Source organism: Eulemur rufifrons, chromosome 8, assembly GCF_041146395.1.
Source record: "Eulemur rufifrons isolate Redbay chromosome 8, OSU_ERuf_1, whole genome shotgun sequence".
Taxonomy (NCBI): domain Eukaryota; kingdom Metazoa; phylum Chordata; class Mammalia; order Primates; family Lemuridae; genus Eulemur; species Eulemur rufifrons.
The window spans coordinates 12,868,681-12,939,045 of NC_090990.1; the positions used below are offsets into that span (position 1 = coordinate 12,868,681).

The 70,365-nt window shown below is 53.4% G+C and overlaps 1 protein-coding gene across 1 annotated transcript; it reads left to right on the top strand.

The window, feature by feature from the left end:
• Nucleotides 1-18,723: 18,723 nt before the first annotated feature.
• VWA5B1 (von Willebrand factor A domain containing 5B1) lies at nt 18,724-58,389 on the top strand. Its single transcript, XM_069477419.1, has 20 exons — nt 18,724-18,862; nt 20,602-20,754; nt 22,052-22,322; nt 25,268-25,413; nt 26,315-26,446; nt 27,027-27,151; nt 30,746-30,922; nt 34,970-35,080; nt 37,811-38,013; nt 38,474-38,588; nt 39,976-40,161; nt 42,223-42,406; nt 43,717-43,907; nt 47,433-47,634; nt 48,103-48,408; nt 49,997-50,134; nt 52,517-52,630; nt 55,701-55,770; nt 56,271-56,388; nt 57,895-58,389. Exons 1-20 carry the CDS (start codon nt 18,724-18,726, stop codon nt 58,387-58,389), a joined length of 3,576 nt encoding a protein of 1,191 aa, XP_069333520.1.
• The last annotated feature ends 11,976 nt before the right edge of the window (nt 58,390-70,365 follow it).

The window sequence follows — 70,365 nt, forward strand, 5'->3', positions numbered from 1 at the left end:
CTGCCCGTCTGTCTCGGTGGCTCCACCACCTGTGAAATTGCACGGGGCCCACATCTGGGCAAGCAGCCTCGCTTCTCCCCTTCCCTTCCCCAGCACCCAGTCCACCCACTGCTCTCCATCCCCATCACCACCGCCACCACCACCACCACCACTACCCCTGTCACCACCGCCACCACCACCACCGCCGCCACCACCTTCTACTGCTATCACTGCAGTAGGGTCTCCATGGACTTTCTCCCACCTCCCCCCCCGCCCCGCCCCGCTCACCCATTCTGTACACAGTAGCCAGGAGGATCTCATAAAATGCAAACAACAGCCTGTTTCTTTCCTTCCTATAACCCCTCAGTGACTGTCCCTTGCTCTCAGAGTAAAATCCCAACTCTCACAGTGACCTGCGCCCTCCCTCCTATCTCTTGCCCACCCCTCTCCTCGGCATGGGCCACTGTCACTGGCTCCAGCCAGCATTATCGTCTTCCTCTGCCCTGGGGCGGGTCTGCGGAGCCCCTTCCCACTCCTCACCGGCTGCTCCCTCTGTCCCTGAGCGCTCCCCATCTGCCCTGTCCTTGGAACAGCTGCCAGCTGGGTTCCTCCTCATCCTGCAGGTGTCAGCTTGGGTGTCACCTCCTCAGAGAAGCTCCTCCACTCCCACGACTTCCCGATCCAACATACTAACCCCTACCCCCGTGACTCTAGCATATCACTCAAAGTCCTCCCTTTGTGGCAGGGAATCGTGCTAATGGTCTCATGGATGTAGAGCGTAGAATTCATGATGGTGGGGACAATGTCTATCTTGTTGACCACTGTGGCCCAGTGTCTAGCACAGAGGAGACACTCAGATATTTGTTGAATTAAAACAAAACAAACAACAACAAAAGACTTCCAGGGCTGTTTTGAAGATGATGTGAATGAGCGTGTATGAAAGCAGTTGGAGCTGAGTGTGGTGGCTCATGCCTGTAATCCTAGCACTCTGGGAGGCTAGGGCAGGAGGATTGCTCGAGGTCAGGGGTTCGAGACCAGCCTGAGCAAGAGTAAGACCCCAGCTCTACTAAAAAGAGAAAGAGATTAGCTCGACAACTAAAAAATATATAGAAAAATTTAGCTGGGCATGGTGGCGCATTCCTGTATTCCCACCAGCTACTCGGGAGGCTGAGGTAGGAAGATCACTTTAGCTCATGAGTTTGAGGCTGCTGTGAGCTAGGCTGACACCACAGCACTCTAATCCAGGCAACAGAGTGAGACTCTGTCTCCAAAAAAAAAAAAAAAACAGCAGTTGGCACGACCCCAGGTACACTGCAGGTCCTCAACATATCCCACAGTGTCTCAGGCTGGCCCGAGGGTGTCAGGGCCTGGAAATGCACTGCCCTTTTCTCCTGGGGAGAAAACATGAGCGATGAGAGGGCACGTGCTCCCAGCCACAGTTGTTTTCCTCCCTTTCCCATTTGCAATGTGTCTATTTTTAAAGAGCTGGAAGAGCACGTTACAAGATTGATAGCTTCAGAGATCCAGCCCTTCTTTGTCCCCTGAGCAGCCCTCCCCTGCCTTGAGCAGCCACCTGTTCTGAGACGGCCCCACCTCTCTGCTGCCTGGGGCCCCTGGCCAGGCCGGGCTGTGTTCCTGCCCCCAGGACAGCTTTGAAGCCAGGAGCTGTCACTGCCTGTTCATTTGTACCAAGGCACTGTGTATGGTAACAGATCATGAATAAGGAACAGGCACCTGGTGGCAGAGCAGTCATCTCCTGCCAGCACCGACCCTTGCCACCAGCCATCTGCAAACCCCAGCCAGCCCACCCCCTGGAGAGGCAGCAGGTGCGTGCAGGGGACAGAGCACTGGAGTTGGAGGCAGAGCCCACTTCAGCCCAGGAAGCAGGAACCAAGCCCCTCAGTGTGCCAGGAACCATGTCTGGGGTCCAGCCCTGACTCTGCCGCTAAGCCAGGGGACAAGTAAGTCCCTTAACTTTTCTGATCTGCAGTTTGCTCACCTGTAAAGTAGATACAATAATAATTCCAAGTGGATACCATTTATTTTTGATAAAAGTCGTTTCCATCAATGATTTTATTTCATTTCATTTCATTTCATTTCATTCACTCAGTAAGTCAACAAATATTTCCTGAGTGCCCATCTGGTGCCAGGGACTGAGCAAGGCATGGCAGATACAGGAGCCAAAAGAGCTAAGGTATCAGCCTTCACTGAGCTTGCACTGTCTTAGGGGAGAAAGACGTTAATCAAATGATTCCACAACAAAATGCTCAATTGTTAAGTTGTGATAAGTGCTACAAAGGACAGGCTCTCAGCACATGAGAACCTGTAATTGGGGAATTCGACCTTGAATCCCCTCTGGGGAAGGGGTGCTTGAGCTGACACCTGAAGAAGTAGAGGCTTTAGTTGAAGGGAGGAGGGAAGGACGTTTTGGGGAATGACAGCAACTTGGACAAAACCTGGGGTCGGAGTTAGCCCAGAGCCCATACGGGCCCGAAGGGGCCCCATGTTGCTGGAGGTTGCAGAGTGGATGTCTGGGCAGGGACATGAAGCAGGAGCCATGGGCAGGGGCCAGACCTGCCGGTCCTTGCTGGCTGAGGTGGAGAGGAATTGTGTTTTTATCCGGAGAGCAATGGGACCCCATTTACTGGTTTAATTGGGATGTCGTGAGATCAGATCTGATGGCTGGCAAGGTTCACTCTGGCTGCTGCGTAGGGAGCAGACAGCAGGTGCCCGAGGGGAGGCAGGGGCAAGAGGCTACTGCAGTTGGCCTAGAGGGGGTGAGGGCCGTTGGTGAAGGTGGCGGCAGTGGAGCTGGAGGAAGCACCCAGGCAGCTGGTCAGAGCGTGCTGGCCAGGGCTGCCATTCGCCGAGGGGGTTTGGGGGAGACGCAGGATTCCTCACCCCCGTTATGAAGATAAGACCATCAAGCCTCAGAAAGTGGAAGTGGTGCCACAATAGCCAGAGATGGAACGAGGACTCAGGTTTGATGGGCAGGGGACCAGTGGCAGGTGTCATAATTTAGGTGGGTGCAGGGTGGCTCTGAGTGAATCCTGGTCCCCGAGGCCAGGGATGGCCTCTCTCCTAATGCTCTTGCTGCCCAAGGTGCTGAGAGCAGCCTCCAGCCTGACCAGTCCTCACCGCAGCAAACACTGGGTCCTCGGCCAAAGCCCAGTGTGCCTGCACTGGCCCGGGTAGAGCAAGCTCGAGGGCCGGCTGGAGACGGGACCTGGAAGAGGTGAAGGGCGTGAGCTTTGGCAGCACACAGAGCTGGGTGCAAATCCCGTCTCTGGTGCCTTCTGGCTCTGTGCGCCGTGGCCCCACCTGTGTCTTCCTGGCATCAGCCCTGAACTGGGCGGCATTACACCAAGAGAGGAAGCTTGTGTGACCTAGTCTGGGTATACTGAGGTTGTCAGTCTCGTTGCAGAGACTTGGCTGCCCTGTCTCTCCAAGCATGTCCGGTGGTGGCTCAGACTCCCATGGGGCAGCGGGCACTGGGGACAGAAGGGAGTGTATCCTCCCTGCAGTGGGGCATCGGGCAAAGGCAGTGGGTGTGATCAGTGGGGAAGATTACCTCCTCAGTGACATTGCTAAACTTCCCACTACAAGGTGATAATAAAATGCAAAGTGACTTTTAGCCAGTTTAATTGTTTTTAAATTCCTGCAGACAATGCAACTCTTATTGCCTGGACCCCACCCCGCTGCCCCCAGGGGTGCCACCCTCTCTCCCCTGCCTTCTTGTCAGCTATGGCAGGCGCCAAGGCTCCCTCTCCCACTGCCCTGTTCTCTGGGGGGCAGAGGAGGAGCTTGCCATGACTGTTGGGGGGCGGGGCACTGAGGTAATGGTCACGTGTTCATCCATTGACTTATCTGACAAATAACTATGAAGCCCGCTATGTGTCAGGGTCAGATTAGATGCTGTAAATACAGGTATGCGTTAGACATGACACCATCTCTGAGGGAGGCTTATTCACCCAATATTGTATTGCTGAGCTCCTACTGGATCCCTGGCCCTGTGAGGGGCAGGGGATACTGTGCCCCTCAGTCAGGAGATCTGAGGCAGGAGGGGGCAGGGCTCTCCTTTGCAGGGCAAGTAGAAGACAGCTAGAAGGGGAAGGGGAAGGGTGTCTTCTAGACAGAGGGGTCAAAATGAGTAAAATCCCAGAGGTCTGAGACAACCGCAAGTCCAGGCAAGCACAGTAGTTCTACATGGCTGGAGTGAAGTCTCCATGTGGGGACTGGGCAGGGGCAGATCAAAAAAGGCCTTGAATGCCTTGCTAACAGGTGGAACTTTTTATGGAAAGCTGTGGGAGAGTCACCGAAGGGTTTTAGGCTGGGTTGAGAAAGGGGTAACAGATGGGGACAGTGTCATCAGATATGACAAAGATCTGGCTACAGCTTGGGGAATGGACTGGAATCCATGAGGCCAAAGGTGAGGAGACCAGGTAGGAAGCTGTTAGGAGGCTGGAACTGAGGCTGGGGGCATGGAGATGAGAATATCCCCAAAAAGACATCCAGAAGGTGAAATCTACAAGAGGTGATGTATCAGTTAGCTGTTGCCAGAAAATGCTGCATAACAACTACTCCAAACTCAGAGCCTTAAAACAACAATTGTTTATTCTTACAGATCTTTAGATCAGCTAAGAGCTGGTTGATCTTGGCTGGGCTCTGCTGGGTGGCTTTGCTGGGCCAGGCTGGACTTGCTTACACATGTGCGGTTGGCTGATACCAGCTGGAGTTGATTGTGGTGGTTTGGTCTGTATGTTCCTTATTCTCCTCCTGGGACCACCAGGCCAATCCAGGTGTGTTCTTCTTATGGCAACAGGGGCAGAGGCAAGAGAACAAGCCCAGTCAGCCAAGCCCTTCAGCAGCCTTTAGTTGTATCACACCCGCCGATATTCCGTTGGTCAAGTCATGCAGCTAAAGCCAAGGTGACGGGGCAGAAGCTATATTCCGCTGTTTTAGAGGAAGAACTGCCAAGTCACATGGCAAAGGGCATGGACACAGGGAGGGGTGAAGAATTGGGGCCATTCATGCGATTTCTTACACCAGATGAGGGATTGGACCAAGAGAGTAGAAACAAGAGGAGTTCATAAGGTTTTTTTTGTTTTGTTTTTATTTTGTTTTTTGTTTTTTGTTTTTTTTGCCAAGAATGAGATACGTATCAGCCCCACTGCCTGCAAAGCTTGAGCCTGTTCTCCTTCCCCCCACAGCCGTCCTCGGCTAGGCCCAGCCCCTTCAGGAATTACGCCCGAGACCGAGGTGCTCTCAGATGCAACGTCTATGCAGCCTGGCTACCGTGCTCAGGATGTGCTGGGGAAACAGCCACCCCCAGGCCCCTGTCCCCCATCTAGACTTCCCCTGGTGTCTCTGCCAGCCCTGCCCAGGCCCCCAGGTTGCGTCACCGGGGCACTGGCTCTCGCTTCTCACTCAGACTGTGTTGACTACACACTCCAGAAACGTGTTTTCCTCCGTGTGGGCAGAAACAGCCACACAACTGCCGCCAATCCTGCAAACAAAGGGGTGGGTGGAGAAAAGGTGCGTGTGTGGGGCCGGAGGAATCTGCTGCTTCTGCCCTCTGCTCTTCCTTTCTGCACCCAGTCCCCGCGCTGCCCCTCCGGACCACTCACCGTGATCTCCCCAACTGCAGAACAAACGGCAAGAAGATTTAACCGCTCCGGAGGGCAACACGGGAGGAAGAAGGAAGCAGAAATGGCCGGTACCCTGGCTGGCCTGACCAGGTGACTGGTGGACGTCATCTGCCCTTTCTGGATCTCAGTTGTCACACCTCTAAAACAGTAGCATTAGTCTAGGGCGCATTTCACGTTTATGTGAATAGACACTCAAATGGTGCCTGCCGAGAGCCCTGCTGTCTTAAGTGCTTTGCAAATAGTTATGATCATTTAATGATCATAACAATGCATCAAGGAAGGGAGGCTGAGGCACAGAGAGGTTAAGTAATTTTCCCAAGGGCACACAGCTAGGGAGTGACAGAGTCAGGGTTTGAATCCAAGCAGTCCGGCACCAGAGTCCAATTTAACCACTGTGCTGTGCTGCAGGACTTGCTTTCCTGCCCTCTCTGAATTTCTAAAAATCCAGTGGCCTGGCCTCTTGGAGCCATGCCTGTCCTATGTCCTTTATTTCCTCGGAATGGGTGTTTTGGGTTGAATTGTGTCCCCTTAAAAGATATGTTCAAGTCCTCACCCCTGGTACCTGTGACTGTGATCTTACTTGGAAATAGGGTCTTCGCAGATGTGGTCAAGTTAGGGCACGGTCCTGCTGGGTGGGGGTGGGCCCTGATCCGGTGTCCTTATAAGAGAAAGACAGGGAGATTTGGGGACAGACGACAGCCCTGTGAAAACAGAGGTGGAAATTGCGGTGATGCAGCTACAAGCCACGGGTGGGCAGGAATTGCCAGAAGCCACCAGCAAGGGGGAGGGAACAGGATTGATCGGCCCATCAAGCCTTCGGAGGGAGCGCAGCCCACCAACACCTAGACTTCAGCCTTCAGCCTCTAAAATTGCGAGAGAATAAATGTCCGTTGTTTTGATCCACCCCGTGTACGGTAATTTGCTAAGGAGCCCAGGAAACGAACACAGTGGGGTGAGGAGATCCTGAAGCCCTCAAGAGGAGACGGCTCTGGAAAGTTCCTCCAATCTAGCAGCCTTCTCTCCCCACCCAGTCCCCACCTCCCGTCTTCTGTCTCCTGCCACCTCTCACGTCCTCTGCGTGGCCTTGGATCCACTCACCCAGGCTGATGTTATAGGGAACCAGGACTCTCTGAGCTAAAAAGTGGCTCTTTGCCATTCTGGGTGGCAAGAGGCAGCATGACAGTGTTGCTGGGGCACTAGAACTGGGAGTCCAACAGGACTGAGTTTGAATCCCAGCTCTGTCACTTCTTGGCTGTGACTTCAGGCCAGTCCCTTCGCCTCTCAGTCCCCCACGCCCCCAGAGCAGGGCTGACTGTGCCCACTGCACTGGGTGACGAGGAGGGTTAAATAAGACGACGTACGTGGAAAGTCTTTAGGGAACTGCCGAGTGGAACCAAAGTGGGGGAAAGTCACCTCCCCTTTGTGGATCTCGGTTTTCACACCCATAGAACAGCAACCCGTGTGCCTTTTCCCACTTGCCAAGTTCCTGGCAACCTGTGTCCTGCTCGTCATCGAGGCCCCAAGCAGGGGCCCAAGGCCTGGCTCACCGGGGCGAGTGTAAGTATTGAACGGAAGTGACATTTGCCTCAAGCCTTGGTTAGTCGTCGCGTGACAAGGGCGGCTTTCCATTCCCCAAACCAGAACTTTCTACTCAGTTTACGACAGTGTTTTTGCTTCTCTCTGGAGGCTGATCTAACGCTCCGGCAGGCACTCAGAGGTAATCCCGGCAAAGCGGCCACACCCCCACACCCCCTTCATGCCCTCTGCCCAGCAGGCCCCCCAGATCCCTCCCTCCAGACTGTTCTCCAGGCCTCTTCTGCCGGGGCTTTCCTCTCACAGCCCAGACCTGCAAAGACGGCCCTGACCGGGGGCTCCAGGCTATTTAATGATGGTGGGATGGGACTTCACACTCTTTGGGGATCCTAAGAGGTGACTCCTGGTGGTGGAATCAATTGGTTCATGGCCTGCTGCCTAAGATCACGTGCCGTCTGCTACCCGCACAGGGGGTTCTGGGACCCCACGTGGCATCTCTGCCCCCTCACCCTGTTGCATCCACCTGCCATCCCTGTGCCACCCTCAGACTCCACCCACCTTGTGCAGAGTCCAGAAAAGGGGCAGATCCTCATCCTGGAGGCGGCTGGGTGTGTGGTGAGGGAGGTGGGATGGAGAGGTGGAGTCAGACAGAACAGGGTGCCAATTTTGGCTCTTCCACTTCCTGTGTGGCCTTGGGCAAATTGCTTCACCTCTCTGAGCTCATTTTTGAAATGAGCATAGGATCCCCCTCCCAGTGTTTGGTCCAGAGCAAGTGAGAATGCACTTCTTTCAGGCCTTGTGCGCAGTGCCTGGCACACAGGGACAGGCATAGAAGGCCAATGGGATGCAGTGGGAAGTTTCCAGCGTTGGACTCTGACGGGTGTGAGTCTGCACCCCTGCTCTGTCTGTTCCTAACCGTGAGCCTTGGGCAAGTCACTCCACCTCTCTGAACTGCAATTTCTCTATGAAAGTAGGAAAAAGTCCCTCTTCTTGTTTTTCTTTAAAAAAGGATTAAATGAGATGTATAGGTATGTGACCATTAGCTCCCTCCTGCACCTCTGAGGCATGTCTTCTCACCTTTGAACCTTTAACTCTAGCCTCCAAATTTAGGCTTTGCAGCCCCACCAGGCTGGCCACTTGGCTTTTAGATCTACTTGTCCTCGGTCATGACAAGCCCCTGGCTCTCTGGGCTGCCCGACTTTGTATGCCAGAGGCCAGACCTCCAGTCCGATGCCTCCAGAGGCTGTACCTAAAAGCCTAGAAATTTTCCTTGTGTCTCTGGCATGGCCAGGGCAGCAAGTGATGGCTTAGGACTCAAGGCTGGATAGGCCAAAGGCCTTGGCAGATAACCTGCCCATGACCGTGGCGACCAAAGCCGTCTGCTTGCTGTGTCATGGCCTCTTGGGGGGCGAATGGATTGACAGCTTGTATCACTTGGCTCAAAAACGAGCTTGCAAGGGGACAGGGGGATGTAGAATGGCCAACCTCGCTCTGGTCCCAGGGAGAGGGCCCCCAGAGTCCGGGCAGAAATCGCCTGGAGACAGCCCTGTTCCCTAGGGAGGGGCGGCCGCAGGCCTGTCGTCGCTGGCCAGGCCCTTTCCCTCGGCCCGGCAGGAACCAGCAGAGGCTGCTAAGTGGCCTCCAGCTTTCTCCCGTGCTCAGGAGAAGGGGGGAGGGCAGGGCGAGGGGTGGAGAGGCAGCACCAGCGGTGCGTGGCACATGGGGTGATTGTCATGGTTACGCTCTGACAAAACAAATGGCTCTGCTTCCTGCAGGCCACCTAAACAGCCACTGCAATGTGGGCATTGATCACGCTGGCCACCAGGGCAGCGGGTGCTGGGCTCAGGCACCGGAGCCCAGCCCAGGTGCCCCCTCCAGCGGCGCTGGGTGCAGGGAGGCGGCCGCTGCGGTGCGGACGGAGGGAGTGTTTGCCCAGACACGTGTTGCTTCTGGGGCAAGGTAAGGGCTGGTCCAGCTCGTGTGAGGAGCAGCCGGGCAGCCGGGCTGTCCCAGGTGAGCAAGGGTGAGTGTGCGTGCGTGGGGAGTTCACGCACCTCCATGTGCAAGTGTGTCTGTGGGTCCGTGTGTCAGGGTGTGTACACTGTGTGCTCAGCTGTGGGGAGGGGCTCGGGACTCCAGCAGAAGTGACAGAACATGACCACATGTTGCTGCTGAGGTCCTGTCCCCTCTCTCTCCCTTTCTCTCTCTCTCTCTCTCTCTCTCTCTCTCTCATTCTCTCCCCTCTCTCTCCCCCCACTCCTTCTCCTCCCGTTCCCTCTTTCTCGCTTGCTCTCTGTCTGCTCCTCTGTCTTTTCTCCGTGTGTGACTCTCTGCGTCTCCATCTCTGCCTCCCTCCTTCTCCCCCTCCCAACCTCCCATCGCTGCCGCTTGTTTCCTGGTCACCTGTCATCGCTGGTCTGTCCTCCCGGGCCCTGGGGCAGTCGGCAGCTCTGCGGGCTGCCCACCCTGGCTGCTGGGCTCATGCCTGCTGCCCTCCAGGTGTCCGGTGGGGTGTGACTGTCCCCAGAGCCACTGGTCGAGCGCACACCCTTCTCTGAGCCCCGCGTCCCTGGGCTCCTGCAAGGTAAGGGGACTCTGGAAGGAGAAGGGGTACTGGGGCAGGGGGAGGCGTCGGGAGGTGACGGGGGGAGGGGGACTTGGAACCGGGTTGTGGTGCAGCCTGGCGTCTGCCGACAGGCCAAGCCCCGCTAGAAGTCCCGTCATAACATCTCCTGCGGCAGCCCCCACACTTCCACCCTGATGTTCCTGCAGCATCCCTCGGGAGGCTGGGGGGGCAGGGGCCAGACCGTCCCCTCCCTCCTCCCCTCTGAGGAGCAACAGGCACCTTCCTGCCTCTGGTCTTGTTTTATTTTCCTTCTTTTCTTCTTTCTTTCTTTCTTTTTCTTTCTTTCCTTCTTTTCTTTCTTTCTTTCTTTTCTCCTTCCTTCCCTCCTTCCTTCCTTCCTTCCTTTCTTTCTTTCTTTCCTTCTCTTTTTAAGACTTAGGAGGCCAAGCACTCTTCCTCTCCTCCACTGGGACACAAGCCCGCTCCCTGGGTTCACCTGTCTGAACCCAGCCAGGCCCCAGGAACTGGGCAGAGGCTCGAAGGGCACCCGCCGAGCTGCAGTCCTGCTCCGGGGGAGACCACGAGGGCGTGAGGCTCGTGGGTAGCTGGCTTGGGTGGTGGAGAGCCGGGCACATGTACGTGTGTGTGTGTGGCATGCATATGCATGTGTGAACATGTGCTTGAGAGGTGTATGGGGGCATGTGTGTGTAGAGGGGTGTCCCTGGAGGGTAGTGACATGGATGAAGTGAGCTACATGAGTTGGTAAGGGGGGGTGTGGTATGTGTAATTAAATGTGTTTGCATGGTTAGGGGTGCACATGGGGTGGGGGCTGTGTGTGCAGAGAGTGTAGGGGCATGCATGTGTGTGTACGTGTGCACGTGTGTGTGCACATGCAAAGGATTGTGGGCTGAACCTGACCCAGAGGTTGCTGGGCAGCATCCCTGAGTCCTGACGTGTGGCTGCAGTGCCTCATCGCCCAGCCCTGGCTAGCGTCCATCTCTGGGGACCAGGCGATGGTCCAGGGCCCAGGGTGGGTGGTCACTATGCCCTGGTGGGTGGCCTGCAGCCCCCACTGCTTTTCTGGCCTGAGATGGGCCAAGACTCCTGGCCTGGGGGTGGCTCTGGCTCTGAGCCCCCTCCCCAGCCCCAGCTGCGGGAGTTGGGAAACTCAGGGCCTGCAGCCACAGGAAAGCGTGCAGACAGCCTCAAACCTGGCCCAGATGAAGCTCTCGGAGGATGCTCTAGCCATCAGCCATTAGGCTGTAAAGTTGTCCTGGCGGGGGGGCGGGGGGGAGGAGGTAGGACACAGTGAACCCCGCCCAGGGTGATGACACAGGTGATGACACGGGGATGCCTGTGCTGACTCCTGCCCCCACCCACTAACCTGCCCACCCCTGCCCTCCCAGCCCAGAGGGAGGAAGCAGCGTCTCCGTGGTCCTCCATCTCCCGCGGTGCGGCTCGCCCTGCTCCCGCACCTTGGCCGGCTGGCCCCTCGGTAGCAGAGGCTGCTGCCGACAGTCCTGTGGGAGGCCAGCTCCGCAGGGACAAGAGGCAGCTCTGAGAAGGGAGGGCAGTGGAAGAGGCACCCAGGGGCTCCGGGCAGCCACTCACTCCTCCAGGCCCCTGGCCCTGGGCTCCTGCTCGGGTTCCAGCTTTCCTCTCTCTCCGCTGAGTGCGTGGGTTTCCCTCGGCATCCACTGGCTGGTTTCCTCCAATGACAAGAGCTCGAGTGACCAATGGCCAAGCTGTGCAGACTTAGGTTTCCTGTGGCCTCTCAGGCATCCCCACTGCAGCCAGACTGGGAAGGGGCTTGGGCAAGGCCTAGCCCTGGGTCACCATAAACAAGAATTTGGCAGATGGCCCTGGGGGCATTGGGAACTGCCCAGTGGAGTCACGGGACCAAGTGTGGCTCCAGGTCCCCAGGGGTGCCCAGGTCTTTTTGCCCCATTAACCCCCTTTCAGTGAATGTGACCACTTGGTGCTCCCTCCTGAAAGCCAGTTGGGAATGTTTCCCCACCTGCCACTCGCCCCCCAGCATGGCTGACACAGGAAACCCCTGGGTCCCTGGATGCCTCAGGGGAGGGGATCGGGATCAGGGGTGTTCAGTGTGGAGCTAGAAAAGCTTCCCAAAGGAGGTGACGTTCGAATGGGGATTTGGAGGAAGCAGTGGCTGCCTGTGCTCTGCAGGTGACAGAGAGGAGCAGGGAAAGGCAGCCATGTGGCCAGGGGTGGAGGGGGTGGGTACAAGCAGGTGGGGCTGGGATGGCCAGGAGGCCTGGGTCCAGTGGCATCAGGTAAGTCAGTGTGGATGAGTAGACAAACCAGGGTGGGGACAGGGAGAGGAGTGAAAACCATCTGGTCACTGGGTGCCCACCTATGCCAGGTGCGGTGCTAGGTTGGGCGTTGGGTCTCTGGTCTCAAGTGGGGAGACCAGCGGAAGTCAGTTACCCTTGTGTAGAATAGCACCCATGAGAAGAGCTCTTGGATTTGAGATGGCTCTGAGCTAGCCGAGAGGAGCACACCGAGGGGACATAGATGGGTCTGCAGCACAGAGGCCAGGGCCAGGCCAGAGACACACACTTGTGAGTCGACGGCTCACGCACGGGAGCAGGACAGGGAGTTAGCAGAGGAGGGAGACCTGGGGTTGAACCCAGATGCTCCAGCCCGTGTCTGGTCACCTCAGGCCATTCATTCCTTTACTTAACATTTGGTGAGCACCTGCTGATTGCCAGGTTCTCTTTTAGGCACTGGGGATACAACTGTCAACAAAATATACAAAGATCTCTGCCTTCAGGGAGCTTCTATTCTTTGGGATTTTTTTTCTTTCTTTTTCTTTTTTTTTTTTTTGAGCCAGATTCTCGCTCTGTCACCTGGGCTAGAGTGTGTGGTGTCACTCAGCCTAGCTCACTGCAACCTCAAACTCCTGGGCTCAAGAGATCCTCTTGCCTCACCCTCCTCCAGAGTAGCTGGGACTACAGGCACGTGCCACCACACCCAGCTAATTTTTTCTATTTTCAGTAGAGACAGGGTCTCGCTCTTGCTCAGGCTGGTCTTGAACTCCTGACCTTAAGAGATCCTCCCACCTCAGCCTCCCAGAGTGCTAGGATTACAGGTGTGAGCCACCGCGCCCGGCCCATGGAGCTTATATTCTAGGGGACCCACTGGCCAATCTCCCCTCCTCTACCTCTTGCTCCCTTCCTGATATTGTGCACTCTGTCCCTGGGACCCTCAGCTTTGCTGAAGACCCAAACATTTAGGCTGTACTGGCCAAGTTATGTTAGGCTGCATTGCGGTAAAAAGCAGCAATGTTTTAATTCCTGCTCATGCTGTGTGTCCAAAGCAGGTCATGCCTGTCATCGTGTAGTGCCATCACTCCTAGGTCCTGGTTGACAGAGGGTCCTCGTGGGCACCAGCCTCCACCAGCACCGTGGCAGAGAACAGGACACGGCCAAGCACACATTGGCTTTTAAAGCTTCCCCCGGCAAGGGACACACCTCACTCGCATGCATTTCACTGGCTGAAGCAAGAGACACTTCAGGCCTTCCGGCGGGCAGGGGTCTGCAGCCTGCCACGTGCCCAGAGGAGGAGAACAGGGAAGACCTGTAAGGACCACACGTGGGCTTATTCGAGAGAAGGACGTCATAGCCGTTGTCAGAATACTAACAGGAAATAGCGCAGAGAGGAAGGGTTGTCTTGAGTTGCGTCCCTCCAAGGATCTTAGCCCCCAGCTCCGACACTGGCCCTCAGCTCTGACCTACAGATCTGAATGTCCCATGGCCAGCGGCTTCTGCTACTCTCCAGCCCCCACTCTGCAAACCAGCAGGTCAGTGGTGACAGACAAAGCTCTGCTCTGGGAGCTCCAGTCCCCTTGTGTTACCTCCCCTCTAAGCCTCGGTCTCTGGATCCTTAAAATGGGGATAATAACCTTTATTCTGCCCTGATTCATCGAGCTCTAGTTAATTTGTGGATGTGAAAGTGCTTTGTTTATAAATTGCTTTGTACGAGGCACGGAAACTCATGATTATTATTGTTATGACTCAGTAGTGGATTTGCAAGAGTAAATTGGTCAGGGGCTAGAACCCTCTCACCACTTTTAATTCTGTCCTTGTCAATCCTTTGAGCCCGTGAAGACTTTTCTAAGATGTCCCATTTCCAAGAGGTTCCTCATAAGCCCACTGGCACGTGTGGCCTTGGCCGGCTCTGCTCCCTCGTCCCATCTTCCCCTCGGGACACAGCTGCCCGCTGGCCTTGCGAACCCAGCCGGGCACCGTGCCTCCTGCCCGGTGCTTCACACATCGCTCCCTTTCGTCACCATGATGCCACTGTGCCCTTTTTATAGGTCAGAGAGCTGAGGCTCAGAGAGGTGAAGAGCTTGCCTGTGTCACCCAGTGACACAAGTCAGAGCCTGGTTTCCAGCCTAATTCTGCTGGGACCCCAGAGCCGAGCTCTTGCTGCCTGGGCTGGCTGACCGGGGCACTCTGCGGCTGGCCTCCTCTCTGCTTCCTTGTCCCTGGTTGGTTTAGTCACTGCTGCTCGCAGCCCCGGTTTATGCCTGGAACTCTCAAGGGGAGGCTTCTGCCTTGCGTCTGTGGACATGGCCTTTGCTGTGGCGTGGTGGCAAATGCAGCGGCACTGGAGTGGACTGGCAGGATTCGTTCCCTGACCCATCACTTCCTAGCTGCTTTATGACCCTGGGCAGGTTTCCCAACACCTCTCTCTCTCTCTCTCTCTCTCTTTTTTTTTTTTTTTTTTTGAGACAGAGTCTTTTTCTGTCGCCCCGGCTAGAGTGCCGTGGCATCAGCCCAGCTCACAGCAACCTCAAACTCCTGGGCTCAAGCGATCCCCCTGCCTCGGCTTCCCGAGTAGCTGGGACTACAGGCATGCACCACCATGCCCAGATAATTTTTCTACTTTTTGTAAAGACAGGGTCTCACTCTTGCTCAGGCTGGTCTCTAACTCCTGACCTCAAGCGATCCTCCTGCCTCAGACTCCCAGAGTGCTAGGATTACAGGTGTGAGCCACCGCTCCCGGACTCTAACCTCTCTTATGTTAACTCAGATCATCTGTGAAAAAAAAAAAAAATACACTTATAGGGTTATATGTAATCAGTGTGATAATCCACATAAATTGCTTAGCACAGCGCCTGACTCGGTGGCAGAGTTTGTCTAGGCGTCAGGAACCTCTAAACCCTAAAATCCTGCCTCCTTAAACCTGGCTGCCAGTGGGGCGTTCAGCGTCCCAAAAGCCGCGTCTCCAACTGTCTCCGACTTCCCTGTTCACCTTCACCTGGCTCTGCTCCAGCTGGGGCCCCACCGAGACAAGGGGCACTGCCAACCTTGGCCGAGGTCCTCCCGCAGTAAGTGGCCCCGTGAGATCCATTCTGAGCCCCTCTATGTTCCACGGGCCTCTTTGTTCAGACGACTTCCCAGTGGAAGCCGCCTCTCATACAACTTCCCAGGGGCCGGACCCTGGGAGAGACGGAGTTCTTGCCAGTTCTAGACGCTAACTGCTCCCGGCTGGGTAGGCGGGGACAGGACACAGGACTGAGGGCAGAGGCCTTGTCCATCTTGCTCGCTGCGGCAACCCAGGCCTAGCACAGAGTGGGTCCTCCACATACATCTGTCAAATGGACCCACGACATACTGATGATGAGCTAAGTAACACGAGAGGTTCCAACTATGCTAATGGCAGGGGGGACAGTCTTATGCAAGGCAGACCCCGAGAAGCCTTCATGGGATGGTGGCATTGGAGCCGGCCTTGAAGGCTAGGTAAGATTTCCCCTGGGGAGGGAGGGAGGAGCGGGGCAGCATTCCCGGAGAAGCCAGCACACCAGGAGAGGTAGCGGAAGTTGCGCTTGTCTGCAGAAACAGCAAGAGGCCTCGAGTGGCTGGAGTGTGGGATGCACAGGGTGGGGGCGGGTATGAGAAGCATCGATTTGTTGCCCACATCGGTGGAACATGGGCCTGAGGTGGGGAGGTTTAGAAGAAGGAGATCAGAATGTGAGAATCGCAGAATTCTAGAAGCTTAGAACAATCAGACCGGATCCACAGAACTCGCCACCTGGGCCTCACTTTGATGGGAGCTGGTGCCGGTCTGTGGGTGGCGTTGTCCTTGGAGTGCAGGCTCCTCACGGGGCCATGAGAGCGTGGGCTTCCTGGGGGGTTGGAGATGGGCAAAGGATGGAGACCCCCCCCAGCCCCAGGTAAGCAGGCAGGTGGCAGGCCCAGAACTGCTCGATGCGCTCACAGTCTGCGTCTATCCCAGGCCTGGCTGAGCCCACTCAGCTGGGGGACCCCAACTCTGTGGGGCAGGATCTGGGTGGGACCGGGCCAGGGTGAGGGTGAGAGGCTTCCAGACAGCTCTGCAGGTGGAGGGAACAGACCTGCCACATTGTTTCTGGGGCAACAGGGAGTGGAGGATGCAGGGGATAGAGCCTGTTTCAGCAATAAGACCAGGATGAGGGGGCAGGGGACAGAGGCCCGAGGGAACTTCCCAGCTTGGCAGGCCTGGAGGATGCGAGGGCACAGGAGGTTAAGTGACTCGCTCAAGGCCACACAGAATGGAGGTGGCAGAGACAAGCATCTGGAATTGATTATCCAAGAACTCTAACCCCAGGCAGTACTGCAGAGACTGGGACCTAGGCACCACCCCTCAAGCAAGTTTCTGCCTTTCCAATCTCTTCCTGAAAAGCAAACATCCCCTGGCAAGAGGGCCACGAGCGCCCTGCCTTTGACCCCAGGAGCCTTGTTGCCTTCCCCACCCACATCATGATGGCTGAAGCTGCCCAGGACTCTTCTCCCCGCTCCTTCCCTGCACATCCTCCCTCCTGTGCTCAGCACGGACTGGACGGGAAAGAACAGGCTTCAGGGAGGTGGCAGCTCCCGCCCAGCTCGGCCACTCTGGCTGCGTAACACTGGGCTCCAGGCTCCCCTCTGAGCCTGTGGAGTGAGGGCAGGTGTGCGCACTGGCCGTGCTATGAAGCACCAGACCCAGGAGCTGCCCCACTCCGAGGTCCTCCCCTGTACTGAGCCCCGTGCGGGAAGCTGGGGCACCGGCGAAGGCAGAGGCACACCCACTGCCCTTGCAGAACTCACAGCCCCGGGGGAAGACGAGCTATGCCAGGGGGAAGACGAGCTATGCCAGGGGGAAGACGAGCTATGCCAGGGGGAAGACGAGCTATGCCAAGTGGGTGGTTACGGTGCCTCAGAATACAGGGTGTGATACACAAAGGCCCAAAAGTTGTGACTCCCCAAGTGGGGAGTGTCTGATGTACTGGAGTGACAGGGAAGGCTTCCTGGAGTGGGTGACAGTGGAACTGAGCCTTGGATGATGAGTAGGACTTTGAAAAGCAGAGGAGGCAAAGATCATTTCAGGGGAAGTCTGCAGGTGGGAAAGAACCGGCCTGTTCAGAGCATGGTGAGAAGGTCAGTGTGTCTGGAAGAAAGGGAACATGCAGGACATGGCAGGTGGTGGCACTGGGGAGAGGTGGGAACCCAGTGGGGAGAGCTTTGAATGCCAGGCTAAGAGTGTGACTTGCCCTTTTGGCCAAAAGCTTTGGGCAGCCACTAAGCTCAGGGGGAATGGAGGCTCGTGTGTGTGTGTGTGTGTGTGTGTGCGTGTGTGTGTGTGTGTGCGCGCACGTGCACTTGTATGTGTGGTAACAGAGGGGACTCTTGTGAACAGGCACCTCCTCTAAACGGTACAGAACTCCCAGAGTCCAGGTTCAGCCCAATATTTCATCCAAGAAACGCAGCCCAGTGCCCCAAATCATCCCAACCTTTCTACATGCCTCTTAGAGAACAGGAAAGGCACCCATTTATATAATAACTCAGGGCACCCCTTCCTAGAGCTCCCCTTGCCAGCCTCCCTGGCCCTCCCGCTGTCCTAAGGCCCTGGCTCTTTGAGCCCTCACCCCCCAGCCCCAACCCCACCCAATCTTCTCTCACCTGCCAGCTCTTTTCCACATTCCACATCCCCAAAGGCAAGGACCTGGGCAAAGACAGGCTGTGGCGTAAATCAGGGAAGGAAAACGTAATAAACGTTGACCCTGACACACTCGGTCAGCTCCACCTACTCCGAGGCCCCGGACTCACATCCCAAACCAAACACATCTCTCGTGTCCTCATCTACAGAAGAGCAACACTTACCTTATAAGGTTTTGTGACGATGGAAAGAGATAATATATGTGCCAGGCACATGGTCGCTGTTTAATAAACCCCAGCTGCCATTACTATCATCTTCACTCCAAATTTCCTGCGCTGCTGGGCTACAAACTGCTTGCGATTAGGGCTGTGTCTTATCTTGGTATCTCCAGCAGCTAGTCCAGGGCCTGGAATACAGTAGGTGCTTATCAATGCTGGATGAATTGATGAAAAATATGCATTAACTAGGCCCCACAGGATTTAAAATTTACTCTTTCCGAGAGGGTCTGGCATTCTTAAAGGGCTAGTGGGAGGGAGTCTGCCCTCCTGGGCGAGGGGCAGTGTGGGAAGCCTGGACGGGGTAAGATGCCCTTGGCAGAAGGCAGGATGGGCTGAAGCCTAAGTCCAAGTTCGCTGCTCCAAGTCCAAGTTCCTGAAGCTCCTTCCCCAGGGTCATGGGGCACACAAAGGGATGTGGTCAGAGCCTGAGTGTCCCCAACTCCTGTCCCACTCTATTGGGGAGAACTGCAGGCTAAGCATGAGGTACTTGGGCTCAAGCCCGGACTGTGCTCCACCCACTGAGTGAATCCCAGCAGGCCACGTGTCTTCCGGCCTCAGTTTCTCAACCTGTGAAATGGAAAGAAAGAGAATGACCACTTCTCCCCTTCTCAGGGATGACTGGTAGTTATCCTGGGGTCACTAACGTGGACGTCCTTGGGGAAAATGAAGAGAATGGCACTCTGATGGCCTTGGAGGGTCCTAAATAGGAAAGTGGGTTGAGGGGTGCTGGGGGGCCCCTCCCCACCTCCTGCGCTTCCTGTCTCTTGCAGGCCCTGAAGGCTGAGTAGCCAGCGGGATGCCCGGCCTGCTGAATCGGAGCACAGGGGCAGCTCTGCCCCTCACCGCGTCCGACGTCACCTCCTTCGTCAGCGGTTACGCCCTGGGCCTAACCGCCTCCCTCACCTATGGCAACCTGGAAGCCCAGCCCTTCCAGGGTAAGGACCGCTGTTGGGGCTGCCCCAGGCCACCCTCTCCTCCACGCTGAATCCCTGTCCTAACATTTACTAGCTGATTGACACTGGGCAAGTCACAGGACCTCTCTGAGTCTCAGTTTCCCCATCTGTAAAATAGGAAAATAGGATACCGTTTCTGCCCTGCAGGCCTCAAAGCTAATAGCAAGGAGCATTAGGATGCGAGTGGAAGGGGTCTGGGCTCAGCCCCGGTCAACTGTCCCCACGCTTTTTCCGTTCCACGAGGCACACTGTCCAGTCCACACCTTCTCCAGGGAGCCCCACTGTAGGAGAGACATCAAGATTCAGTTGAAGCCAGCAGCTCCCAGGCCCAGGCATGGCTCTGGCCCCTGTGACCTTGGGGACCCACTGTCCCCCTCCCAATAGGGATGCTCCTCTGTGCTGTCGGACGCCAGGGGTTTGTGGGGCAGAGCAGATGACGTGATGCAGGAGGCAGGACGCTGTGGACCGCGGAACAATCTGGGAACATGACTCACAGCGTGGGGCTGCCAGGGCGCAGATGAACACTTGCCTGCAAGAGTCGTCTGTAAATCAAACTCCTCTCCTTCCCGTCCAGGACGGGCGCTGCAGGCAGGCTCGCCAGGAGGGTGCTGGCCGGGACTTCCCGCTCATCTGCAGTGACGGGGCCTCCTGACCACTAAACTTCCTGTCTTTGGGCACCAATCTCCAGCCCCACCTGAGGTTCTGAAACCTGCCCTGGGGCGACACCACCCAAAGGAACCTGCAGGGCAGCCTTCTTCCCCTTAGAAATCCCCTGGGCAGCGCGAATAGCCTTGTTCCTCTGTTTAAGGAAACCTAGGGAGGGTGGCTTCAAATCGTCCCCTGCAGACCCAGGAGACTAAATAACTGAGCAACTTCTAACAGCTCTCGGGCTTTCCACGTGCAGAAGGAGCAGGTACCCCATTTCATAGATGAAGAAACGGAGGCTCAGAGGGCAGGAAGTCAGGGTTTGTGGAGACCCCCCCATGGACCCAGCATTGTGCTGTTCCAGTGTTAGAGGGGAGGTTAGACAAGACCCTGGTGCTCCCAGCAGGGTGCCCAAACCGTCAGCATCACTTGGAAGCTACTTCGGAATGCAAGATCTCAGCACACCACCACCACCACCACCCCCCAACTACTGAATCCTAATCTGCATTTTAATAAGACTCCAGGTGATTCATAAGATACTCAATTGAAAAGCACTGAGATATAAAACCACATAGCACATGCTGTGGGACACGTAGCTTAATAAATGGTGGCTGTTTTCCAATCCTCACAACGACCCTGTGAGCTCGGCTTCATTATCCCCATCTTACAGACGGGGCTGCAAAGCTTAGAGAAGCTAAACGTCTTACCCAAGGTCACCCGGCTGGGAAACATGGCAGGGCCTGGAGTAGAACCTCAGTCTTCCTGCAAAGCCCCAGCCTCCACGCAGGTGTGTTTTGTTAGGTCTATACAACAATTCACATAAAAATCTAGGTTTCTGCTCTCTCTTGGAAAATCAGAGGTTCTGGCCACACCTGGCTCACATACCTGCAAAGCAAGAGCTGGCCTTACCGCTGCGCTTACTGCTGGGCCCCAGAGCCAGGAGATCCCAGCCCCACACTCTGCCAAGGCCTTGAGGACCAGCCAGCCAGCAGCCCAGAGGCTCGGGCTCCTCTCCAGGAGCAGGGGGTGCAGGAGGGTGCTGGGGCACCCCATGATGCTGGGCCCTGCTCTTGCAGGCCTCTTCGTGTACCCGCTGGATGAGTACACCACGGTGATTGGCTTTGAGGCGGTCATTGCCGACCGTGTCGTGACAGTGCAGATCAAGGACAAAGCCAAGTTGGATAGCGACCACTTTGATGCCTTCCAAGTCCGATCCCCAACTGTCACAGGTAAGGAGACCATAGTGAGGCCTGGGCCTGGCCAGAGGCTGCCTGGGTTGGAGCCCCAGTGGATTGTAAGGCAGCCATGGGATGGGGGTGGAGAGAGCACTGAACTAGTTAGGAATCCCAGCCAGAATCCTGTGCAACCTCGGGCCAATAATGAACTTCTCTGAACCTCGGCTTCACTGTCTGTAAAACAGAGGTGATTGTTCCTCTTCTCACCTTGAAAGTGTGGGGAGGATCAAAGGAGGAGAGGCAACAAAAGGATATTTAAGATATCTCTAGAGAACAGAATAGCCTGTCATTTAAGCTCAGGGTCTGTGGAATGAGTCACGCCAGGGTTTGCCTCCCTATCCTGCTGCTCAAAGTGGTGACAGCTTAGATAAGAAATTAACCTCATTTGTAAAATGGAATAAAAAACTACACTCGCTCGATGCCCAATCAAGGCAATGTATGCAGAGCACTTGCATCACACTGAGGACTCAAAGCCTGGCTACCAATGCCTGCTGTTGAGTAAACTGAGGCTCAGAGAGGGAGAGTTACTGGTTCAAGGTCACACAGCATGTCAGTGGCAGAGCCAGGCCTTACACCCAGACATGTATCATGCCATGTAAGAGATTCTTACTATTGGCTGTATGATCAAAAGGAAGTTTGTTCACTTAATTGTTAAAATGTTCAAGAATCTTTTAGTGAGCACTCACCATTTGTAAGGTGCAAAATTGCCCTGAAGTTATTATGATTTCTTATGGCCTGGAAGAATAGTTAGGCTATGCCTACGAGTAACCGCGATGGGAGGTTGAACGCAGCTGTGCCAAAGAGGGGTCTTGGTAATGTTAAAGGAGGGAAACCAGGGTCCAGACTGGGGACTAGGGGGCATTCACGGAGGGTTGGATGGATGGGCAAGACTAGCTAAGCAGGGACGAGGGAATGGGCTGCAGATAACATGAAAGAGTATAAGCAAAAGCATGGATCCCAGAGGTGGGGGTGCTTTAACTTTGTTCTTGGGTTGGGGAGTAGCGTTTGTGGGATGGAGACGTGGCCCTGTGTTGGAGGTTTCATAGGTCTGACTCTCCTACTCCCAGCAGAGTACAGGGGAAAGTACACAGGCCTAGAGTCAGACCCACGTGGGCTCAGATCCTGACTCAACACGTTGGTTATTTGCTGAGTAACTTAGGCAAGTCACACCCCATGCTGAGCCTTGGTTTTCCCATCAGCAAAATGGGGCTGCTCAAACCTGCCACCCAGCAAGCTTAGAAGGTGTCAGAGATGATATATGCACAGCCCCTGACGCAAGCCTGGCACTTAGGGACCATTCTGCAAGAGGGGGTTTCCATCACCCCTCATTCCTGCGCACCGGGAAAGGTGGCCTTGGATGAGGATTTGGAGCGGATCCTGTTCGTGGTCAACCTGGGCACCATCGCACCCATGGAGAATGTCGCCATCTTCATCAGCACCTCCTCGGAGCTCCCGACGCTGCCCAGCGGGGCTGTGAGGGTCCTGCTGCCTGCCATCTGTGCCCCGACTGTACCCCAGTTCTGCGCCAAGAGCTCTGGCACCTCTAACCAACAGGCCCAGTGGTAAGGAGGCCCTGCCAGGACCCAGGTCAGAGTCTCGTGTGGGCAGCAGAGAGTGGATCGGGTGGAGTCAACAGGGTGCGGGGTGGGGGTAACGGGAAGTAGAAATGCGGCTCTGTGTTCCTCCCTCACTCACTTGTAGAGAACGTAAGAATCTCCCTGGAATGCCCCTGTATTGGTATTGGCCAGGTTATGAAATTTGGGCAGCCTGGGATCAGAATTTCCAAGGTTTATTTTTTAATTCACTTGAGGGGTATTTTCTGAGCACCTACTATGTGCTGGACACTGGGCTGGGTGTTAGGGACAGAAAAAGAACGAAACCAACATGGTCCCTGTCCTTTTGAAACTTGGCAGAAGAGATCATTATCCAACTAATAACACAACTAATGTGTGACTAATTGTTTATGTACTGGAATGCATAATTAATTATGTGAAAAGTGCAATGCAGGAGAAGTTTACTGGGCTAAGAGTACAAAAGAGGGACCCAACGTGGGGGGCCAGGGACCAGGCCAGGCTTCTCTGGGGAGCGATGTTTCAGCTGAGGACTGAAACAATGAAGAGGATGCAGGCACAGAGAGGAACATTCCCCGGTAGGTGAGACCAGCAGGGGCAAAGGCCCTGGGGTAGCAAGCACAGGGCCCCAGAGAGAAGCTGCGGCACAGGTGGCACACGAGGAGGCTACAGAGGCACAGGACACCCTGTGGCCCTGGGAAAGACTTTGTATTTCTCCCAAAAGCAACAAGGAGCCATTAGAAGGGTTTTCAGCAGGACAGGAAGGGGACCATGACAGCCCCAGTACCAGGACAGTTTCTCTGTACTATCCAATAGCGTAGGAGGGAAAAGGAGGAGGGTCACAGCCTGAGCCCCTACAGCTGAGATCAATTTCAGTGAAAATAAGTGCTATATAGGGGACAGAGGGGAACAGAGGAGGACAGGGTGGGAGGGGGGCTATTTTAGCTAGAATGGGCAAGGATTAGGCAACATCTATGGCCTGACATGGATGAAGGGAGCAAGCCATGGAAAAATGCTGGAAGGAGACTATTTCGGGAGGAGAGAGTGGCAAGTACAAGAGCCCTGGGGCAGCAGCACAAAGGTTACTATGGCCATAGCAATGTGAGAGAAGAAAGGAGAGAAGTCAGAAAGACAGTGAGGGGTCAGATCATGTAGGGTCTTAAAGGCCAGGAGGAGGACACCTGGCACAACCGAGAAGCTGGCAGCACATGCCAGTCTCAGACCAGGGAACACCTGCCTGTAGGTTGTCTTTATAAGCATTGCCATTGGCTATGAGCCTTGTGCATTTGACAGGCAGGTCCTAGCTGGGACATTCAGGACCTCAGTGGATTCGGGAACGAGAGGCTTGGGAGGCCCTGATGTTTCTGACAGGTCCTGGTAAGCGAATTCTGCCCATTCTAGCAGGCAGAGTTAATAGTGACACTCTTGGGAAAAGCCTGCATCAAATCCCTGTGAACCTCAAAGTTGCAAATGATGCAAGAAAAGACAAGAAAAACAGACGATACCAAGTGTTAGTGAGGATGTGGAGAGATGGGAGCTCTCGTTCAGAGCTGATGGCAGTGGGAAGCCGGACAGCCACCCTGGAAAGCAATCTGGTGATCCTTAGTGTCCCTGGACCCAGGGATCCCAGAGAAACTCTTTCTCAAGTCCAAAGGGGACACAGACATGGATATTCATGGTGGCGTTATTTGTGGACACGGGGAGGTGGAGGCCAGAACAAATCAGTACAGTGTGATGGTTGCCCACAGTGACACCAAGTTGGTAGCAGGACTTTGGATTGCAGCCACCTGGACAGAGCTTAGAGGATGCCCATGGGGTGGGGCGAAGGAGCAGGATTGGGGATGGGGTGGACGATCGCAAAGAAAGAGGGCCCAGAAACATGAGCATTTGGCAGATGACAGACAGTTTGCTAAGCAGTCTCTCATGGAGTCCTCGAGGCAACTGTGTAAGTACTGTCCCCATTTAATAGATGAGAAAACCAACACTTAGAGGAGAAATTACCTGTCCAAGAGCTTGCAGCTCACAGAGACAGAGCAGGGATTCAAGAAGGGGTGTTGACATAGTGCAAACTGTCTCACCACGGAGCCAGAGAGACCTGGGCCAGGATGCCAGCTCCACTGAGTCCTGACTGTGGGAACTTGGGCTGGTCACCTCATCTCACTGAGCCTCGGTTTTCCCATGTGAAAAGTGGGGGCCCTGATGTCTTCCCCTGGAGTTGTGGTGAGAACAATGTGAGTGAATGCTCTAGAGCTGCAGTCCCCAACCCCCGGCCGCAGACCAGGACCAGTCAGTGGCCTGGTAGGGCTGGGCCGCACAGCAGGAGGTGAGCAGCCGCCCAGCAAGCGAAGCTTCATCTGTATTTACAGCCGCTCCCCATCACTCGCATCACTGCTTGAGCTCCACCTCCTGTCAGATCAGCGGCATTAGATTCTCATAGGAGCCTGAACCCTACCGTAAACTGTGCATGTGAAGGATCTAGGTTGCGGCTCCTTATGAGAAGCTAATGCCTGATGACCTGGGTGGAGCTGAGGCGGTGGTGCTAGCACTGGGGAGCGGCTGCAAATGTAATAAATGTAATGCACTTGAATTATCCCCAAACCATCCTGCCCCCGCCACTCCCCACCCGACCCCAGCCCTGATCCATGGGAAAATTGTCTTCCATGAAACTGGTCCCTGGTGCCCAAAAGGTTGGGGACCACTGCTCTAGAGCACCGTGCCTGGGGCCTGGCCCATCAGAGGTGCTCCTTGTAGGTAGCTGTGCCTAGTGTTGGAACGCAGGCACTCCCAGGACCAGGCTGAGTGCGAGAACGTGGGTCTGAGCCGCCCCCAGCAGGCTGGGATTCCTGGCACTCAGCATCCTCTCCTTGTCTTCCTGTGCTGGGGCCCTGCCTCTGCCTTGGCTGCCACCTTCTCCTCCTTCTCTGGCCCCTTCCCAGCAAAGACAAGCATTGCTTTGGCACCCGGGCCCTGGACTCCTGGAGCAAGTTGTGCCTGGCCACTTTCCTGGACACCGATGTGTCCAACCCCATGGAGTATGATTTCAACTTCCAGCTGGAGATTCGTGGGCCGTGTCTGCTCGCAGGTGAGTGGGAGCTGTCCAGACAGGTCTGGGGCCAAAGAAGCCCCAGGGTGGAGAGGGCTTCAGGCCAAAACTGCCAGGAACAGAGAGGAAGGGGAGGCCGGGCACTGGCCCAGATGGAAGATGAACTGAAGCACACAGAGCTTTACAGAGCCCATTTCCCACTCCCCCAACAAGCAGTCCAGACACGAGCCCCTCCCTGGGACAGAGTTCAAGGCCATACACCAGGGAAACGTCCATGGGGATGGTGGTCCCTGGTTCTCACCTTGTCTGCACATTAGAAGCACCCGGGGAGGTTTCGAGCATCCTACAGCCTAGATTCCAACCCCAGAAGATGTTGGGGTGTTTGGGTCCTGAGTATGGAAACATTTAAAAGCTCCCCAGATGCTTCCAACATGAGGCCAGAGTTAAGAACCATTGCTCTAAGGAGGCCCTCCCTAACCACTGGGATGAGGTTTCTTGTCGGCGAATGCTCTCCTAGAGCAACCTTGCATTCCAATGCAAGAGGCATTTGAGGAGCACCCACCAAAAAAAAAAAAAAATATCTATATCTATATCTATATCTATATCTATGTCTATATCGCCCACTGATTGCATTAAGCTCTCCTATCTGCTTGGCGACATGCTGGGTGCTTTGTGTGCCCTGTGAGGGCAACTCCTCTGACCCCTACTGGATCCTGAGGTCAGGGCAGGAAGGCACCATCATATGGAAGGCACTTCCATATAAGCCCACATTTTACAGATGGGGAAACTGAGGAGGCCTGTCCCTAGCACACAGCAGGTTAGGTGCCCCAATGGGGCTGGCATGTCAGTGGTCTCCAGCCTGGGCCTCAGTGTCCCCCACCGAGCTCCTTTCTCCTCTGGGGCTCCTGAGCTGCCCCCCTTGCCCTTCTGTGCCACTCAGGGGTGGAGAGTCCCACCCACGAGATCCGTGCTGACGCAGCCCCATCTGCCTGCTCCGCCAAGAGCATCATCATCACCTTGGCCAACAAGCACACCTTCGACCGGCCCGTGGAGATCCTCATCCACCCCAGTGGTACGGTGCCTCACCAGGGCCCCTGCGCTGTGTGTGGGAGGGAGCAGGTGCTGATCCCATGGGAACAGAACGTCCCACTCCACCTCCACCCAGCTAGCCAGGGCAAGGGGATGTTGGGGAGGGGAGACCAACTACCCACCTCTGGGAAAACTTGGCTTTCACTGGTGGAATCAGTGTCTCCTGCTCTGAGCTCCAGAGGCCCAGGGTCTCCTCCACCCTTTGCCCCCAGGCCAGCTAAGCAAAGGATCTTTGAAACGCTAAGCTCAGCGAGCCCCTGGCAGTGCTGTACCCTCAAGGAGGCAACACTTTTGTAACTTCAAGAATTCACAGAATGTTAGGATCTGAAAAGATCAGAAAGCCATTTAGCCCCATCTCGCTCCCATTTCACAGATGGGTAAACTGAGGCCCAGAAAGAGGCAGCGAGTCACCCATGAATCCCCACACTGCTTCAGGCAGCCAGAGCTTCCACCTCCTTCCCCTGGGGGGCTCCCACGTCTGTGAAGATCTTGCCTCCAAGCCAGGGCCCCTGGCATCCCCCTGACACCTGGGCAAGGGCTGAGGGTCGATCTCATCTCTGCAGAGCCCCACATGCCACACGTGCTGATGGAGAAAGGGGACATGACCCTGGGAGAGTTTGAGCAGCACTTGAGGGGAAGAACGGATTTCATCAAAGGGATGAAGAAGGACAGCAGTGCAGAGCGGAAGGTGAGGGCGACTCAAGGGGGCAGGTGATGGCGGCGTTACTGGGGCGGCTCTGGAACCTGGTCTCCACTGAACCAGTGGGGAGACTGGGCCTGCGATGGGGAGGCCACCTGCTCAAGGTCACACAGCAAGATAGTGGCAGATCCCAGGCAAGAAGTGTGTTTTTCAGTGGGCTGGGACACCGCAGGGCACTTCCGGATGCCCAGTGACCCTGGCTCTTTCTCCCACCTCCTGCTGGGTCACCTTCTCCTAGTAGCTCCAAGGGGCCTAAGTCAGGCAAAATTTGCAGGTGGTGGGAGCAATGGCCTTGACCTTCTCCAGGCTATGACACCTCCCAGGGGGACCCAGGACCCTTCATCGGGGTGCATTCCCGGCTCCTCTCTGCCTCCTGGGCCTTCCTCCTCCCACCTGCCGAATAGCCCCTTGCTCTTCCTGCCTCTGGGGTCCTTGCTTGCTAAGACATAAGGACAAGGGCAGAGTGGGGAAAGCCTGAGAAAGATCCCCTCCTTCTGCCCTCCCCCCACCCCACGAAGCTACAGGACAAGGAGGCCCTGGTAGCAGGTGGGGTGGGGAATGGCAAGAGGCTGAGTGATAGCCACAGGCTGCACCCAGTGCTCTCTGTCCCCCATGGCCCTGCACACCAAGCAGAGTCCTGAATGCCAAGACAGGTTTAAGAATGATGGCACACCTCTTTTAATTGGCCCCTTTTCAGATGAAAAAACTGAGGTTTAATGGTAACCAGGGAGCTGGAGGAAGGGAGAGATTGCCGTCTCAGGAGTTAGACTGGGTGACAAGGAGGCTAAGGAATGAGACTGATCATGTGGGGGCAGTTAAGAGGGATTTCACAGCGCCTCCCCCTCCCCCCCCCCATTCTCTGCTGACCCAGCTGGCCCAGGGCATGGCAGGGAGGGAAGCAGGCAGGGAAGTGCAGCTGGCTTGCTGCCTGTTTTGTGTCCCTGGTTAGAGACCCCACTGGGAGCACCTCGTGGAGGGGCAGGAGGGACGGCAAGGGGAAAGTGCAGGTGGCTCAGTGTCCATCACAGCCTGCCCGTGTTTAGAGACACCACTGAAATCGCTTGAGGTGCCCCTCACGCAGACAAGTCAGCCGGGGGAAGCAGCTGGAGCCAGGGTCTCAAAGTGGGGGGTGGCAATGCCAGGGGTCCTGCCGAGCTCTGGACTTGCAGCATGTGGGCAAAGGGGGGCCAATGGGCCTTCCAGGCCCGGGGCTGGCTGTCCTGCCTGCCAAGCCTTAAATCAATTAGCTCTGGGACTGCAGAAGCAAATGAGAATTAATTTGCCACCTTGGGTTGGTTATGCAAATAGCCCGCATTCTCATGAGCTCCAGGGATGACAGCGATCAACCCGCAGCTGCTAAGAAGTGATGAGTTTATTGTAATTGGATAATGGCAGCTTGAGGACACATCAGCGCATTCTGAGCCAGGGCACCCACCCCATCCCTCTGAGAGGCAGAATAAGGTTCCTGGAGGTGGCTCCACTCGCTGGCAGATGTGGCTGTGGCTGCCTTGGGCTCTGTCGTCAAAAGAGCCAGGCCGGAGGGAGAGCAAGGTCCCTTGGCAGGGAGGAAGGTGGGGTGGGAGTGGCCAGAGGGTGAACATCAATCAGGATGGGCAGGTGGGATATGTTGTCAAGAACTGTGGTTTAGCAAAGAGGGGACATGACAGAGAGGGACACCCCAGGACCAAGAGCAGAGATGCAGACAGAAACAGAGACTGGGGGAAAACCCCAAAAAGATGCACACGCGGGTCAGTGCCAGACAGCGAGGCCCCCACAGATTCATTCTCTCATTCATTAATCACTCAACAAACACTAAGTGCCCACTCGATGTCAGGCTCTGTTCTAGGCACTGGGGGACAACACATTCCTTGTCCTCATGGAGCTTATATTCTAGAATGGGGAGACAGAAAGAAACAACAAATGAGCCAGATCTGCTTGGAGAGGGCAGATCTGATGAGTGATAGGCGCTGGGCACGTTTAGCCAGGAGTTCAGCGAAAGTTTGTCTGCAAAGAGCCCCCGGGAGAAGAGTGGGCAGAGACAGCACCACGCCAGAAAGAACCAGAAGTGGAATAATGGTGACCTGTTTGGAAAGCACGATGGAGGCCGGTGTGGCTGAAATGTAGGGAGCAGAGTGGGCAGAGATGAGGGGAACAGGCAGGCACACAGGGAGGCAGCGGTCAGGCCACAGGTGTAGCACGTGAGCGGGAGCCACTGCTTAATTAAGCAAGAGAACTGACGAGAACAATCTCCCGGCCACTCTATGCAGAAAGGACTGTGGGAGATCAAAGCGGAAGAAAGAGGCCGTTGAGAGGCTATTGCAAGGGTCCAGCAGGAGGTGATCTCCTCCTGAATTTGGGTGGGGGCTGTGGGGACAGAGAGAAGAGGACGAGTCCAGGATGCGTTTTTGCGGTAGGACTGACGAGCCTCTGCTGCAGGCAGCGGTGTGTGGAGCAAGGGAAGGAGGAGAACCAAGGACAGCTGCCAGGCGTTTGAACGACCGGGAGGGTGGTGATGTCATCTATGAGATGGAGAAGGAGCCCAAATAGAGAGAACCTGAGACACAGACACGTGTGCACACAGAGACTGTCAGATAAAGAGACAGAGAGACAGCTGGGGTGGAGGGAGAGAAAGCAGAGTGAGGATGGAGGAACTGAGATTCTGCGTGCAGTGAGGGAAGAGTCAAGAAGGTTCTGCAGCAGCACGAGGCCACATAGAAAGATAAAAACAGAGGCTCCATCCCTCCTTCAGTGCTTACCGCTCCGTTTCTGGACTGGGCCCTACGCTAAATCCTGGAGATGCACGAGGCATCTGAGGCATGTGCTACCTTCAAGCATCGCACAAGCTAGGGGGTGGCAGAGATTTGAGCAAAAACTTCGTTCAGCATGAGCAGTGCCTGGGCCCCCAGGGCAAAGGACAGCAGCAGCGGCAGCGGTGGCAGTGGTGGCTGCTGTTTAGAGACAAGCTCTGCCAGGCACAGGTGTTGCATGTAATCCATACGACAACTCAGTGAGGCTTGTGTTTTGTCTCCATTTTATGGATGAGGAAAATAAGTAATTAAGTCCACCTGGAAGATTGGGGCAGGCTTCCCAAACAGGTAAAATTTGGAGAATGAGTAGGGATTTGTCAGTAAACCAGGGAAGCCAAGTTCACAGCCAGGATGAGCCAGAGAGCAGCTTGCACACCGAGTGTAAAAGCAAGAGAGACCTTTATTCAACTAAGCGGCCTCCCGTGCGTGTGCTAACTCGGGTCACCCTCTCCATCACCCTGAGAAGTGGATGTTATTTGCCCCATTTTACAAATGACGAAAAAGACCCAGACAAGGGACTTGCCCAAAATCACACAGTTGGACAGTGACAGAGCTGGGATTTGAACCCAGATCTTTCTGCCTACAAAGTCCATGTTGCTTTGCAACCTGTTGAAGTCTAGCAAACACGGGAGCCGCGTCAGCCCGGAGGTTTTGGGTGCAGCTCCTGAGTGGGATCTGGGTGACACACAGTGAGTGACGGGGACCAGCGTGGTCCCCAGGAGTATCTCTGCACCCCCTGCTTGCCCATGTCAGAGACTTTTCCTTTCTCCTCCAGACAGAAATCATCCGGAAACGTCTCCACAAGGACATCCCCCACCACTCTGTCATCATGCTCAACTTCTGTCCTGACCTCCAGTCAGTCCAGCCGAACCTAAGAAAGACCCACGGAGAGTTCATCTTCCTCATCGACAGGAGCAGCAGCATGAGTGGGAACAGCATCCAGTGCGTCAAGGTACCTGCCGGGAGGACCCCTCCCCTGGCCCCGGCTCCAGGGTAGATCAGCTGTGCACCCCAACCCGCTTCCTCAGCACTTTCTGTTCCAAGAAACAACTTTTGAAAAAATCAGTTTAAACAGAGAAACCCAAACTTAATTCACTCCCCACATAAAACCCTGAAGTGGTGTGAGCAGAGGCAGAGCATTGTCCGTGTGCAAAGGATAAAGTCATCCACAGTTGTCCTTTACAGTCTACAAACCTTTGTTGTGTGCCTGCTCTAGCTAAGACACCTGACGAGGTAGGTAGTGCAGAGGGCTACACAGAAGGAAGCTCCCATTCGCTGAGGCTGTACTAGGTGTCAGAGACTACGCTTAGCCACTTAAGGCACAGTTTGGTGTCTCATACAGACAATACTGCTATGAGTTGGTCCTATTGTCACCATTTTCCAGATGGGAAAACTGATCCTGAGAGTTTCAGTCACCTCCCCAAGGTCACACAGCTAGTGTGGTCTAAGATTAGACCCTTGTCTGTCTGACCGTTCCCACCACCTGACACTAGAGATTCACTGGACATGGCCCCTGCCACCAAATGTGCAGAATCCAGTCGAAAAGACTTGGTTCCTCTTTTTTTCAAGTGCTTAATATGTGCAAAGCCGTTTGCTTGGCCATCTGGGAAAACAGCGGGATGCAAACGCAGTTGCTGCCCTCAAGGAGCTAACGGTCAGGTGAGAAACACAGTCCTGATAGCCACTCAGAATGCCTGGGAGCGTGACCTTCCTGCTAAGGAGAGCTGCTTGGGAGTGTGGAAGAAAGAGGGATAAAACCCTCTGCAGACCCATCCAGAATCGTCTCACCCCCTCAGGAGATGATTTGGCTAGATTATGGCTTTATCCAACACTCCCTGGTATTTTCAGTTGTGCAGTTGTCTGTCTTCCCCTCTGGAGTTATGAACTCATTAAGGGAAAGGACTAGATCTTTTCATCTACCTTTTCCCATGGGACCAGCTCTGTCCTGATGCATGAAAAGCCCTCGGTCTGTTTGTTGAACTGGGTGAAAGACCACAGTTTAAGAGAAAAGGGATGAGAGAACAAGAAGGAAGTGGGTCTCTGCTGTCGCCTGAAATTTCATCCTTCTCCTTAGTTGGTTCCTGGAGAAAGCTCTTGTTTCCAGGGCAACAGGTTCAGCCAGGAGAGGAGGGTTAGGTGGGACCTGTGATGGCAGCTATCTTCTCAGGCTTGCTACAAATGGGTTTTGTCTTGCGGTATGACAGAGGAGCCATGCATGAGACCCAGGTTCCTGTGTGAGGTCTCTAGACATCCCGATGCAGAGCTGACTGGTACCTTCTCCCCACCCTGCCCACCATGAAAGGCAAGACTTAGAACAGGGAGCTGTCCACGTGCCGGAGTGCTGAAGCAGGCTCCGGTCTCCATGGCCGTCTGTATTGCATCCACAGCCGGATCAATGCATGTCTCCTCAGTCACCTGACAGCACCATGGGATCGTGAACCTACACCATCCCTTAGGCAGCATTTAATCCATTTTCTCTCCATTTTCCGGGTAAAGAAATTGAGTCCCTCAGAGGCTAAATGCCTGCCCCAGCATCACAGGGCTGGTTAGGGAGACTAAGCCTTCTGTATCTTGCTTCGATCCTCATTTTCTTTACATTGCTTAGGAGGAATTATATATACTCTTCCACTAAAAAAAAGCTCTCTTCTCTGATTTTGTCATTTCTGCTGCATGGCATTGTACAAAGAGTAGCACCTGGGTTCCAGGATCAATTCTGCCACTGACTTGCTATGTGGCTGTGGACAAGATGATTCTTAACTCCAGGTTTCCTTTGTCCTTTATTTAAAATGAGAAGGAAGGATTGTTTCAGGCAGGGCATCTCCCTCTGCTCCCCTCTCCCAAGCCCAGGCAGACATCGATAACTGATCATGACATGTTGCTCCGTGTGGAGCCGGGACTCAGTCTCTATAGCCTTCTCGTCCCACTATCCCAGGAAGTTACTACCAGTTAAACAGAGTTGGTTTATGATGGAAATCCACTTCCTGAACTAACCCCCTTTCCAGCCTTTGCATTTCGGAATTCTCTGGTGGTAACTTTCTCTGGCTCTCCTCTCAGTCCCCTTGAAGTCTCTCCTGCTCTTCTCCAGTGAAGTTCACTGAGCTTCACAAGGTCATTCCTCCACAAATGGCTTTACATCGGGGCAATCCATTCTGCTAAACACGACCCTATTAGAGAAAGGCACAGGAATTACTCAGGCCACACGTCCCCCACCCCACTAACAGTGAAGCCACTGGAGGTTGCTTGGGTCATTAATTATGACCCACTGGGTGGAAGTTCTAGGAAAAAATTAGGCTCAAGAGGAGGAAGAGACTAGAAATCCAAACAGCGCATGCCAAAGGGGAAAGTTCAGCCAATTTAATTTCCTGCAGCTGGTCTCATTCTTCAGCTGCCACTTGCTGCCAAAAACATGGCTTTAAAAATTCTAATAGGTATGAGCAGAGATAATCTGTGTGAATCAGCACAGTCTCCTGCAAACAGGAATATATGCATTAGTGGCTAATGAAAAAATAAGCAGATATTGACTTCTTTTGTAGAGAAACCAAATGTATCAACACCAGCAATGAATAGAGACAGAGAGAACGTTAATGTCCAGGTTTAATGTTAATGTTCTCAGAGAGGGGTGGGACAGGAGTGCTGGTACGTGGAGCCTGCAAGGCTGTATGGTGTGGAAGTTGCCAGAATCCACTTGCAGCTGTCACCTCCTAGTTTGTTTCCCTGAGGCCATGCTGAGATCCCTGGGATGCCATCAATAAATGATATGGGGGTGAGAGGGAGACCTTCTTTCCTCTGCCAAGGCAGAACCGACATGAATAGAGATCTCAGAGCTATGTTTTGAAAGCCTCAGTCATTAGTCTTAGCTTTTGTGATCCAGGACAATTCCTTTAACTCTCCTGAGCCTCAGTTTCCTCATCTGTAAAATGGGGGTATTAATATTAACATGTGTCTCATTGGATTGGTAATAATAGGCATTTACTGAATGCTTACTATGTGCCAGGCTGAGGCTCAGAGGGGTGAATCCCTAGACCAAGGTCAAGTTAGTAATGGTACAGGTGATTATATGTTTAACTTCAAAGCGTATCTTGTTAACCACCGTGCAATAATGCATGTTATAGAGAGTAAATGAGATAACTAATATAAAGTGTCTAGAACAATGCTTGGCGCATAGAAATTGCTTGATACTTATCATTGCCTTGTATCAGCACCATCATCATTTTTGCTCTGCCATCACCTCCACCCCCCTCATTGTCGTTATTTTTTTCAATATACCTTTATCAAGGTCTCCCAGTGATGCACAGTTACATAGCTTAAGACTCTAGTACTCACAGACTTTGGAGGCAAAGTGTGTTTGAGTCCTGACTCCACTATTCACTGTCTGGTTGCTCGCCAACAATTCACTTCCCTTCTCTGTGCCTCAGTCTTCTCTTCTGTAAAGTGGGGATGATAGTGTGCCTGCCTCAAAGGGCTACTGTGAGGGTTAGCGAGGTAATGCGTGTAAAATGCACCCTATGCACTCAACAAATGTGAGCCAAAGAGGCTGTCCCTCAGGACTTGCCCCTAGTTAATGGCATCTAGGTTCAGTCTGATGCAGAAGGCTCTGGGGGAAGTCCACAAGCCTCCCACCAACAGCGTGACCTGGACCAGGCCACCTTCTTCCCTTAGACATCAATTTTGCTTTGGCAGAAGGCAGTGGGTACTCTCTGTCCTCCGCCTCTCAGGGTCAGCAAGCAGCGACATGGAACTGCCCAGCCATCCTAGAATGGCTTTGAGAAGTCAGACCTCCTGCTTGGATGGGAAGTTTTACGAGAATGGCTTCAGTCCAGCCTCTGCTCAGCCTCAGCACATGTCTCGATATGAAGGGAAAGGAGGTGTTGGGTGCACACAGAGGGGCGAAAGGCCTGTTTGGAGGCTGCTCCTGTGCTGGGAAGGGGATACTGGTGCATGGTGGCAGTGTGGCCATAACTTCCCCCTGAATCCTGAAAATCCCTTTCTCGCCTGCCAGGATGCCGTGCTGGTGGCTCTTAAGAGCCTCATGCCAGCCTGCCTCTTCAATGTCATTGGGTTTGGATCCACATTTAAGACCCTCTTTCCTTCCAGCCAGACCTACAGTGAGGTAAGGCGGCAAGGGTGGGACCAGGAAGGTGGCGGGAGGTGGGGGGCAGAGGAAAGGAGGGAAAAGGCAAGAAGAGGCAACCCTGGGGCTGCTGCCCACCCACAGAGAGCCCAGAACGCACCCGGGGCAGAGAACTAAAGAGAAGCCATCTATGTTTCTGCAGTGTGCTGACATCTCAGCTTCCTGGCATCCCCCCTCAAAATGAAACAATATTTTGGGCAAAGTATGTGTATATACAGAGATGGGGTGCAGGGGGAGGGTAGAGAGAAGACATGCCACTCACTGAAGCCTGACTCACCAGGACAAGGGGCCCACACAGGCTGAGGGGTGGGGAGTGAACAGGTGTCTGAGTGGGTATGGAAGTGGGTAGGAACGGGACTCACCACACTCAAGCTACAGTGTGAAGCCAGAGGGCTGTGGCCCCAGCAGCATGTTCCAAATTGGAGCAGCCTTCCCAAATCTAAGAAGAGGGAGCAAGGAAGGAAGGGAGAGAGGGAGGGAAGACAGACATATGGGACATTTTTCATCTAAAAATAATTTTATGAGTTTTTCAAATACATGAATAATGTATGTTGTGTGCACTTGTAGTCCCAGCTACTTGAGAGGCTGAGCAGGAGGATCACTTGAGCCCAGGAGTTCGAGCCCAGCCTGGGCAACATAGTAAGGCCTCGTCTCTTAAGAAAAAAAAGTTTTTTTTTGAGACAGAGTCTTGCTCTGTCATCCAGGCTAGAGTGCAGTGGTACAACGATAGCTCACTGCAGCCTCAAACTCCTGGGCTCAAGTGATCTTCCTGCCTTGGCCTCCTGAGTAGCTAGGACTACAGGTGTGTGCTCCCACACCCAGCTAATTTTTTTTTTTAGAGATGGGGGTCTCACTATGTTGCCCAGGCTGGTCTCAAACTCCATGCCTCAAGCGATCTTCCCACCTCTGCCTCCCAAAGGGATTACAGACAGGAGCCACTGCGCCTGTCCTAAAAATTTTTTTTGTTAAGAATAATATATATTAAGAACCAAGAATGGGCTGCCCTTGGGGAAAGAGAGTCTAGGATCCAGTTGATGCAGTTTTATGGCTTGTCCCTATGTATACATTTTAAAATTATTATTTAAATAGATAATCTAGGCATGCAGATTCAAAGGAAACCTCAAAAGACACAAAAAGATTTGTCTCATTTTTTTAATCAAAAAGATACTGTATCAGCACCAATTAAAAATTTCTTCATTTGAATATCAAAAAAATAATATATATTGATTGTCCCACAATTTTTATTTTTATTTTTATTTATTTATTTTTTTTTTTGAGACAGAGTCTCACTCTGTTGCCCAGGCTAGAGTGAGTGCCGTGGCGTCAGCCTAGCTCACAGCAACCTCAAACTCCTGAGCTCAAGCGATCCTCCTGTCTCAGCCTCCCGAGTAGCTGGGACTACAGGCATGCACCACCATGCCCGGCTAATTTTTTCTATATATATTTTTAGCTGTCCATATAATTTCTTTCTATTTTTAGTAGAGATGGGGTCTCGCTCTTGCTCAGGCTGGTCTCGAACTCCTGAGCTCAAACGATCCGCCCACCTCGGCCTCCCAGAGTGCTAGGATTACAGGCGTGAGCCACCGCGCCCGGCCTGTCCCACAATTTTTAAATCTAGATAACCAAAAAGAATTTTTTTTTTAAATCTCACATGATTGCATCAGTCAGAAAATAAAAGAGGAAAAGACACCGTTAAGAGCTTGGTATAAATCCCTCCAGAACTCGTTCTATGCATTTACACACATCTTCAATAAAAATAGGATTAGGCCTTCCACACTGCGCTGTAACCTACTTTTCTAACATAACAGTCTATCATGAACATATTTCCATGCCAGTAAGTACTAATCTGTAACATAATTTTAATGGTTGCTTAGTATGCCACTACACAGATAGATTGGGACTCATTTAACAAAACAGTCAGGCATCTGAGTTGTTTCCATTTTCTTCTATTTAGTCATCTTTGTAGCATCCTTAATTATTCCCTTGGGATTAGTTCCTAGCCTTGCTGGCACAAAAGCTACACATGCATCTAAAGACTTTTGATCTGCACGGTGACTTTTAAGTCCCCTCCAAGCGTGAATGTTGAAAGAGCGTGTTTCCGAGCCAGCAGCAGAAGGTCGCTGTGTCCAGCGGGAATCTACTCTTGCTGCAGTGACAAGCATCCAGTGCCAACAGTGCTTGGCCAGTTGGGCTCCACAGAGTTGGTCCAGGAGGGAGGAAATCTGAAGCCCAGATGAGGGAAATGATGTCCCCAGGGTATCACAGGGAGCTGGTGCCAGAGTCAGGTGCAGGACTCAGGTCTTCAAATTCCTAGTCCTGTGTCCTCTCCCCCCCACTACCTGCCTCCCTCATCAGAAAAGGAAACCTCATTTGTGCTGAGAAAGTAGGGACTTAATGTGCTGCCTTTTCCAGGGGTGTTTATGTTTTTAAAGAGGAACCCAGAGAGGCCAGTATTAAGTCACTATTCCACAAATGGTGGTGATTCCAGCATTGGTGGTGCGGGGTGGGGGGTGGGTTTGGGCAAGATTACATCAAATAAGTGGCCACCTATTGTTCCTGTGGGTGGGGCAGGGATGACATTGGGAGCATGAGTCAACTCCAAAGGCTGAACGAAGGTCTAGGGAAACTAGGGGCTCTGGTGGCTGAGAGTCTCTGAGCCATACGGTGACCCTGGGGACTGTCTGCCCTGCCCATCGTCCTTCCCTGCAGGAGAGCCTGGCCGTGGCCTGTGATAACATCCAGAGGATGCGGGCCGACATGGGTGGCACCAACATCCTCTCCCCTCTCAAGTGGATCGTCCGGCAGCCCGTGCACCAAGGCCACCCGCGGCTGGTCTTCCTGATCACGGACGGCGCCGTCAACAACACGGGGAAGGTGCTGGAGCTGGTGCGAAACCACGCCTCCTCCACCAGGTCGGCCCAGGCAGGGGTCTGGGCTTAGTAACCTGGGGCTGGGGGCGCCAGAGCCAGAGCAACATGTGCAACATGCGCAACATGCCACAGGGAGACGACAGGACCGACAATTCCCACAGCGCTTTGCTTCTAGGAGGGTGTGGGCTGAGTTCAGAGTTTGCCTTTTCCCCTCGGAAGCTCAAAGGGCTGAGCAGCCCACACCTCTGTGCCAGCTCCCATGGAGCAGCCCGGGAAGAGGCTGCTTGGACTCCACGCTGGGGGAGTTGTGGCTGGTCTGTGTGTGTGTTTGTGTGTGTGTGTGTGAGTGGCCATGGGTGGCCCCCCTCTTTCTCCCTCGCCTTCTGCTTAAAGACAGGGCCAGCTCCGAGGTAGCTCTGCTGGATCACTCTGTCCCTTCTCCCCTGGGGGCAAAGACGCAGAGAGGGTGGGAACAGCAGCCTCTCTCCTCCCCTTCCCCCAGGTGCTATAGCTTTGGAATTGGACCCGACGTCTGCCACAGACTGGTGAAAGGGCTGGCCTCTGTGTCCAAGGGCAGTGCCGAGTTCCTGGTGGAGGGGGAGCGGCTGCAACCCAAGGTAAGTGCAGGGGCCCAGTCTCTTCCGGTGCTGGACCCTCAGAGGCCCAGATCAGTTCCATGGCACCTCAGTAGTGGAGCTGGCATTTCACCCCATATCTGAGCTCTCCCCTGGGCCACACTGCACCCCAGTGAGAACCAGAGAAGCGGAGACCACACAGCAGGCAACTCTTGGAGCCATGCCAGGACGCTAGATGCCTTGGCCTCCAGCCACTGGGTCACACGCTCCATCCACTGGCCAGGCAGGATTGAGGCCCCTGAAGGAGCCACCGCCTGTGTGGACATGAAGTTGTGTTTGGGGTCATTCCTGCCCACGTTCCTGATGATGACAAATGGTGGCTCAGAAGAATCTGAAGTGTCCAGAAATAAAGGAGGCTGTAGTCTTCCTTCCATTTCCCGCACATTTGGCACAAATAATCCAACCCTTAGGAAACCCCTTTGTCAGCCCAGGAAGCAGACAGAGCTGGGGTTAGGAATGAAGAGGCCTATTGAGAATTTTGTCTATGAAAGACAGAAGAGGAGGCAGCAGGAAGGAAAGCTCTTGAGGCCTGAGGCGGTCCAACCCCTGTGAAAGGAAAGGGGGCGCAAACTTGGCAGGGAAAGCCCAGACTGCGAAGTCCCACTCCGGCAAGGTCTCAGCCAACCCGGCAGGGAGCTCCGGAGCAAAGACTGCCTGCTAGAGAGTCTGCGCCGGGCTGACATGGCCGGAACCAGTACCCCTGCGTGCTGAGTCATTGGCGTGGGGGTTTCGGGGAGTGGTGTGGTCTTGGCTCAAAAGCCGGGATACTGCATCTGGAAGCTGTCGCCTAACTGCATTTCTTGCAGCAAAAAGGCATGGTCTTTTTGAGAGCTCGCCTCTATGACTGCCTCAATCCCCAAATCGTTTTTTCCAGGTTTGCAGTATAGGATGCCCGAAGAAATCAGCCTAGGTGATGCTAAACCACAGCTGCCATTCGCTGAACACCTACCACATGGCAGATTCTTCCAATCCAGTATCTCAGATAACCCTCCAGTTATCCCCTCCCACTTTAACCAAAGGGGAAACTGAGGCCCAGAGAGGCAAATTAACTTTCTCAAGATCATTATCCAGTCCCTGCTTTGACACTAACCTTCTGTGTATCCTCCCTTGGGCTAGTCACAGCCCTACTTTGAGCCTCAGATTTTCTCATTTATAAAATCATAAGCTTAGGAAAGATGACAGCAAAGATCCTTTCCAACGCTGACATTCTAGGAGTCTCAGAAGCTCAGACGCTGCTGGGCAAGCCACCCCAGGCCTGTTGTCCCTTCCTCCCTGCTCACACCACCCCCCAGGTTCACACTTGCATAGTCTTCCCACTGCACGTGTGTTCACACAACCCCCCAAACTGTGTTCTGACCTTCCGCAACAGATGGTCAAGTCCTTGAAGAAGGCCATGGCCCCAGTGCTGAGTGATGTGACCGTGGAGTGGATCTTCCCTCAGACCACTGAGGTCCTGATCTCACCTGTCAGCACCAGCTCCCTCTTCCCTGGAGAACGGTTGGTGGGGTATGGCATTGTGTGTGATGCCTCCTTGTACGTCTCCAATCCCAGATCTGTAAGTATCCTAGAAATTCCAGGGGCCAGTGGGGGTCTAGAACCCAAGCCCACAAACCATCCTTTGCTGGAAAGACTATTCATGCCAGCTAGGAACTAGTTATAACTGGGATTAGAGTTGTGGGTATAGTTTATCCAGTTGTGGGTTTACAGTTGCCAGGCCATGGGCTTTCAATCATGGTGACCCTGCTTGGATGCCACCATCTCAAAGTGCAGTTTTCAAGAACCCCTGCAGTAGAACCACTTGGGAACCTCCCCCAACCTGTCTCTATTGAATAAGGATCCCCAAGGGGCAAGGCCCATAAATCTGCGTTGTACATAATCTCCCCTAAGTGATACGATGCACTCTTCAGTTCCAGAACAACTACACTCAAGTTTCTTTCCTCAAACACTCTAGTCAGCTCGTATCTCCTTAGATGACTTTGCGTTTTATTTATTTACATGGATAATTCCCTCACATGTGGTGGTAGAAGTGGGATAACAGCAAAGAATTCCTCAAAGGGAGGTGGAAGGCATGCTAAAAGGTGGGCGATTGCCTAAGAAGCTGTTTCCTCATCCATGTTCCCTCTTTAGTGAATCTCTCCACTCCCACTTAAAGGACATCTCATCTTGTTTTGTTTTTAAAAAAAGAGTCTCAAACTCAATGCCTAGAGGGATTGAGCAGGTATGAAATGAATGAAATGGACTCGGTGTAAAAACAAAAGGGGCAAGTGCCCTGTTAGACAGCAGTTATCAATGAGCTCATAGTTGGCGAGGCAATAAGGAGTGGTGAGGAATATGGCAAACTGCAAAGCACACACCCTCTGCAAATTGGGCAGCCCCTACTCAGCTCTAACAAACTGTTGCCATGCAGGAACGTGGGTCCCGTGTTAAATGTGTTTTTAATTTTTCAAGAGGAATTGGAACTTCATGTGAAATTTCCAGGTGTTTGAATGTTATGGAATTTCTTAAGAACCATGATCAGGGTAATGGTTACTGTGTTATGGAAAGTGGAATGTTCGGCTGCAGGGAGAAAATACTGAACAAAATGCCAGCCAAGTCTTTGCACAGCCCAGGCCCTCCTGGGATCTGGAAGGCACCAGCTCATCAACAGACCTACCACCAGATGGGACCCAACAAATCACCAGATCCGTTCTCCTTTTCTTACCTGAGCCTAGCAAAGTCTTCCCTCCTTCTGGTAGGGATATTGGGGAAAGAGGACCTTCATGTATTGTTGGTGTAAATATAACTTGCCACAGCCCTCTGCAAAGCAATCTAACGAAATTAGAAATACATAAACGTTTCAACGCAGAAACCCCACTCCTAGGAATCTAACCCATGGAAATAACAGTGGTGACCTATACACTAAATGCCCTAACTTAAGCATTATGTAAGGTATCCATGTAACAAAAGCATTTGCACCCCCTTATATTTTGAAATAAAAAAAACACAAACAAAAAAGAAATAAAAGTGATGTTATGCATTCATGCCCAAGGACTTGCTGTAACATTTTTTATAGTGGCAAAAATAAATGGCCATAAAGTGAATGCTTAATGACAAGAGGTGATGGAATAGTAGCAGTTGAATGTTAAAGACAATGGTTGGCAAAGAATTTCCAAAAGGTTTTAGGTGCAAAATTCAAGATACTGATAAATGTAAGTAGTATGGTTCACTTTTTATGAAACAAAAATGACCCCCAAAAGACAATGTGTTATATATATATATTTATATCATGGAGAAAGGAAGAGAAGAAACAGATGGTTTATTTTGTTATTTATAATTTGGGCAACCTATTTGGAAATAGAATTGGCATTTAGAATTAATTACGTTTTAAAACCTTTTAAAGAATAAAGACAATAATTGAAAATATAAACAACATAAGTGATATGAAAAGATAATTCCATTCATTATCTCTTGAAAGGAACTTTCCCAAAATTTCCTAAGCAAACAAACAGCTTTCCGAGGATGCAGGTTCTCCTGAGATGGAGCCTCCACCACCTGTGTTCACACCTCTTAATGCCCTGTGAAGTCCTTCCTGGCACCCAGCCTTACTCCCGGCCCTGTTTTCTCTCCCTCCCTCCAGGACAAGAGGCGACGGTACAGCATGCTGCACTCTCAGGAGTCCAGCAGCTCCGTCTTCTATCACTCTCAGGACGAGGGACATGGGCTGGGCAGTGGAGACTGTGCCAAGAACTTGGAAGCACCCTTCAACCTGGGGCAGGCCAAAGATGCCCGGCCAGTCAGTGGAGACACCACCACCAATCCTGGTTGGTCTGCTGCTCTTTCTGCAGGAAAGCTGTAATGATTACTACCTTATATTGAGCAGTTATTATGTGCTAAGTGCTTTTTAAAACCATCTCATTGACCAGTTAGCAGCTACAGAGGTGGGTTCTGTTACACCCATTTCACAGATGAGGAAACTGAGACTTAGAGAATTTAAGCAACTTGGCTAAGGGCATAGGGCTCAAAAGAGGTAGAGTACAGATTAAGAGTCTGGACCTATCTGACTACAAAGCCTCTTTATCCTGTTAGTTTCCGTTCAAAGGGTATTTACTGATTTCCTACTAAGGCTAGGGATTGAGCACACAATGTGGAAAGCAAAGATGGCTCCAACATGTCACCTGGCCTTACAGAGATCTCCATCTAGTGAGAGAGAGATGACTGGCCCTAACTCTGATAGAATGCAGAGTGACAGGGGCCACTGGAAAATGCAACAAACTGTGGGGATCCCAGGAGAGATAAGTACATCCACTAGGGCAGCAGTCCCCAAACTTTTTGGCACCAGGGACCAGTTTCATGGAAGACAATTTTTCCACGGACCAGGGTGTGGGGAGGATGGTTGCAGGATGATTCAAGCACATTACATTTCTTGTGCAGTCAAACTTCTCTGCTAACGATAATCTGTATTTGCATCCGCTCTCCAGTGCCAGCATCACCGCCTCAGCTCTACCTCAGATCATCAGGCATTAGGTTCTCATAAGGAGCCGCAACCTAGATCCCTCGAATGCACAGTTTACGGTAGGGTTCAGGCTCCTATGAGAATCTAATGCCGCCGCTGATCTGACAGGAGGCGGAGCTCATGCAGTGATGTGAGTGATGGGGAGCGGCTGTAAATAAAGATGAAACTTCACTTGCTTGCCTGCTGCTCACCTCCTGCTGTGCAGCCTGGTTCCTAACAGGCAATGGATCAGTACTGGTCCATGGCCCAGGGGTTGGGAACTGCAGCACTAGAGGACATAAACAAAGACTTAACAAGGGATTGGGTAGAAATAAGAATAGAGAGGAGGGTCCAGGCAGCAGAAACTGCCTGAGCAAAGGTGTGGAGGTGTGCCACTTAGAAAGCACATATATTGTACAACTGTTGCTCATCTAGTGTATTTGGAGCACACTGTTCATTAAAAAGGGAGCAGAAGGGAGAGTATCTGGGAGATAGATTAGGGCCAGATCAGGCAAGGCTTTGGATGCCTGGTGAGGCACCTGCACATATTTTGGTGGGCATGCAGGAAAGAAGTATGCAAGCCCCTCTCTTTCCCCTCTGTCCCACCCTCATGGTTCCCCCATCACTACCTCTGTCCAGATCTGGACTTCTCCCAGCGACGGAGGGCATACAGCACCAACCATATCACCAACCACAAGCCCTGCCCAAGGGCCACCACAGCCAGTGACCCCACGGTGGCTGCCAGGAGATACCCGCTGCGGAAAGCCAGGCTACAGGACCTCATCAACAAGACCAGCCTGGATGCCCAGCGGTGGCAGACGGATTTGCAGGTACCTGAGCAGGGCGGGTTGGGAGGGAGCTGGGGAAGGCCACGGGCTGGGAGAGCTGTGTCTTCTGGAGCTGCTGACTGAGCCTCTCCTCTTTACTTTTCTGGACCTCCATCTGCCTCCCACCCAAGGACACCTTCCCAATCATGACACCCGCTAGGCAATGAGCTCACTCATTCCCCGCACACAGCACTTCCCAGTTGACAAGGAGCATCCACTCTCTCAGTAGATTTTGCAGCACCCCCGGGAGAGGAGACAGTTTGGGGGCCAGCCGCCCTGACTGGGTGGAAACTGAGGGCCAGAGAGGTAAAATGGCTTATCCAGGGTCACACAGCCAGTCAGGGGACTGCAGCCCAAGATGCTCTGCCTTCAAAAACCCCTTGCTTCCTCCAGTATCACACTGCACCTCCGACAAACCCCAGGGGGTGTACATTTCCAGGGCAGAGAGAATTTCAGAGTGAGAGAGTGTCAGCCACTGTCGTGCTAGACCAGGGTCTCTGAACCTCAGCTCTATTGACATGGTAATTCTTTGTTATGGGGGGAAGGGGTGTCCTGTGCATTGTAGAATGTTTGGCAGCGTCCCTGGCCTCTGCCCACTCAAAGCCAGTGTCCACACCCCCTCCAGTCATGACAAACAAAACATGTCTACAGACACCAGCAAATGGCCTGGGGTGGGGGAGGGGAATCACCTGGTTGAGAACCACTGTCCTAAACCAGATTGTGGTTTAACCCATTTTCTTAGGAATGGATTTATGTCGATTTGTCATTGTAAGTCTGTGGTTCCATTAAAGCACCCTTTTCCCTCTCCCCTGGTTATGCCCCTTCCCGCTCCCAGCCACCCTCTCCCCATCACTCCCTGTTTCCACATACACACAGCCCACTCCCCAAGGGCAAGGCCACTGCCACCCTGTCCCTGAGGGCCCTTCTCTGTGCTTATCAGGGACCACTTGGTACAAGTGGAAGGCCTTGGCCTTGCAGCCAGGCTGAGTCTGCTCCCCAGACATGTCACTCAACTTTCTGAGCCCCACCTGCCCCACCTACGAACTGGGGAGAATAGCTTATGAGATGATTGAGCTGCCATCCCTCCACAGATATTTACTGGGAGCCAACTCTAAGTGGAGGACTCTTCCAGGCCTTGGCTGATAAGAGACGAAGTGCCTGGCCCAGCACCTGGCGCACAGTAGGTGTCCTTTGGTGGCAGCTCTACTTGGTGGGAGCTCTGGGCAGCCTGGCCCCCCTTACTCCTCTCCTGCGTGTTCCTTAGCTCTTGAGGCCCATCTCTGCTCATTTATTGCCCTCTCTCCCACCTGGCTTTTTCCCCAATCTGATTCTTCCCAACACACTGGCACACGAAACACACACAGACACACACACACACACACACACACACACACTGTGTCTGTCTGTCTCTCTCTCTCCCCCCCCCCCAACCTGCAGCCTCTGGCTAGGTAAAGGGCTCACTGGAGCTTAGACTCATCTGTTGCCATGGAGACCTTGGCAGCTTCAGTTCCTCTCTCTGACCCAGTGTAGTGGTGATGGTGTGGTAGGAATGGAGGAACCCCAGTCTTTGATGGGGGTGGAGGGTGTTAGGGATCCAGCAGCCCTGGCTGGGTACCAGCTCCCACTGAGGCCATCCTGGGAGTGACTGGTCCCCTTCTTCTCCCACATCCTTGCACCATCCCTAGGACCTCTGATCTAAGAGATAGGGGAGGCACAGTCCCCCTCCCAACAAATACTTGATAGGGATGAAAACGTCTCCATGGTTAACTGGTGGCCTTAAAAATTCCACCTAGTAAGCATCTTTGCTTCCTCATCCCCTCCCCCTACCAGGGGATGTATATGGTCCCAGAGGCTTGAGATTCATTTTTAACTAACTTAATATTCTTCAATTACAAAAGTAGTAACTACTCAGAGTTTGAAATAAAAACCAACCTTCAGTGGGGTATAAAGTACAAATAAATGTCCTCCTCCCCTCTGCCCAGATTCACTTGGTTTTGAGTGTTGTCTTCCAGAAATACTACACACACAGAGAAATACACACACATATACGACATACGGTTATATTTTAATAATCACATATAGAAACTGCTCTCCAGCTTACTTTTCAAATGTCTTTTTAATTCACTTTTTATATACAGTAAAATTACTTTTATGTTGGAACAGTTCTATGAGATTTGACAAATGCATATAGTCATGTATTTACCACAATTAAGAGATAGAACAGTCGCAATTTACTTTTTAAAAATAAGCTTTATTTTGGACATCTTCCCATTTAATATGAAGAAATCTACCTCTTTCTTTTCCGTGTTGTGTGGTGTTCCACTGCATGGATGTACCATAACTTATTTGTCAATCTCTACTGACAGACACTTACATAGTTTCCAGATTTTTGCAAATAATACTGTAAACTTATGTACAGTATTTGCACATAGATATTTTCACTCTTGTGTATTTCCATAGGATTGAATTCCAAGAAGTGGAATTGCAGGGTCAAAGGGGTTTGTGCATTTGAATTGTTGCTAGATAGCACATTGCTAAATTGTTCTCCCACAAGTATATACCAGTTTTACCCTCCCACTGACAACCCACAAGAAACTCTGTCTCCCCACTGGACACACTGAGTGTCATCAAACTTTTAAATATTTGCCAATGTGTAAGATAGAAAAAAAATCATAACTTGTTTTAATATACATTGCTCAAATTTTTTGTGAGGCTGAGCATTTTTTCATGAGTTTATGGGATACTTTTGCTATAAACTGCCTCCAAATGCCCTTAACCTATTGTTCTATTAAGTGTATCTTTTACCTGCCCTCCGTGATTTACAAAAGCATTTTCTTGAAAATGATCTTTGTCAGGCATGTTGCAAATACATTTTTCAGTTTATCCCTTGCCTTTTGGTGTCTGTTTGTACCTGTACAAGAACAGATAAAATCAACAAAAGAGGAAGTCCATAAATAAAACCAAATGTGCACGAAAGCTTTGTTGGGATAAAAGTGGGAAACCGACAAACTGTAGGGACTCAATGAACAAACTGCGTTCAATAACTGGTGTTGAGATTTGTACCATTTGGAAAATCAAGGAAAAGCTTGTTCCTATCTCCTTACACCAAAATAAATTCCATGTGAATCAAAGATTTAAACACACAAACAAAAATGAAATTACAAAAATTCTAGAATATTTTTTGCATGAGAAAGACCTTTTCGGCATGACATATGGCAAGACATAAGGAAAAAGGTTGATAATTTTAACCACATACAAAAAAAAGTTTTAAACTTTATAGCAAAAAAAAAAAAAAAGCAGGTTTAGAATTATCCATGGTGTGTGATTTTCCATGGTTTTCTGTGGTTTGGGGTTTATCCACAGTTTGGGATTACTCTCATTGATGTTTCTCATGGGTAATGGAGACCAGGTCACGTGCCTCTGGGCACTAGAGGGGCAGTGCCCAGGAGGAAAGAGCTGTGGCAGGGGGCAGGAGGAAGGAGGGTCCAACCACCAGGGCTCTTCCTCCTCCTCCTCTTGCATCCCTAGCCCTTGCTGAATGGTGGCCAAGATCTGAGCCAGGGACCCAAACTCCGAGGCCCAGGGGCCCGCAGGCCCTCTCTGCTACCCCAAGGGTGCCAGCTCTTCCTGCCCTCCGGCCAGGAGTCCCTGGCCTGGAGCCCCATGAGGGAGCTGGATCCTGCGTCCAGCCTGAAGCCTGCCTCAGACAGCCGAAGCCCTGGGGACCTGGGTAAGTGACTGCAGGGTCCAGGACCTGGCTGAGGACAGGGAGGAATCCTTGGTTGTGGCCAACTTCAGGTGACAGGCTCAGAGATAAAAGCCTGTGTCTGTGTCCTTGGGGTCTGCTGTGGCCCACACCTTCCTGAGGACCTCACCAATCCAGGCATCTTCCCCAATCACCCCCTCTGCCTTTGAGTGGCCTGTGAGGCCGCAGCTCCATTCTCACTGCCCAAGTTCTCCCCATCCTATCTGGCTTCCTCAGGGACTGGCTTCCTGGGAGGTGGCTCTGCCCCTCTCTTGGGGACAAGCCCATGCCACCCCAGCTGTCCTAAGAAAGGAGTCATTTGTTCCCTGGGGAGGAAGAGGGGATTGTAGTTTCTTAGGAGTGTCTGCTCCCTGGGGAGGGACGACGTTCCCCCGGGGCTGGCCATCTGTCCCCCGGGTCAGTGCCTGGCCCTCGTGCCACCTCCCCCCGCAGAGCCGTCCAATCACCCCTCGGCCTTTGAGACGGAGACCTCCTCGGACTGGGAGCCCCTGGCCGAGGCCGAGGAGTGGGCCAGTCCCGGCAGGCCCGCCACCCCAGGCCCGGTGCTGGGCAAGGCGCTGGTCAAAGGCCTGCGCGACAGCCAACGCGTGCAGTGGGAGGTGAGCTTCGAGCTGGGGCCCCCAGGGCCGGAGCGGCGCGACGCCGACCTGTGGAGCGAGACCTTCCACCACCTGGCGGCCCGCGCCATCATCCGTGACTTCGAGCAGCTGGCGGAGCGCGAGAGCGACATCGAGCACGGTGAGCGCGGCGGCCCGCACCTCGCACCCCGAACCCCGCACCCCGCACCCTTCCCGCGGGCGGCTCGGGACGCCCCCTCCTCACGGCCCCGCCCCCGGCCCCGCCCATTTGCCCTAGACCCCGCCCCCTGCCCATCCTCTAGGCCTCATCCCTGGTTCCGCTCTTACCCTGACCCCTCCCCTGGCTCCAGCCCCGTGCCAGGGCCCGCTGCTCCACCCACTCCCGCTGCCAGCAGGTGCCGCCCCTTCCCCAACACACACACACACACACACACACACACACACACACACACGTGCCCCTTTTCCGCAATCTGGGCCCCTCCACCCTTTCCGCCCCCTCCCGGTGACCTCCTTCCCCTCTCCCTTGGGCCCCCCACTCCCTTCACTTCCTAGTACTTCTCCCCAGTAGCGCCCCTGTAGGGCTTCGGAGACAGAACAAGGGCGACAGCCCACGCTTTCCGCAGGGAGCCCCGCCCCCAGTCCGTCCTGGCACTGGTCAATGCCCTCTACTTATCGGTCCAGCTGGGGGCCAAGCCTGCGCTGGGCCTTGTGGATGCCCCCACCACCACCACGGCCCAGTGAACAAAGCTATCCTGTCCTCCTTACTCATGCGTGCTGGACACAGACCAGCAGGGAAGCCAGCATTAATCAATTACACAAATAATTAATTGAGTGCATTTGTCCTAAGTGCTGTTAAAAAGAAATACAGGGATCCGAGAGATTGTGTAACAGGGATGGTGGGGGAGCTAATTTAGCCCAGGAATTGGGGCAGACTTCACTGAGAAAGCCACTGGTGGGCTCTTGCTGGAGCAGCTCGGAGAGTGGAGATATGAATAGAGAATGGTTATGTTATTTCTTTGTTATAGGCTTATGCTTTATTTATATAATAACATTATGTTGTTTATATTCTGTTTGCGTTTTTGTACTGTATGTGTTACTTTTGTTCTTCCTGCGAGGTCCTCACCTTCTAGTCTACAAAGCGCTTGTGCACCCTTCATGTCCTGGGCTCCTCGCCCAGGCCCCTGGAGGCGGCCAGCCACTCACCTGTTCAGTGGAAAGGGCTCGGGCTTTGGGGTCAGGCCGTCCTGAGTCCCCATCTCAGATCTGTTACTAACTCTCTGTGTGACCCTGGGCTCACCACCCTCCCTCTCTGATTTTCAATCTTCCCAGCAGTTAAATGGGTCAGATAGTGGTCCCCACCCACCAGTCAGGGGACCTACAAAGTCCTAGGGCAAGGTTCCCATTAGACATCTGCAAAATTAAAATATAAAATACAGAAAACATAGTGGGTGGGTTTTTCTAAAATAACACTACAGTTATTTAAGGGAAGTAGCTGTCTTTTATTCCGAGATAATGTCTTATATTTTTACATTAAAATATCCTTTATTTTGTGAAACGATGATGTGAAATGATGGTGGTTTTTTTTTTTTAATGTCTTTAATTAGCAAGCTAGCAACCCCTTTTTCTAAGGGCTTATTTAATCCCAAAGCTGGGGACCACTTGTTGAGCCCTCCTTTTAGCTTCCAGAGCGTCCATGTCAGGGAAGATTTTCTGAGTCCAAACAGTGACCCCAGCTTCTCGTTTCACAGGGCCCACCCGCCGCTACCAGGTGAACGCAGTGCACACCAGCAAGGCCTGCAACGTCATCAGCAAATACACAGCCTTCGTGCCTGTGGACGTGAGCAGGAGCCGGTACCTCCCCACCGTGGTGGAGTACCCCAACTCCGGTAAGGCAGGTGGGTGGCTCGGACACTCCTGAGGGACGGAGGGAGGGGGATCGCACACCTGCAGGAAGGGTGCAAGGCAGGGCCTAGAAGCAGAAAGGCCCCCAGCGGCCATTCTGGTCACCGTGAGGTGGGGGCACGTGCTCTGCAGAGGCTGTGAAACCATCCCACTCCCTTTTTGCCACCAATGAAAATGTCTTTATTGTATTTCTCCATCTGGGACAGTGATATGCACTTACTGTAGAACATTCCAAAAAATAGAAAGACATAAAATATATAAAACTGACAGCCATCCAGGAATGAGTACTACTTACCTCCTTGGTGTGAACATCCTTCCAGACTTCTCTCTACCGATACCTACATGTAGAGAAATCGAAAGACAGATCATTGTACATGAATTGGACCATACCAATATGTGCTATATTTCACAAAATATGGGTATGGAGAGTGTCTCCCCATGAAGGTAAATCTACATCCTCATTTTCATAGCCACAGCCCATTCCACTGCAGGGAGCCAGTGTCATCATGATGGCCAGTGAGAAAGGGTTCCAAAACATCTTGTATATATTTTAAATCAACTAATCCTCAAAACAGCTCTGCAAAGTAGACACTAATATTACCCCCATTTTGCAGATGGAAACGAAGGGGTTAAGTAACTTTTGTGAGGTCACACAGCAGTGAGGAGCAGAGCCAGGCTTTGAATCTCAGTGTCCTGGCCCCAGAGGATGAGTTCTCTCCTACTCATCCCTACTGCCTTTTAGATACATCACCACACCTAACAGGTACTGTGCCCGCTATCTGGGGGATGGGCACACTTATAACTTTGACTCAAATGGTACAAAAGCAATTTCTGTAACCAAACATTTGTACCCCCCCCCAATATTATGAAATTAAAAAAAAAGATATATCACAACCTTTTTAGCCTCTTTAGACATTTAGTGTATTCCCCATTTGGTTACGGTAAATTATACTGCTAAGAACATCTTTGTGTGTCTGTCTGATTATCTCCTCAGGATTAATTAACTCTCAGAAGTAGGATTGCAGTGTTAAGCATATGCATATATAAAATTGGGATGTACGTTATCAAACCTCCCCGCCCACCCCAAAGGTTATCCATCCTCCCCAACACTGAATATTGTTTACCTTTCTCAACTCTGCCAGTCTGATAGGTGAGAAAAGAATCTCTCTTGGACCATTTCTTTAATTATTTTGTAGTTCACGTTTATGAACTTTCAAGCTTTTTGTTTCTGAATTACATTTTTCTGTCCTTCATGGTCCCTTTTTTATTTTTTAGCAGACCTCCAGATAGAATCATGTCGGGAATAAAATGTGCCCTTCCTCATTCCTACTTACCTGTGGTCCCGAAATGATCAATTTCCCATCCCACCTCCCTCAATTGCTGTCATTTCGGCAATGCAGCAGCCACGCTACCCAGGCCACTGCCTCACTGAGTGGTTTCTTTATTCACATTGCCAGGACAGCTGTCCCTCCCATCTCCCACCCATCTCTGACCCGCCTGCCCACACCTGCAGCCACAGCTTAGGAAGTCAAGGACCTGCCCATATCTTAACCCAAGCCCCAAAGGCCCCCTAAGACCTAGATCTGCACCTTCCCAAGTGGGTTCCAAGAAACTAGAACCCTAGTTTCATGCTGTGCCATCCAGCACGAAAATAGAAAATACCAAATTAGGAAATACATTTAGGAACCACTGGATTAAATAAAGCTTTCTTTACTGCAGAACTTCTCAGAGCCTTTAGTATGTTAATATACATCAAGATGCTCAGAGAATGGACTATAGTATGCAGGCTCTTCAAAACTTGTTTCCCAAAAGAACTTTATCTTTTTTAAGGAACAACTTAAAAACTAGTGTTCTCTGAAAGTGGGGTTCCCTAAAACCTACTTTACGGTGCTGTAACTTCATCTCTCTTCCATCCGCCACCTGTTGGTGATACCCTGGGACTTCAGGGGTCCACCCTCTCGGAGGGGGGCCTGGGACATGGGTTTCTGAGATAGTGGACAGAAAGAAGGCAAACAAAGTGTTTCTGAGAAAACCAGCCTTTCGACCAACTAGAAACCATTGCTGCTTCCTGAACATTCTGTGAGCAGCAGTGTCTACTCGGCAAAGTAGGTGTTATTATCCCCACTTTGCAGGTAAGAACACTGTAGTGCAGAGTGGTTAGCACCCCATCCAGCTGGGGCTCGAACCCCAGTCTTTCTGACTCTAAATCCCATGGTCTTACCTCGCACAATGGCTTCCTGCCTTTGGAAAATACCTTCCTGCCTTTTGGAAAGACTGAAGCCAGAATCAGTCCTGCCAGCCTTGGGGAAGAGGGGAGGACTGGCACATTTGTACCCACCTGCACCTCCTGCTTGTCCTGCATGAAGGTGCTGTACTGCGGACCATCAGCTCCCGGGCCCTGACCCGACAGTGGAGGGACGCCTCTGCTGGCTTCGGACGGTCCCAGATCATGCTCAGAGAAGACTCGGCAGCTGGCGATGGCAAATTTCAGACCCTAAGTAAGAGCCACCCCTAAGTAAGAGCATGTTGAGAAGCCTGGGCCCCTGGCATTGTGGCACCCTCACGTCCGAGGCCCCGGAGGCCTCTCTCTGAGTCTGCGCTCTGGACTTGGGCAGGGCCAGGGCACAGCCAGGCCTGCAGAAGAGCGGCTCGGGGTGGCCCCAGCACACCACCGCTGACACAGCTCTCTCTCTGCCAGAGAGCAGCTCCGCCTCCCCGGCGACATCCTCCCCCATCTCTCCCCTTTCAAGGTCCCTGACCCTAGTGGCTGTCCCCTGCCTCCAGCCTCTGAGTCCTCCCAGGCACCAACTGCCAGGAAACCTAATAAGGAAAAAATCGAAGAGCAAAGAGGCAGTTCCATCTGTTTGGGTCCCGCCATCTGTTTCTTTCAGGAATCCCAACAGCTTCCTTCGAGCCTCCTGATTTCACTGTGCCTGCAGCGTGGCTCCTTGGAGAGCCTGACCTTGCACTCCTTCACAGGGTGGCTTTAACCCTGTGTGTCCTGCGTAGATGTGTGTCGTTCTGTCTCTAAAGACAGCCTAACTGCTGCACTGGTCCTAACCCCTTCCTTGGTGCCCTCGCATGCACAGTGAGGATCTTCTGCCTTCTGCTGTGCATGGTGAGGACAGACATCAGGGTCCCGCCTGGCTACTAGCCCAGCTACCCAGACCGTAGCATTTGTTACCCGAGGTACTAGAATCTGCTCACAGACGTTGATGGGTTAGGAAACAAGAACACTGTGTGAGCGGGTGAAGAAGCAGAGGAGTCTTCAGAATTAAGGATTCTGCCAACTTCTTGATCCCTTTAGCTCAAGAAGGGGAACCGGTTCTACCCCTGAGCCAAGCTGAGCTTCCAGTGAACAGGAAATTCCCGGTCTACCCTTTCCCTCTCTGCACCTTAGCTCTTGGTGGCCCACGGCTTCCATCACATCACAGACCCCTTCCTTTCAGTTGTCCTCCGATCATGCCCATGTCTCTGACTTCTAAGCACTCATTCTACCCTGAGGAAGACAGTGACCAACACGGAGAGTTTTCCATATGCTGGGCACTGTTTTAATTATCTGTGACTCATCACAACCATCTTGAGAGAGTTCCTGTCATTCCCCCCATTAAGAGATGAGGACACTCAGAGAGGTTAAGTGATTTACTCAAGGTCACACAGCTGATACATGGTAGAGCCAAGGTTTGAACCCAGACGTGTTTGGCCCAGAGTCCACGAGGTTAGCCACCCTCCTATCTGCCTTGTGGTTGCCTCAGCCAGTCATCAGTCATTCGGGGACTCTCGTGCCGGGTGCTGCGGCAACACGTGGAGCCCCATGTTGCCCTCACAGAGCTAACGGTCTCGTGGCAGGAGGCAGGGGCTTTGCTGAACATACTGGCACATAAAGCTTTTTCTAGGATTGGGACTACCCCCTTATAGTAGATCGCTCTGTCACTCTCTAGCCCGTGGAAGAGTGGTCATAAAAATAATCACCTCGGTTATGAGCTCTGAACAAAGAACATGTGATTATTATCCCCATTTTACAGATGGGGTAACTGAGGCTCAGAGCCCTCTGACAAGTCAGTGCTGTATTCTGGTGCCTCCTGGAGAGCTAGCATGAGCCCCTCCCCAGTGAGGCACACACCTGGTGAGGAGATGCCCACGCCTCCCCCAATCCTGACCCCCCCCAACCCCCACCCTCGGGCCTCTGACTGCTCCTGTCCCCCTGCCTGTCTGTAGCTCAGGGTTAAATTTATTCCTTACAGCAACACTGTGAGATGGGTTCCACGATCCCCAATTTGCATCAGAATTTATGAAGTGACTTTGCCAAGGCCCCACGGCTGGCCAGTGTGGGAATCAGGATTTGAACCCAAGCGTGTCTGACCTCATAGGGGGGCAGTGGTTATATCTTGGAAAGACGAAAGCCATCCTAGCCGGGGCGGCAACCCTGACTTTGCTCCCCCAGCCCCGCCCCGCCCCCCAGGCACTGTGAACTAGAGCAGCGCTGTCCCTGGGGACAGGAGGCGAGGACGGGAGGGCCGGGAGAGGTCGTGGCTCACTGGCTCCTCTGTCCTAGATGTGGAGACGGGCTCCACTGTGCCCTCGAATGAGACCACGCCCCTCCGCCGGGAGAAGCCCACTGGTCCCAAAGGTGAGTGGGCAGTGGGCGCTGCCTCTCCTTAATCAGGATGGCGGTTGTGATTGGTCCTGGGTCAGGAGAGTGTCCTGGCACCAGCAAGTCCTCAGGACTGCGTTGATTCCTCAGAACAGCCCTATGTGAGATGAGTACCCCCAATTTAAAGGTGAGGCATTTTGAGAGGCTGACACAGAAGGATCGCTTGAGGCCAGGAATTTGAGACCAGCCTGGGCAATATAGCGAGACCCCTGTCTCTACAAAAAATAAAATAAAAAATCTAGCCGGGTGTGGTGGTGCACGCCTGTAATCCCAGTTACTTGGGAGGCTGAGGCAGGAGGATCACTTGAGCCCAGGAGTTTGAGGTTGCAGTGAGCTATAATTGCACCACTGCACTCCAGCCTGGACAACAGAGCAACACCCCATCTCTAACAAAACAATTTTTTAAAAAAATAAATAACGATGAGGAAACTGAGGCTTTAATAGGTGACGTGACTTGCAAGGTTATACAGCATGTCGGTGAGAGAGATGGGCCTGGAGTCAGGCCTCCCGATTCCAGCTGAGGGACGACTCTACCACCCACTCTGCCCAGGGTCCTCCAGCAATGTGCTGGGGAAGTCAACTCAATGTCCCCATTTGGGAGCAAGGGGGTTGATGTGGGCTGTCACTGCCTGCCTCACAAGAAATCTCCCAGAAGATGCCAGGGGCCACCCACCAAGGAAACTTGGAGGCCAGTTTTTTACACGTGGACGCATATATTTCACCCCTCCCCATACTACCCAAGACAGAAACAGCCCCGCACCCTAATGGTTGGCTTGGGTCTCTGGGGTCTCTCAGGCCCCTGCCCCTCTCTAGGCCTCTATTTCTCCAGCTGGGTAGTGAGCAGCGGGATAGGATCACCTGTCAAGCCTCAACTCTGTCCTTCTGTGGCTCTCCAGGTCCCCTGCGCAGTCTGGCCACCAATACCCTTTCTTCCGTGAAGGCCTCTGAGACTCTCTTTGGCTCCAGGTAAGTGGGACTTCCCACGAGGGTACACTCATTCTCCTGGGGGAGTTCCTCTCTTGGAAGGCCAAAGGCAGGTCCAGCCTGACATTTAGACTGGTGCTAAGAAGGCCCCTCTACCCAGAGCTGTCACTGTCTTCCAGGTCTCGCACTGCCTAACATCTTCCCCTTAGGGATCACCACCTACACTTCCTTGATCCCTGTTCAAGTGCAGATGCCCCTGGGAGGGTTGGCACTCTCTCCGACCATTGGGGTGGGCAAGAATACGGTATCAAAAGAGGGGCATGAACGAGCGCTGACCTGCTCCTAGTCCTGGCTGCTGCTAACTGGCTGAGTGACTTGGGGCAGGTGTCTCCCCCTCTCCCCAGGCCTCCGTTTCCCCAGCTGTCAGATGAGGAGTCGGGAGGAGGCCGTCTGTTGAATGCCTTCTGGCCCTGACTTGCAGAGGCTTCTGGGTGGGCACTAGGAGGAGGGATGACCAGGGACACCCCACTCCACCTGCACAGGCTGAAGCTCAATAAGTCCAGGCTGCTGACGCAAGCGGCCAAGGGCTTCCTGAGCAAGCCGCCGGTCAGAGCTCCAGAGCCCACGTCGGGGAGCCAGAGCTTCGACTACATACCGCTGGTGAGTGCCCTGGCCCCTGGCCCACCCCACTGCTGCCCCACTAAGCAGCAGGGCCTCCCTGCCATCCCCGCCCCCCCCCCACCTCCTCAGCAGACCTGTCTAGGAGCTCAGATCCCGGAATTCTGCAGCTCCCAGAGCTTCCCACCCAAGTAGCCGGCAGGGCAGAGGGAGTTTGCATGTGTCTCCCCGACCAGGGGTCCCGGGGTTTTGCTAGAAGCCAGCACCGCATCACAAAAACTCCTTGCAATTTGCTGTCTTCGCCTTAAAAATTTGTGGGAATTTTTCTTTCTACTCCACCATCTATGTGTGTCTGTTTTTCAGTACATAAAAATAAGCTTTGAGATGACTCACAAGTGAGTAAAATTAACACCTCAGGGACATGCACCGTGTTGAGCACGTGGGTCTGCAGGTGCTCTAGCGTGCTGTGGCTGGGTGGGAAGGTACGAGGGGGCTTGTCTGAACTGAGGAGGAAAGAAGACATCAGGGGCCCCTCGGGTCTTGGGGAACACAGGGTGCTCGAAGGAGGGACACAGTTTGAGCTTCACTGTACATTTCCTGTCCCTGTGTACCCAAGTGCATAATGTCACTCTGAATTTCCAAATACCCAGGGCAATGGAACACTATATGTATATTCACTCAACAACTATTTCTTGAGTCAGGCCTGGTGCTAGACCCTGGGGAGACAACCTTGAACTAGACAAATATAGTCCCTGCTCTTATGCTGCTTAGCATCTAATGAGACCCAGACAAGGAACCGGGTGGTTCTAATCCTTGGAGCTGTGATAGGGAGGTCTGGTTCAGCAGAGGAGTCCAGGGGGCAGACACCTAACCAAGGCTCGAGGTGGGGTCAGGGTGGCATCAAGCATGACTTCCTGAAGAAGGTCATGGCTAAGCCCAGACCTGAGGGTGAGGAGTTATGGAGGAGAGAGAGAGCATGGCAGGCAGAGAATGGATTTGAGGGGTAAGAGCCAAGGACAAACCGGGGCTGGGTCTTGTAGGGCTTTATTAATTACGCTTTGGACTTACTCTAAGGGACGCTGAAGCCATGGATCTGGGCCTCCCCACGGTGCATGCTCCGTGCCTTACAGAGATCCCTCCGCCTGCGGGACAGATGGGTCCCGTGGGGACAGGGGAGAGAGAAGAGGCAAATGGCGGTCTGCAGGGCAGTGTAGACAGCGGACCTGCTGGGACTTGGAAACCGGTGGGTGTGAGGGAGGAAGAGGGAGGAGAGCTGCCCGACTCCACTGCATGGCAGGGGACAGTCCCTGTGGCTGAGCCAGGCCCACCTGCCCAGGCAGGTTTGGAGTGAAGACACTGACATGGGCTTGGAGAGCGGTCAGTCTGAGGTGCTTGTGGGATAAAGACGGGGATGCTCCGTTGGCCCGGGCACCCCCAAGTGCCCCGGGCAGCCGGGGTGGGGTGGGCTGTGTGGACGCAGACGGCGCGTGGCCCGGGGCCCAGGGGCTAACACGTTTGAAGCCCACTGAGGGGCTTCCCCACACACAGGTGTCTCTGCAGCTGGCCTCCGGAGCCTTCCTGCTCAACCAAGCCTTCTGCGAGGCCACCCACATCCCCATGGAGAAGCTCAAGTGGACCTCGCCCTTCACCTGCCACCGAGCGTCCCTCCCTGCCCGCCAGTCCGGGTCTAAGACCCCGAGCCCCCAGCTGTGCAGCAGCCCCTCGTCTCGGCACCCCTCCCGTGACAGCTTCTCCTCGGAGCCCCCGGCCGACCTGGAGCCGAGGGCGGCGGTGGAGCACACGGGGAAGCTGTGGGCCACGGTGGTGGGGCTGGCGTGGCTGGAGCACAGCTCGGCCTCCTACTTCACTGAGTGGGAGCTGGTGGCTGCCAAGGCCAACTCGTGGCTGGAGCAGCAGGAGGTGCCCGAGGGCCGCACCCGGGGCACGCTCAAGGCCGCCGCCCGCCAGCTGTTCGTGCTCCTGCGGCACTGGGAGGAGAACCTCGAGTTCGATGTGCTCTGCTACAACCCGAATTACGTGTAGGAGGGGGCGGGGAGGCTGGGGGCCAGGGAAGGAGAGGGACAGGCGGGGCCATTTCAGGCCGGTGGGGAGAATTTTGAAGCTGTAGCCAATATATCAGTTGCTAGAAAGAGCCGTGGACTGGCAGTCAGGAGGCCTGAGTGCAATCCCCACTCCGCTACCACCTTGCTGTGCAACCCTAGGCCAGTCCCTGCCCTTTCTGGGCCTCAGTTTCCTCCTCTATAAAACAAGAAGGCGAGATGAGGGAGTCGGACTGGATCTCAAGGTTCAAAGGTTCCTTTCTGCCCAGACGTTCAGGCAGTCCCCGGGCTTGGCAAGAGAAGATCCAGTTTGATCCTGAGTCCTCTCTGGAGGTGGAGCATGTGGGCACACAGTAGGAACAGCGACAGCCCCTGAAATAAAAGGGTGATGAGAGAATGCGGCCACTACAAGTGCCAGACACACAAGCTCCAATCTCGGCTTGGAGAGACCACCTAGTCAGTTGCATTGTGGGATAGGCTCTTGTCTCCAGGGTGACAGTCTGGGACCCCCAAGTCCCACTTGAAAGCCAACTGGACAACTTTCTCTCCCAACACTTTACAAAAGATTCACTCAGGGGCCTTTCTTTCAGCTAAGAAGCTCCCTCGGTACCGTCTAGTGTTAGTTCGCAGGTCACGTGTGGCTTCCTATCTGCGAAGAGGTGGTGGGCAGGCCCAGGGCAGCACCTTGCGGGCTGAAGTGTTAGCTTTAAGCGACAGTCTGTGCAAAAAATAGTCTGAAAAGAATAGATGTGGTCACAGATGTCAGTGAAGAAACCAGCGACACCATAAATAATTTACACACTTTTCAGGGATTGCGTAAAGCCAACTCCACCCCTTGCACTGAGGAGCAAGGGAGGCATCTCCAAGTTCACGGCATCCCAGGATGGGGCCTCCCGCCACGCCAGTGTAGGAGGAGAGAGGAGAACCGCACTTGGCTACAATGCATCTGGGGACAGTGGCTTTGGCTAGAGGCAGGATTTGTTTAGTGAAATGAAAGAATCTCAAAGCTTCAAAGTAGGAGCCCCCAGGCTTCCCTCCCTCAGGCCTACCATGTGTCCCCACATGGGGACTGGAGGGCTCCGGCCTCAGATTCCCTCATGGCTGGTGTCAAACTGCCCAGTATCCTCTGCCTGGCGGACTCCCCTGGAGGTGGGTCTGGACCTCACCAAGGAACCCGCCAGCTTGAGACCCCAGGCTGAATCTGTGCAGCCTGTAACCCCCTCTCTCCCCAAGGCCTTGCCCTCTCCTCACCCAATTGCTCTCCCAGGTCCCATGGCCCTGGTGTGAGGCTCCTCTTTGGGAACACCTTGAGAGCTCAACTTATCAAACAGCCCGTCAGGGCCCTGTGGGCTCCAAGTCCCAGCTTCGTGAAGACTCAAGGAATGTCCAGTCATCGGCAGGGGTGGGAGGGAGGGAGGGGGCTCCAGCAGAAAGCCCACCGGGTGTGAAGGAGGAAAAGGCAGCCCCAGCAGGCTGCAATGCCCTGCCCCACACCCCTCGGCCAGCCCTCCTGCTGCGCTGCGCGATCTCCCAGCAAGTTCTCCCTGCAGCCCTTTTGAGACTTAGGATAAAGTCGCGTGCTCACTGGCTGGTTCTGCTTCAGACTCACGCTCCCAGGAGGGACCTAGACAGACCATCTCTGACACTGTGGCCACCACCTCCCCAGCAGGGCAGGATGCCAGTCAGGGGAGTTGGCTCAATGCCACCAAAGGGGACCAAGGTTGTCTTGCTCAAGGCTTCAAGGAGGTGTGAGTGGAACTTTGTCACCTCCTGCAGACCTCCCCTCTCGGCCACCAAAAACCCTTCTGTAGCTATGCAGGCAGCAGTCCCAGCTTCAGGGGAAGGAGGGAGGGAGGTGGCATCCACTTCCTGGCCCACTACTAATGGAAAGTGTCAGGTGGCAGGTTGGAATGTCTGGACTCAGGTGTCAGCCCTGAATCTAGTGTGGACAAGTGGCTTCCCCTCCTGGGTGCACTGGAGCTCGGGCTTCCTGCTGCTCTGACAGTCCCAGATTCTCTGCCGCTGAGATGTTGCCCTCTTAGTGAACACGAATTTGCTGTAGTTCCCTGTGTGACCTTGAACGAGTGTGTGCGTTCTGGGCCTTTTTCCTCCTCTATATAACCAGGGTGGACTGGGCCTTCCACCCCCCCAGCCCCAACATAAACCTGATCCTGGGTCTCCAGACCTTGGTGTAGACAATGACCAGCCAGGGTTTGAGGTGCTCCAGCCCCTGCCCAGTGTGGAACCAGTGCTACAAGATGCCTGGAGGAGTAACTGAGAAACCCAGCAGAGTGACAGGCATGCCACCCCCTTCTCTAGGGACGCTCTGCAGCCCCTGCCTCGTGGCAGCCACTGGAGCTCTGCAGCCCATTTGATGCACAAGCAAATTGCTGATTTCCAAAACCGATGGCTCCCCTGCCCAGCACGGAAGGCAGAGAGGAAAAAATCCTCACTGGTTGCAAATAACCCAAGGGCTATGGAGGGATGTCTGAACAAGAGACATTTTTAAATAACTTTAGTGGCATTGAGATGACACGTGGCCTCAGGAATCTGCTACCAAGATTGCTAAGCAGGGGACCTAAGGGACTAGCTTTAAGGAAAAGATAAGAACCTTAGGTAATTAGTACATGCATTGAAGCTCAAGTGGTTCCAAAGGTTCTCAAGTAGGTAAAATATTGCCCCTGCAGTCTGGCTTAATTTGGATTAACCTGTCAAACCAGTCCTTGCTTTCTAGGTCATGCCAAGGAACATTCATGCCCTGTGTTGTCTGAAAAAATGCCTAATGGCACTGTCTGACGAAGCCCCGCCTGCAAGCTGCCTGCAGTGGGGAAACACTGAGCCAAGAGTTGGGGAACCTAAATGCTGGTCCCAACTCTACCATCAGTGTGCTGTGTGACTTTTGGCAAATTGCTTGCTTTCTCTGAGCCCCCGTTTCGTCTTTTGTAGAATGATGGCGTTACACTAGATCAGCATGTCCAACCCTGTTCCTCAGGTGAGATGTGAATAAGCAACCCAGGAGAAACTGTTCTGTGGGCAGATACGTTGGGAACCACTAGGAAAACCAACTTCTTTAGGTGAGAACTCAACCCATTGATGTGTTAATGCGCACTGTGGTGGCTCCATGAGGTGGTCTAGCCAGAGGGCTACTCAGTTGAAAAATGCTGGTAGACTTCCCTTAGGGTTCCTGGGCCCCTAACGCTCAGAAAATCTTGAGTGCCTACTGTATGCCAGGCATACTGGGGTCCCACAGTGAACACAGAGGTGCTGTCCCTGTCTTTTTTGGAGCTTGGCAAGAAGCATTTGAAGAGTATCTGCTCCATGAGCCATTTCCCCACTCGCCGGTGTGCCAGGTGGGTTCGTCTTGACTGGTCCCCAAATGTCCTGCCTTGTGTGGATGTGGCCTCAGACCAGGGCTGTGCAGGCACCATTGGCACCGACGCCAGCTCCCTGAGCTTTGAGACACTCACTGTGGTCTGGGCACAGCTGACCACAATAGCATGTAGCATCGCGCAGCCAGAGGGGAGCTCCTGGGGGGGCCCCCTGGTTCAGGTAGAACAGGGCTGTCCCTGAGGGTCCAACCTCCTGCCGCACGCAGATACAGAGCCCTGTCCCTGAGGCCCCTCACTCAGGAGACCGACTCCAGATCCCGGGAAAACTGGCCTCACGCCTGGGCAGACTCACACTGGACTTGTCCACAAGCAGCCTCAGTTTCCAGCCTGCACTGTGTTTCCCAGGCAGTCCCCTCCCTGTGGGCCAAGTGAATGGCATCCACTGTCCTCCACTGCCCTGACATGCCACTCACTGTGGCTGAGGAAGGGAGTGGCCGCTCCCAAGGCTATCTCCTGCAGGGGGGCGGGGTTCACCTGCCCTTCAGATACACGAAAAGCAAGGGTTCCTTCTGCCCCCTTTAGCCAGTTCGCTGGAATAGCTGTCACACAATGTTTCTGGACGTTTCCTCTAAATCCTGACTTGATCCCTACCCATATCTGAGGGCCAAGTTTCCTCCTCTCTTGGCTACTGTTCCCCTTCTCTCTTCCTTGGCAGGGCCTCCCCGTGAGAGGGAGGGAGGAAAGGGGTCTCCCCATCTGTGTGCAGCCTGTCCCCCGGCCCCGAGACTGGCTGCCCTGTTGACCTGCCTGGCTGGAACTGGCCCCTCAGGGGTCCAAGTGCTGCCTCTCACCACTTGCACACTGTGACCTCTCCGAGTGGTCCCCAGACACACGTACATTCCGCACTCTGAGTGCCCTGGGAAGGGGAAAAGGAGGGTATTGCCACCCCAGGTATGGGGCGTGTATCCACTGCCATGGCACTTGGAAGATCTTTCTTTTCTCACCAGTGGAGCAGGGACTAGAGAAAGCAGTGAAAGCATGGGCACATTCTTCAGCTGTGACACAGCACGGTCCCTGATGCCAGGGGAAATGACCAGGGCAGCAGGGGTGTGGGTGGCATTTTGCAGCTGGATAATCTGATCCGCGGAGATCTGTCTCAAGGTCAGGGGCTTGACAGCAGCTCCAGCCCCGCCTCTAGAGCTCCCCCAGACCCATGTGTCCACCCCTGCCCCAGCCTGTTGACGTTGGCCTTAACAGCACCGCGTCCCCAGGTTCCTGGTAAGGTAGCGTCTCTCCTGTTCATGCTGCAAATCTCCGTGGCTCAGGGCCAGCTATCTTGAGCTTACAGCCGCTCCCCAAGGCAAAGCGCCTCGTCTCAGTGCAGCTGTGGTGACACGTGCTATAGTCTTACTATTTGCCCAGGTGGCTTTGGCTCAAGTGGCATGGCCGGTGCTTGTCCCTGTCAGAGCCTCAAGTGCCTACAACGTGCTGCCCACCCCTTCGCCTACTCACCAGTAATGTCCCCACGGTGCATGTGACACTTTCTCACTCTTGGAATACACATGACCTGCTTGCCCGGTAGCCGATTACGTAGATGCTGTGGATGTCCTGGACATCAGCCGTCTAATGTCCACCGATACTTAGCAAATCCTGCCCTGGGGCTGTGTGTGTCTGTTCTCAAAGGAATGGCTTCTTTGTACGCAGTGGCTACTGTTCTCTCCTTGGCTTTAAGCTCATAAAAATTGTCGAACCTTAACAATATGACAAAATTATACTTCTGTCTGCTATTCTCAAAGCCAATAATACGTGGCTTTCAAGCTAGCAGTTCAGTGATCTGTTTGCCTCACTTAGTGTCTCTCGTCTGTCTTGGTTTGGGTTCCCTCTAAGGTGACCAACTGTCCCAGGTTATCCAGGACTGAGGGAGGTTGACGGGATGTGGGATTTTTAGTTTGAAAACTGGGACAGTGCTTGTCAAACGAGGACAAGTTGGTCACAGTAGTTCCTCCCCGAAGCAGAGCCTGAGATAAGGATTGAGTGCAAATAGTTTATTTGCAAGATTCTAGGAAATATTCTAAGAAAAATGTGGAAGTGAGATGGGGAAAAGAACACCAATAAAGGGAATGTTACTCAGCAGGTTACTGTTCTCGGCGTGGACCCTCATTCTACTGGGAACTCTGGGAGCCAGAGTAGACACACACTTCAAAGCTCTCGGGGAAGGAATGGGCTGTGTGTACACCAGCTCGCCCTGGCCACTGGCTGAGGGCCACTCTGGGGCATTAATTCCTTGGTACTTCTGGCCTGCCATAGGTGCACCAGCTGAGCAGGTTCCTGCAGCCTGAGAAAGCCACCAGGCAAGACGTGCAGGTGCTGGCATGAGCAAAAGGAGAACATGAGGCCATGTCAGACCTTGCACCTCCTCTGCACAAATGATCGAGCTATGCCTACAGTTATCTTTGCAGATTTAAAATTCCAGATATGCTATTCCAAGACCTCTGCAATCATAAATGATCAGGAAGTATCATTATTGAAATAGAGACAGTCAAAATTACAAAGCGTAATTCATATTTTTTAGTGCATTTGATTTGGTTTGAAATTAGGAAGATGAACAGTGAAATTGATTTTTTTAAAAAGAAAGAAATGCAGGTGCCGGGACGTGGGAGTCGGGCCCAAGTGCAGTGACTGCGGGGGCTGCGACGAGGCCCCCAGAGCACCTGCCGCAAGGACTCTCCTGAGCTGCTGAAGTCTCCACATTTCAGATCTTTCTCAGAAGCAATTAGTGATCACGAAATATGTTAATTTGATCATTGTCACCGGCCACCATTTTGTCTTGCAACCCACGCAGACTGACCCCAAAATCAAACAGAAGGCTCACTTAGAAATCCTCTAGAAGCTCTTCTTGTTCCCCCAAAAGCAATCGTCCCCTTTTCAGATCTGAGGGGAACAATGGACTGAGACAGGATGCCCAATAGACCGAAACACCGCTGTGGTGTGCTAACGGCCCCGACGGGACATCCGGCTGAGACTAAAACGGTCAGCAGAAACACTGTGTCCAGGCGTGGGCCTTCTGGATGGTTCTCAGCTGGGCGAGGGCCCCCTGCCCGGACCCCACCAGGCTGCTGGGGGACCTGAGTCCCCTTAGCACCGCAGTGACTTCTGTGAGCCTGGCGCTGACACTCCCCTTGTCAGAGCATGCTTCTTTGTCCTCTTCTCCCATCGTGCATCCTGTAACAGCCGGTCGTGTGTGTACGCCGGTGTGTGTGTGCGTGTGTGTGTGTGTGTGTCCCACTGGGGTGGCAGTAAGGGTCTCCTAGCCCCTCACACTGTGGGGAACGTGCTGAGGAAAGCAGGCCTCGGGCCCCTAGGTTCTCTGCAAGAATTCCGTGGGAGAGAATGAAGTGAGCCCAGTGATTCGGGTTTCTGGGTCCCCTGGATCCTCTGTCCTATGGTAGCCTGTTCCCGCCAAGGCACCGCCTGCCCCTCCTGGGAAACCTGGGCTCGACTGATCTTTATCCGGGTCTGAAACGGGGAGAAAACGCCGAGCTGGGTCCCACCAGCTCTGCCAAGCTCTGCCACCCAGCGGCAGTTGCCCTTGTTCCACCTGAGCATCCGCTAGAATCTCCCAGTCACAAATCCCTCCTGGAAGCTTCCAGGCCCCCCAAACCCAGAATCCAGCTACCCCGATCCAGGGCCTTGGAGGAAGAAAGGGGCACGCATCCTCTGTGACGTGCTGAGACATGGGTAACCTGAGGTGGCACCTGCTGGGAGGGGTTCTGCTCCCAGCCTGGGGCAAGAAGGGCCCTGGGAGCCTGGATGCTGGCCGTCCCAGCTCCTGAGCCCCCAGTAAGACCCCAGAAAGCTGTTTACGACGGCTCCCTCGGCCATCCCAAGCTAAACTAACCACCCTCTACACGACTCCCCAAGCTCCAAGACCCTCCAGGTTGCAGATGTGGCCCTCCCAGGCGCTGCACCAGGCCCTGGTCACCCAATTCCTGGCTTCCGCATCTGGGACTCCCCGGAGCGGGAAACCCAGGCTCGCCCTCGGAGCCCGCGTGCTGCCCGGACACCGCCAGCAGAGGGCGCTGTGGGCCGCACTGCCCTCCAGGCCCCGGGCGGCTCCCGCCAAGACTCGGGGCAAGAGCCGCGGCGGCAGGGTTCGCGGAGGCTTCAAAAGCTTTTCCTGTCCCCTGCCAGCAGTCTTTCTTCTCTGCTAAAAATGGGTGATTCGTGATGGCTAGGAAGCCCACTGAGAGGCTGCGCTGGTCACCTGTGCATCCCAGGCTAGCTCACCTGGAGCCGGAAAGGAGGTGGCCACCTGGCCCTTCCCTGCTTGGCGACGCCTGCTCTGCTCCTCCGTATCAGGGCCCTTGTCCTGCAAACTGCAGGCAAAGCCACCTCCCTCAGGAAGCCTTCTCAGGCCTCCCCTCAGCAGCGACTTCACATCGGATATTTTATCAGTGTATGCACGTGTGTTCTGTCTCCCGCTCTCCCAAGGGGGGACCTGAGATGACCCCAAGTCCCATGAGCTTTGCACACAGCGTAAGAGAGAGATGGAATTTGATCAGGAAAAAGATCACTGCTTTGGGAAAGCACAGAAAGGAGGCAGATGAAACTTGAAAGGGAATGAAGACGCCAGACACCTTACCTGCACCACACCTTTGTCTCGCCCTGGCGGGTCCCCCTCTGTTGCACTGTCACCCAAAATCCTGCCCTCCTCACTGCTCACTTGTGCTATTTATTGCTGCCCTCACCCTATTCTCCCTGCCTCCAGTCTGGCCCCTTCCCACCCAGCCTCCACCCTGCAGCCAGGGAAAGCCGCTAAAACACCTGCAGTGGCGCCTGTCACCTAGGGAGGGAAAGTCAAAACTCCTGTCTTGACAAGGCCCTTCACTGTCTCACTCAGCCTAGATTTGTGGTCTTTTTTCTTTCACTTCCTGCATGTCCCAACCAAACTTCATCCATTCAAGCACTATGAGCTGAGTTACTACTCAATGCCAGACCCTGTCCTGGACTCTGGGATACAGCAATGAACCAAACAAAGTCCCTGCCTGCATTAGTTGGCCAGGGCTGCCCCAGCAAGGCACCACAGACTGGGGGGCTTAAACAACAGAAATGTATCGTCTCGCAGTTCTAGAGGCTAGAAGTCCAAGATCAAGGTGTCAGCAGGGTTGGCTCCTCCTGAGGGCTACGAGGGAAGGATCTGCTCCAGGCCTCTCTCCCAGCTTCTGGGGGTCCCTTGGCTGGTGGCAGCATGACTCAGCCTTCAGGTAGCATTCTCCCTGTGTGCCTGCCTGTTTCCACCGTCCCCCGTTTTATAAGGACATCAGTCATATTGGTTCGGGCCTACCCTACTGACTTCATTGTAACCCAATTACCTCTTTAAAGACCCTGTCTCCAAATAACGTCACGAATAAGGCCCTGGAGGTTAGGACTTCAACTTATGAACTGGGGGCGGGAGTGAGGCACATAATTCAACCCATGCACTCCCCTCATGGGATGGAGGTTCTCACGGAGAGAGACAAGAAACCCCAAATTCAGTAAATATACACTAGAGCAAACAGCAATAGGACAGAACAGAGTGTTATGCACAAGGGAGTAACAGGGTGGGGTGCTATTTAATCTAGGGCAATCAGAGAAGACCTCCTGACAAAGTGACATAGGGACAGAGACCAGACTCTCAGGATTCCCCAAGCAGGCCATTCAAGTCCTTGCTATGTTTTCTCTGCCTATGATGGACACTGCCCAAGGGAAAAGTTCCTATCATCCTTCAAAGTTCGGTGTAGAGCCCACCTCCCCCAGGAAGCCTTCCCTGACCTGCAACCCTAGGATAGATTGGAGCTCCCCAGCCTCTGCCCCTGCAGCCCTTTGTACTCTAGGAATGGCTGTTACAGCACTTCTCAGCAGTATTTCGGGCTGTGTGGCCATGTCTCTGCCACAGAACAGTGGGCAACCTGAGGGCAGAGGCTGGGCCTCCATCATCTCTAGGCCTTCTCGTGGGGTGGGGAACCTGCGGCCTTCTGACTTCCAGATTGTTCTTTTGTAAGCACCAAAGGAGGCAAGAAAAGCTTCATCTTTCTCTGCTGCACCCCTTTTAATAAAAGGATTTGTTCTGTAAAATTTGGATTCAGTCCAAAGGCCACACTTCAGCACCTAGAGGGTCACATGTGGCCTTAAGGCCTCAGGTTTCCCAACTAGAAGTGACAGATTGGGGAATCCAAAATGTCAGACACGATTCTAAGGTCTTCCCATTGATTGATCTCATTTGCTTCTCACAACTCCATGGAGTGTCATCCTGGTGTTATAAGAGAGGAAACCAAAGTTTAGAGACATCTAGTAATCTGCCCAAGGTCACACAGCTAGGAACTTGTGGGGGCAGCATTCAAACCCAGGTTTGCCCACCTCTGGGGCCAGGTCTCTTCACTTCAAAGCATTCGTTCATTCATTCATTCACTCTACCTATGAACTCACGCCACACCTACTGAGCACCAGGTACTACTGCGCTGGGCTAAGTGCGCCCAGGAGAGGGAGGAGAGGGGAGTGTTTGCTACCGAGCTCTTCATGTTCTCCCCAGTTAAAGGAAGATCTGCTCCTCTCTGCTCAGCTGCAGGGACTGCAGCCTCACTCCCCACTTGCCCACTCTTCCCACACCATGCCCAAAAGGCAAACATAGCCCACGTCTTCCTGTCCCTCCCCAGGGAGGCATAGGAACCAGGAAGCTTGAGGCACAGGAGGAGAATCAGAGACAGACCTTCCTGTCTTCCCTGCTCATCACACACTGATCACCTGGGCCAGGGGCCTTCACCTGGTGCCCCTCCCACCCCCACCCGAGCAGAGGGTGCAGTGGATGGGCCCTGGCCTGGGGACCCAGGTCCCAGCTGCTCCTACTGTAGGCGGTCCCAAGATGTCAGAGCTGGAAAGGGTGCTTAGAAACCTCGGATCGCCCACCCCCACCCCCATTTTATAGATGGAGTTAGGGGCCGAAGGAAGGATAAGGCCAAGATCACTCAGGCCCCCAAACACCTGCCTCCTGCTTCGGGTCTAAAGATCCCACATTACAGCTACTCTAACGTAATGTCATGGTTTGAATGTTTGCCCCTCCAAAACTCATGGTGAAATTTAATCCCCAATATGGCAGTATTGAGAGGTGGGGCCTTTAAGAGGTGATTGATTGGGTCATGAGGGCTCTGCCCTTGTGAATGGATTAATCCATTAATGAGTTAATGAATTAAGGGGTTAATGGATTAATGCATTATCATGGGAGGGCAATTGGTGGCTTTATGGGAAAAGGAAGAGAGACCTGAGCTAGCATGTCAACATGCTCAACCCCCTCATGTGATGCCCTGTGTCACCTCAGGACACAGCAGAGAGGTCCCACCAGCAAAGAGGCTCTCACCAAATGCACACTCTCTCAACCTTGGACTTCCCAGCCTCTATAACTGTAAGGAATAAGTTCCTTTTCTTTAGAAATTACTCAGTTTCAGGTATTCTGTTGTAAACAGAAAATAGACTAATGCAGACCGGACTTCAGAAGGGCCACCATGAAAATATGAGTGTGTGCAGGTGCAGGTGAGGGCCAGAGATAAGTGACTCCAGGGGGAGATACACCGAAGCCACATACTTAGGAGGGGGAAGTCGGGTGCTAGGGCAGCAGAGAGCACTGGGTGGGAGGGCACAAGAGCCGGAACTTGGCTGGAAGAGGCTGGCACACAGAAGACACATCTTGCTGCCTTCCCCACTGTGTAAAATAGGACCCAGTGCTAGGATAAGAAGGTGAGGGAGGGGCCATCCACACCCCCCAACAATCAAATGATTGTAAAGGCACAAGTCATTTCAGGGGCAAACTGTGCCTCTAGGAAAGTCCCTTCCCCTCTCTGGGCCTCTGTTCCTCTGTTTGTTAAAAGAGAGAAGTGGACTGGATTAGTCCCAAGGTTCCCTCCAGCTCTGAGGCTGTGCATTTAACACCCTGATTCCAGAATCAGAACATTCAAGGGTGGGATGGGGAGGGAGACTGCATTACCCCAGCCTTGCCCCTGTGAGGTCATGGCCACTCTCCTGGAGACAAGGACTCTTCCCTCGGGCCAAAAGGCCCAGCTTTCAGGTGGCAGAGTCCAACACGGGTGCATCTGGTGCAGGGATGGAGAAATGAGTTCGGAAACCCAGGGAATGTGCAGAGCAAACAGCCACCCCAAGCCTCCAGCAAACACCAAGCAGGCAGATCCACTGGATCCAGTCCCAGGAGCCTCTGCGACCACCAGGGCAACATCCCTCCAGGCCCAGGGAGGGACCTTAAGAAATTACAAGCACCGTCAGTCAGAGGTTTGGCCCTGGGCAGTGGGAAACGCGTGAGCTGGCCTCTCACTAGCTGGGCAAGTCAGTCCCCCTCTCAGCACTCAGTTTGGCCACCTGCAAAGTCACCATACCTACCTCCCCAGTGACACGGAGAAATGTGCTTGGCCCAGGGTGGCTTATCAGAGGGTTCCAGGAGGCCCCTGCACAGCCGCTTTGAATCAGTCCTTATCAATTTGGGGTGGCAGGGGCAGGGCACAGTGGCCTGGGTTTTATTAAGCTGCAATTCCCAGCCCAGAGAGGATTTTCAGGGTGACACCAGCAAGGCCTGGGAGTTGGCAAGCTCT

Bases quoted from the DNA above. Each gene is read 5' to 3' on its own strand.
- VWA5B1 (XM_069477419.1), top strand. From the start codon at position 18,724: ATGCCCGGCCTGCTGAATCGGAGCACAGGGGCAGCTCTGCCCCTCACC. The intron at 27,152-30,745 runs GTGAGGGCGACT...TTTCTCCTCCAG, and splicing joins ACAGCAGTGCAGAGCGGAAG to ACAGAAATCATCCGGAAACG. The intron at 38,589-39,975 runs GTAAGTGCAGGG...CTTCCGCAACAG, and splicing joins GGGAGCGGCTGCAACCCAAG to ATGGTCAAGTCCTTGAAGAA.